Source organism: Cannabis sativa, chromosome 6, assembly GCF_029168945.1.
Source record: "Cannabis sativa cultivar Pink pepper isolate KNU-18-1 chromosome 6, ASM2916894v1, whole genome shotgun sequence".
Taxonomy (NCBI): domain Eukaryota; kingdom Viridiplantae; phylum Streptophyta; class Magnoliopsida; order Rosales; family Cannabaceae; genus Cannabis; species Cannabis sativa.
Genome location: NC_083606.1, coordinates 31786064 through 31858152, shown reverse-complemented (window position 1 = coordinate 31858152; position 72089 = coordinate 31786064). Strand labels below are relative to the sequence as shown.

The 72089-nt window shown below is 34.2% G+C and overlaps 3 protein-coding genes across 3 annotated transcripts; 1 reads left to right on the top strand and 2 right to left on the bottom strand.

Annotated features, from left to right (window-relative positions):
- The first annotated feature begins 39989 nt into the window (after positions 1-39989).
- LOC115725512 (uncharacterized) lies at positions 39990-42935 on the top strand. The gene is made up of 2 exons (XM_030655062.2): positions 39990-40283; positions 42516-42935. The coding sequence occupies exons 1-2, from the start codon at positions 40129-40131 to the stop codon at positions 42757-42759; spliced, it is 399 nt and encodes a 132-aa protein (XP_030510922.1). The 5' UTR covers positions 39990-40128; the 3' UTR covers positions 42760-42935.
- LOC115725511 (uncharacterized) lies at positions 42454-45683 on the bottom strand. The gene is made up of 3 exons (XM_030655061.2): positions 45417-45683; positions 43458-43565; positions 42454-43348 (listed from the first exon to the last, which is right to left on the bottom strand). The coding sequence occupies exons 1-3, from the start codon at positions 45477-45479 to the stop codon at positions 43121-43123; spliced, it is 399 nt and encodes a 132-aa protein (XP_030510921.1). The 5' UTR covers positions 45480-45683; the 3' UTR covers positions 42454-43120.
- An 11125-nt stretch (positions 45684-56808) lies between these two features.
- LOC133039232 (uncharacterized) lies at positions 56809-57570 on the bottom strand. Its single transcript, XM_061118076.1, has one exon. The coding sequence runs from the start codon at positions 57568-57570 to the stop codon at positions 56809-56811; it is 762 nt and encodes a 253-aa protein (XP_060974059.1).
- Positions 57571-72089: the final 14519 nt, after the last annotated feature.

Here is a 72089-nt window from a genome sequence, read left to right as displayed (position 1 = left end):
GATTTTCACTCCGAGGGGTTCTTCTTTCTTGGTCTTTCCTTTGCTCCCTTGGACGTGGTGGAGATGGTGGAGGTAGTTCTAACCTTAAAGAAGGTACTTCTATAGGTTCATGAACTTCCAACTCCGCATCACCATCCTCGTTCAAATCTACTATAGGATCATTGTTGTAAAATGCACCATCAAACTCATTGAACTGGTCAAATCCATAGTCAACCCTATTATCGTCCTCTATATTAGTAGGGGCCTGCTCATTCATCCCTACGGCTGGATCTGTTTCTGGGACAAAACTCCCAATAACACTTCTTGGGAGGACAGTTGGCGGAGTAGGCCCCAAAAGCGCATGCCTTTTAACCTTAGTCACAAACAGTGGCAGCAAGTTCTCCACACTCATTTTTGCCTTCATTCTTAAGAACAATCTTACTTGACTATCTTTCACTAAAACTTCTGGCGGTATCATATTGCCTTTCATGTACATATAACACACCTCTATTTTCAGTTCATACACAATAGGGTCTATATCCAATTCTTCATACAAAATATCATTCATCTTTTCTAAAGTAGTGTCAACCTCAAACATTAACATCTTACTTTTGGGATTATTGAAAATCCAGTTGAAACCTTCAACTGCCCAAGCCCCATCATATAGTACAACTACAAACACATTCGAATCTGCAAACCAAAATGACCACAAATTATAACAAACCAATATGTCGCAAGATATCGCGAACCTATCGCTACTTATCGCGAACCAATTACAAAAAAAAGTATGTCGACAAACGTCGCGAACTTGTCGAGAAAAATAAAATATCCACAATATAACACAATAATTCTATGTGTCGCGACGTGTGTCGCGACATGTCGACACATGTCATCCCTAACCTCTTGCCAGCTAGTAATCGCTAAATGTCGCTAACATGTCGAAACATATCGCTAAAATTGCAAAAAAAAACCAGTAAACTCGCAGACTTGCTGCATTTCGTGTTTCATTGACAAAGGGTGTCAAAAGGGTACATAAAAACCACGGATATGTGTAGATCTATTACTTTCAATATAAATACATCTAAATCAAACAATAATTACTAAAGAAATTACATACCCATTATTGTTTAAAGGAATGACTTTCTTAGAGCTTTGGTTGGGTTTCAAGTTCCCTTTGAGTAAGTCGGCCGAACACTAGCTCCGGTGGTGGCAATGTGTGTATTGTAGAGAGAGAGAGAGAGAGAGAGAGAGAGAGAGAGAGAGAGAGAGAGAGAGAGAGAGAGAGAGAGAGAGAGAGAGAGAGAGAGAGAGAGAGAGAGAGAGAGAGAGAGAGAGAAATCCGAGAGATAGAGAGAGAGAAAGTGTTATGAATATTTTTTATTTGTTTTAGGGGTAAAATTGTAAGGGATAAATGTTTTAAGTATAGTTTTCATAATATAAAGAATGCTAGCATAGTTTTAGTGTACTCTTTATTTTTAAGCATATATTGTCAAATTTCCCTTTAGTAAATCCTCCAACTAAAAGCAAGTTTCATCCATCCCTAAAGTAAATTTAGCCAAACTATGAGGAACTTTATTGGCTGAACGCTTAATATGGACTATATTCACTTTAGGGAAAAAGGATAAAAGACTAGAAATATTTACGATTAAATCTTTGAACGAAGTAATTGTTGAGTAGGAGTTCTCAAAGCATTTGAAACTAGTAAAGCATTAGTTTTCACTATTGCAATAGGCAACTGCATTTGTAGGGCTCAATTTAGACTGTAAAACATTGCATTTGCTTTCATTTCATGAAAAGCCAAATTTCCAATTAAAGGCTTGGCAAGTGCAGCAATCACCTGGCAATGTGAGTCTCAAACATCAGCCTCAACTCCTATAATATTTTGATTGGCGTTGAGAGCGACATCCACATTCAACTTCAGAGCACCTTCAGCAGTCGACTTCCATGGAGGTTGAACTGCTACCGACGGGGAGATGTTTGGGGTCGGGCTAAATGTTGGATGATACTTGATCTTGGCTGCTCTAAAATTTTTAAATAGTTGACAGCAAAGGATGCAAGAAGAATAGATGGTTTAGCCATATTTCCATGAATGATTCGGTTTCTTTATGTCCAAATAGACCAGGGTGTATAATTGAAACATTATAGCATCTTCTTGTACTTTTCTAGTTGCATGTGATCATTCCAATGCTTCTGGTATCACCTAGGAATTTTAGGCATAGATGGCAGATGGATGTTACTGCCCCAAAATAAACTTGAAATGGTCGTCCCAAAATAGCGTTGTAAGTCTTTGGGCAATCAACTACCATAAAGGTGTTGTACTTGGAAGAGGATATGTCATTGCTTCAAGAGACTACCCCATTTATTGTCATTAGAAGTTGTATTTTTCCCATTGGAATCAGGTGTTGCCTTGCAGTTGAATTAGACAAGGTAATAAATTTGCTTCCACAAGACCGATGGCTTTGAAGGCATCTTTAAAAATGATGTTAACAAAGCTTCTGTTATCTACAAGAATTCTAAGGACTCTTTTATTCACGATTTGAGCTTCTATCACCAACGGGTTATTATGAGGAAAATGTACATGCTTGGCGTCATATTTTGTGAAAGTGATTGGCAAATTATCATCTGAGGATGCTGAGTAGGTGATTGTACCAAGTTGCAAGTTCCGTCTTGATTCAATTCATTCAAATACCTTTTTTTTTTTTTTTTGAATTTTGGGTGCTTTTGGCTATGTGTGATCTACCAAAAATAGTTTATATGTGTCCATCTAGTGCTAGCTGGGCTGCTCTAGGAGGGTATGGATTTCCAGGACCATGAGCTACAATAGGTCTTGCTACTAGAGAGTTCTGCACCTCCTGAAGGGATTATGCATTGGGAGCTTGAATTCTAGGAGTTTGTATATGGCCTACTCCCTAAGGAGGATTAATGGCTCCGTATTGTCCAGGAAGAAAAAGTTGGCCATGTGCAACTCCCTATCCAAGATAAATAACTGGTATCCTTACCCATTTAGATAGATGACCATTTCGGACAAATCCTTCAATTTCATCCCTCAGGTAGTCACACTCATTGGTGGTGTTCCCTATATCACCGTGATATTTGCACTTCTTGTTTAGATCTCTCTTTTATCTTTTGCCCTTGTACATTGGTGGAGGTTTCTTGTAATGGGCCATGCTACAAGTTGCCTTATAAATATTCTCTCGAGTATCAGCAAGGCTTGTGTACTCGGAGTATCTTGACTCTTGAGTCTTTCATTTCTTCACACGACTTGGACCCTTGGAACTCCTTTAACTCCATGATTGGCTTACATTGGACTCTGGAGCTTTTGCTTTTTATTTTGTTTGTTTGGGATTAGTACTATATTCATTTTGTACTACTCTGAATCCAAAAAAACTAGCCTATGCAGCTGGCTACGCGGAAGCACTTGGTCGATAAACTGTAGGAGTTGTAAAGGCAGTTACCGGATGATAAGTTAATGGAACAGTCATTTGTGAAGTCTTGGTAGTTTCTGTGTTGGTGGAAGGGGCTGGAAGTACCTCGTAAGCTTGGGCGTAAGCATCTTCTAAGTTGATGAATCCTTGGGCTCTCGTTAAGAAATAATTCGAAGTCTTTACTCTTTTGCTTTGGAGATCTCCCCAGAGCAAAGATTTAATGGCTAATCTTGATGTCAAAGCCACCATCTTCATATCATTAGTAACTTTATTTTTGCCTGCAACGTCCATCATACACTGAATGTACTTCTTCAAGCTTTCCCCTGGTTGTTGTTTAACATTGGTTAGGGAGCTGACTTCTAGATCAAAGCCTTTGCTGCCACAAATTGTTTCCTGAACACTGCCTGTAGGTCCCTCCAACTGTGGATCGATCCCAAGGATAACCTTTTCCACCAGTCTTCTGCGGATTTGGTCTAAGTCAATGAAAAGCAAACACACTTTGCATCATCACTATCCTTAGCAACTTTCATCATGCAGTTGTACTTGGACAAGTGGTCCTTGGGGTCTATCCTATCTTTGTACAATTCCATTTGGGGAATTTTGAAGCGCTCTGGTCGTGGTGCATCTATAATTCCTTTCACACATGGTTCTGTCTTTTTTTTTTTTTTTTTTTTTTTTTTTTTTTTCTGAGGACACAGTTCCATTTTGCTTTCTGGAAATCTTCTTCGTGAGCTTCATCAACTCCTTGTCTTTGCGTTCTAAGCGTTGAGTTTTATCACTTGAAGAGTCTCTTTTGCGAACACGATCATTGATATGATTTGTCAAATTGTCCCCATGGGGTGTGTCTTTTTCTGTTCTAGCTTTCTCTTTCTTTTCATTTAATCTTCTTCGAAGATCATTTGTGGAGAGACTTCGACTGTTGCCGTCTAAGACCAGATATGCCTCATCAACATCATCACTTTGATTATTAGAGTCATTGCAACAATGCTTGTCTTTCTGGGAAGTAGACTTCTTGTCTCTGGCATTAGTCTTATCATTCTGCGTAGCTCTGCCTCCAAAATTAGTTTGGTTACCCTGCCTTGAAGCATGGTTTCCTTTCTTTTTCTGTGAAGGTTGGCTGACAGTTTTAGACTTCTTTTGTTGTTTAGATGAATGATCCTTCTTCAAAGTTTCATCTATTACCCTTTTCCTTTTATCCTTGTGAGGATTATAAGTTCTAGGATCTTTAGGATCAACTCTTCTGAGAGCATCAGTTGTTGGAGCTGTTTGCACAGCAGGGTTCCTTTTGGTCAGGACTGTCATCACGATTTCCATCCTTGTCATTTTCCTAAGCAGTATCGCATTGAGCTGGTCATATTGAGATAACTTGCTTTCAGTTAATTGAAGCTTTCTGGCCATAATGACCATAGGATTTGACTCGTTGGGTTTGTCCTTTTCTCCAGCAACATCATTAGCGATCTTGTCCTAGTGATCATCCTTTAGTGTGTCTTGAGGATCATCTTTCGAGGTGTCTTGAGGATCATCTTCACCATCATCAAAACTATTCTCTTCTGATTCATCATCTATGAATACATGAGCATCCAGATCTGTGTCTTTGCCAAGTTAATCCTTGTGACGGTTGGTCACCTCATTCTGATCTTTTTTATCCCCTGCCTTGGCATTAGGATCAGTAAAGTGAAGATCAAACTTATTTCGAGTGAGTACCAGGATTATTGAGCGTAATCACCTGATGGTATCATTGCTTCCTTCAGCTCTCAATGAAAGCACCAAGTTTTTATGTGGTTGGGGCGTTAACAAGCCTTAGGCCACGAGTCAATATTATTATGTATGTTTAGATGGAAAAGCCTTTAGGAATACAATGAGCCTAAGTTCTCTATTTTTTCTTGAGCAAGTATTGCAAGAGAATTCAACCCTTAATCTAAAGGATTTGTTGGGTATTTATAGTGTTAAGTGAATTATACTTAGTTTCCCTTTTCCCTCTAATGGGGAGTTTATATGAAAATACATAAGTTGAGCTCTCTTTGTGAATCTCAACCCATTAGAGGATTGGTGTGCTGACTAGGCAGATTGGATGTGGTTAATGCTATCAAACTGTGTCCTATAATTATGGGAAATTAATTGTAAATTAATTGCTTGATCTTCATTTAGGTAAGTTTCCTTTTTTGGCTAGATACGATCTTTTGTCGAGATTTGAGAAGCATTTATTTTCTTATTTTTTGCGCTTGAATAAAAAGAGAAACTAGACTGATCTTCTAGGAACATAATGTCTGACCTTCCGACAACACGGTACTAGGGCTACATTTGAATACAGACTATCATTGGCGGAAGCTCTTCTAGTCACGGAGCTAAGGTGCCTTCCTAGAAGGTCTTGTATGACTTGGACTTGGCCCAAATTATCTTCTTTCGGACTCACTAGTGGGCTTTTGGTGCTGACCCGGGATCCACGTGTCCCTTGCCGGAAATACGAATAATTGGTACCAACAGGCTTAGGCATACTTCCCCTTGTCGTTTGCTGGATTGAAGATCCTGTCGCATGATGGTTAAACTTTCCCACTGGTGGGTTTTTAGTGTTAAAGTTGTTGGAAATTATTTTACCAGGATCTTAGATCTACTCACAAGTATGTTGATTAACACCCTAAATATGAACTTTCTAAAACGATGAAATAAACACATATAAAGTTTAGGAAACCTTACATTGGGTGCAGCGGAATAATATGACTCCTTCCGTTCAGATATCTAGCCCTTGATTCCTTTCTGTAGCAGAGCATTATCAATATCTGAACCTGGATCTCTTTCTCTGAATCTTTGATGCTGAAACCTCCTTCTTGCTGAAAGTCTTTCTTCACGATCTTCCTCACTATGATTGAGGTATCACTTGCTGTGTGTGGGAACTACTCATACACTACGGATTTCGAAATTCAAGAGGAAGAGAGAGAGAGTGGGTTCGGCCAAAGATAGGGAGAGAGAAGGCTCAATTTTTTCTGAATCAGAAGTGTCAGAATAAAGGTGTAATTTTCCTGAAGCCTTCACTATCTATTTATAGCATTCCACTAGGGTTAGGTTTGAATTATTTGGCATTAAAATAATGAAAATATCAGAGGGAAAACCCTACAAAAGTGGCCGGCCATGCAAGTTGGATTTGGGCCTCACTTTTTGCAATTTTGCAATTTTATCTTTTCTGCATCTGATTTTCTCAAAAACGCCAATTTTCTAATTCAACCATTTAAATGCCAATTCTAACTATTTAATAACTATAAATAATTATTAAATAATATTGTCATTTATCATATTTATTAATTGAACCATACAAAGTATCATAATTAACAAATATGCCCCTAAAACTCTTTCTTTACAATTTCGCCCTTACTTAGTGAAAAATTCACAAATAGACATAGTCTAAATTGAGAATTATAATTGATTAATCAAAACCAATTACATGAGTCTTACAAGCAATATTATCTCAACTAGTGCGGGGACCATGGGTCTATATAACCGAGCTTCCAATAAGTAGATCAAGAATTTAGCACTAAAATTCACTAGTTTATTAATTCTTCGTTGAATCCACGCATAGAACTTAGAATTGCACTCTCAGTATATAGAATGCTCTATATGTTCCACCATATAGACACATCATTAGTTATCCATTGTTATAATCCTAATTTGATCAATGATCCTCTATATGAATGATCTACATTGTAAAGGGATTAAATTACCGTTACACCCTACAATGTATTTATTCCTTAAAACACTTGACCCCGTATAAATGATATTTCAGCTTATGTGAAATGAGTACTCCACCATTTATGTTCGTTTGGTCAAGCTCGAAGGAGATCATCCTTTGCTTACTATTCGCCAGATAGAAGCTATAGATTCCATGTTTATGCTAGCGCTCCCACTCAATTGCACTACCGTGTTCCCAAAATGTACGTATCACCCCGACCTAAAAGTAGGCTTAACTAACAAATCAAAGAACACGAATAGCCTTTCAAGATTGAGCCTAATCATAACAGGATTAAGAACATTTGATCTAGGATCAACTAGGCGATATTGACTTGAATAGATATTACGGTAAGTTTAATAAATCTAAGTCAAAGTTCAATATCGGTCCCTTCTGATGCATACTCCATGCATCCAACCTGAGCTTTACTTTAACCAATGCTCTGGAAAGAACATAGCACTTCTCCAAATGCATGTAAACTCTGTTGTAGATTATCATATCAGTAAAACCCTATGTCTGATAAATCTAGGAAACTTTATTCACATAGTCATGTTTACTTTCCAATGTGTTGACGGCACAATAAACAGGATCAAGTATGTGAAAAGGGTTTCAGATGAATTTATACATTATGTACATATAATCATGAAATAAATCATGTGAACCATGCAACGTTAAATGTTATTTCTGATCTATATTAATAAGTAAATCTGATTATATTGAAATGAGTTTTATTTAGGGCATAAAACCCAACAAACTCCCACTTGCACTAATATAAAACAAAAAGTGCGTTTCAAATAATCTCAACACCTCGATATACAAATCAAGTGTAGTAGTAGAAAACTCCTCGTAATAGGATCTGAAAGGTTGAATTAACCACAACCTTTTCTCCACCATTACTCTTCCTTTAATCACAAAATCATTGATAATGTGAAATTCCTCTCTATATGTCTACTCTCTTGGGATACTGGATTCTATACCTTTGGCAACTACTTTTGGTTAATCAGGAAAGTAACACTAGTAGTTTAAGGTAATTTGGAATGATGCCAAAGATGTATAGAACTTTCCTCAGACTGAATAAGTACCTTTCCTGCAACTTTAACATTCAGTCCCTCTCTGGTAGACCTAGAGACTTCAGATAGGTTTTTACACTTCTCCAAAATCACTATTCCACCCCCAGAGTAATCACCATCTTATCAGAAAGATTTACTAGCACAAAGGCAAATTTCGAAATCTGATATGGTGTAGTCTAAGAGTTTTAAACACACCCTTATAGACTAACATATAGTTCCTCTTCTTAATCTTAGGATTTACTTGATTGTGTTCCAATGTTCTTCTCCTGGATTAATCTGATACCTACTCATTACTCCCACTCAACAGCAGGTGTCTGGTCTAAGGCATACAAAAGCATATCTAAGACCTCTCACTGTTGATATAAGAAATTCTTTCATGGCTTTATCTTTTCTGGAATAGTTGAGACTTTTCCTTAGATAAATAAAATCTATGTCTAAGAATTTGTTGAAGCTTCTATAGATTGCCATTAGAAAGAAAATGCTTCAGCATCTTACTAAAGTAAGTTGCTTGCATTAGAGTAAGTAATTACCAGGTATACCACAAGCCATAGGTTCAGATAAACTCAAACCTATAATACTAGGAACAGGAAGTTTTGTTAAGTCCATAGAATAGACTTATTAACTAAAATTTCCTTTTATGTCCTTGTAATAGAAAACTTTAGGTTATTCCATGTGAATGGATTAAACCATAGTTCTTTTGGCTTTCTTCTTAGTTTCTTATCTTGACAATCCATTACTTGTTTATGTTGGGTTTTATGCCCTAAATAAAACTCATTTCAATATAATCAGATTTACTTATTAATATAGATCAGAAATAACATTTAATGTTGCATGGTTCACATGATTTATTTCATGATTATATGTACATAATGTATAAATTCATCTGAAACCCTTTTCACATACATGATCCTGTTTATTGTGCCGTCAACACATTGGAAAGTAAACATGACTATGTGAATAAAGTTTCCTAGATTTATCAGACACAGGGTTTTACTGATATGATAATCTACAACAAGAGTTTACTTGTATTTGGAGAAATACTATGTTCTTTCCAGAACATTGGTTAAAGTAAAGCTCAGGTTGGATGCATGGAGTATGCATCGGAAGGGACCGATATTGAACTTTGACTTAGATTTAATTAAACTTACCGTAAAATCTATTCAAGTCAATATCGCGTAGTTGATCCTAGATCAAATGATCTTAATCCTGTTATGATTAGGCTCAATCTTGAAAGGCTATTCGTGTTCCTTGAGTTGTTAGTTAAGCCTACTTTTAGGTCAGGGTGAAACGTACTTTTTGGGAACACGGTAGTGCAATTGAGTGGGAGCGCTAGCATAAACATGGAATCTATAGCTTCTATCTGGCGAATAGTAAGCAAAGGATGATTTCCTTCGAGCTTGACCAAACGAAAATAAATGGTGGAGATCTCATTTCACATAAGCTGAAATATCATTTATACGGGGTCAAGTGTTTTAAGGATAAAATACATAGTAGGGTGTTACGGTAATTTAATCCATTTACTGTGTAGATCATTCATATAGAGGATAATTGATCAAATTAGGATTATAACAATGGATAACTAATGATGTGTCTATATGGTGGAACATATAGAGCATTCTATATACTGAGAGTGCAATTCTAAGTTCTATGCATGGATTCAACGAAGAATTAATAAGTTAGTGAATTTTAGTGCTAAATTCTTGATCTACTTATTGGAAACTCGGTTATATAGACCCATGGTCCCCCCACTAGTTGAGATAATATTGCTTGTAAGACTCATGTAATTGGTTTTGATTAATCAATTATAATTCTCAAATTAGACTATGTCTATTTGTGAATTTTTCACTAAGTAAGGGCGAAATTGTAAAGAAAGAGTTTTACGGGCATATTTGTTAATTATGATACTTTGTATGGTTCAATTAATAAATATGATAAATGACAATATTATTTAATAATTATTTATAGTTATTAAATAGTTAGAATTGGCATTTAAATGGTTGAATTAGAAAATTGGCGTTTTTGAGAAAATCAGATGCAGAAAAGGTAAAACTGCAAAATTACAAAAAGTGAGGCCCAAATCCACTAGTATAGGGCCAGCCACTTTTGTAGGAAATTTAAACTGATATTTTTATTATTTTAATGCCAAATAATTCAAACCTAACCCTAGTGGAATGCTATAAATAGATAGTGAAGGCTTCAGGAAAATTACACTTAAATTTTCTATTTTTCCTTGAGAGAAAAACCTGAGCCTTTCTCTCTCCCTATCTTTAGCTGCCACTTCTTCTTTCTCTTCCCTCTTGAATTTCGAAATCCTTAGTGTATGAGTAGTGCCCACACACAGCAAGTGATACCTCAATCATAGTGAGGAAGATCGTGAAGAAAGATCATCAGCAAAGGAGTTTCAGCATCAAAGATTCAGAGAAAGAGATCCAGGTTCAGATATTGATAATGCTCTGCTACAGAAAGGAATCAAGGGCTAGATATCTGAACGGAAGGAGTCATATTATTCCGCTGCACCCAATGTAAGGTTTCTTAAACTTTATATGTGTTTAATTTATCGTTTTAGAAAGTTGTTATTTAGGATGTTAATAAACATACTTGTGAGTAGATCTAAGATCCTGGTAAAATAATTTCCAACAGTTTAAACTCACAATGGATTTTAATCACTAGTGTCTCCCAAGTCATAAGAAGGTGAGTTTCTAGAAACTCTCCCACTACGACAAGGTACCGTGAATTATGTCGAAGAAAACTAAATGGTATTAACCTCTTTGGTTGTGACAAGACAACAGAGGCAGTGGGATCATCATATGTCAAATAAGATGATAGAACATTTTTGGAATCAAGAATTAAATATCTCCTTTATTTGCTACTTTATTTTCAGACTTAGTCATTATCTTAGAAAAGTAGTATTTGTTTGAACAAATACTTTCTTATCTATTGACTATGGGATGGTCCACCCCTAATCACTTAGAATAGCTAACAAACCATGGTTAATAGTTCTAGCTTTTCTTAAGATTTTGATTAGGTCATCCATGAATCTAGTAATGATTTACATTAAGTATACAACCATTACATCATTCTGAAATTGTATTACCATAGAAGGATTTGGGCAACGACTAGTAACTAATCATCAACATGCAACTCGAAATTTCTGGGGAGGTAAGTTTGGATATAATTCAAAAATCAAATTAATGATCTTTGAACTGCATATCTACTAACTATTTCTCCACCCCTATCAGTTCGCAAGATCTTTAACCACTTACCTTAATGGTTTTAACCATTGCTAGAAATTAATGAAATTTTTCAAACATTTCAAATTTCTTGCTAAAAGGTATAATCTATAGTTATCGTTTGAAGAATACAACGAAAAACTCATATCCACCCCTGAATGTACATCCATCTGCGAATGAGATGAACTACTTTTAGTGGATATAGGCATATTAACTCTTTGCAGAGATTGATCTTGTCAAATCCACTATGAACAAGATACAAATGCCATAGATTAAAAAAAATGTGGTAGTGTCTTTTGATGACATAGGTTTAGTTACATCAAAGAGTTCTTAGAATACTGCAAGTGGATCCTGGTCACAGAATACCTAACTCATATTCCATACAGTTTTAATCCATTAATAGAAGATGGATATTAAACGCTTGAGGGAGTGTAACTGTATTGTATTCTGGAATTAGAAATATAAGAAAATTTCTATTTGGAATCTAAAATTAAAGTCAAAGACTTAAATTTATACCAAATATAATGAGTAATTCTTTCTTGGACCACCACTACTATTTAAACTCTAAGTCAGATTTTCCCATACAAGTAGGAGATTTCTAAGATTGAGGATTTATATCAATTGGGAATAGAATTTCGGGATTATAATCATATGCGTCATTTAATTTCTTAAGAGAAAATATAATGACATGAAATGATTTATAGACCATTCATCCAATGATATATTATTGAGCTAATTCGAAATGAATAAGCTAAGAGGAATTAGGATAATTTCGTTTAAAATAAGAATCCAACGATGCTTCGATTAGCGAAAGTCAAAGTAATCTTATTTATATAGTCTTCTTGTTTCATATCGTAAAAATACTAGTCTAAGGTGTCATCAATTGATGAACAGCTAGATGTCGCATATAGAATATTTATCTTTCGAGATCTAACACTATTATGTATGTCTAATGGTGAAAATCCACTAGGGATTTATCTCATTAGATAAATAAGCCAAGTTAGACCAACAATGAAGATTCGAAATTAAACTACAACTTAATAACAGAAAATAACATGGTTCAATATAAATTCATACACAATTCAGAAATTATAAGCATATAGCAAGTAGGAATGACAAGTGAAAATACTAAAACATACAATCCTAAATAATTTCCAAGGTTTTCAACAAACTGATATCAGTGTCCCGTTTAGGCGAGAGTCAAAGCTACCATTCATTGTATAGAGTTGTCAGCTCGTCTAAAATGTTAAACATTCTTGCAACCTTTTATTCGATCAAGATTGGAATTCAGCGTTGTCCCGTTTAGGCGAGAGTCAAGGCAATTCTATCTTATGAGCTTCCACCATTGTTTCATAATTTGCAAGTCAAGTATGGTCGCCACCATTAGGGTGATCCATACCATACAAAACACTTACAAACTACTTATCATGCGAGGTTAACGGTGCGAAATTGCTAATGAACGTTCCTCCATTAGGGAGGATTACTCACTAAAACAAACGCGGTGTAAAACCCACAACGGAGATCGAATATCTTAATAATAAAGCTCATTATTTAAAAAGAGTTGTATTTTCTTTGATTCTCTTTATTTATTCTATTTATTTTAAATATATATTTATTAAAATTTCTAATTTAGAATGAAAAATTCTAAATATAAATTTTAATTTAATATTTATAAATTTTACTTAGATGGATATGAAAATAACATGAATTATTTCCATCTTAGTAATAATTTCCAATAAATATTTAGAAAAATATTCAATTTAAGTTGTTACAAAATTAATTTAAATTAATTTACAACTCAAATTTTATTTTCTATAAATATATATTGCATTTCGAAAAATTAAAGTATTCAAGGATACAATTTTCGAAAATGCAAGTTAAAATAAAAAATTAATCCTGGAAAAATTATTCTAATTTAATGTTGGCCCAAAATTAATTAATAAAATTAATTTATAACAAAAAATATAATTTTCCTATTTAATTAAATATATATAAGAAAAATTTCAAATATTTAAGTATGATGATGAAAATCAACTTAAATATTAATTTTCTATTTAATTAAATACACTAGAAAAATACTTCAAGCAAAAATATCATCTATCTAGATTTTCCTTTGACTAATTAATTCAATTTCTAATAATATAATTTAATTCAATTTATTTTAAATTAATCAATAAATGAAAAAATCACTGATTTAAGTTGGTCCAAAATTAAAATAAATAATTTACAACTTTAATCTATTTTTCAAATAAAATTCGAAATTCCAGCATTTAAGAAATGCAATTTCGAAATTTGATTAATAAAAAAAAATATTTTGAAAATTATTTAAATTTAGTTGAAAAAATAAATTTCAACTAAAAATAATTTTCTATTTAATTAAATGTCATGAAAAAGAAATATTTAAGTATCATGATGAAAATGAACTTAGATATTTAATTTTCAAATTAATTAAATGTATTAAATTAAAGAAATAAATAATTAAGTGTAGAGAAGGCTTAATTATTAATCTGTAGTTTAATACTAGGAAAAATATACTTAAAATAAATTGTACCAAAATTAATTATTTAAACAATTAATTTCACAATTTATAATATTTTCCTATTTAATATTAGAAATAATAAGTAGTCTAGAAATAACTATCTAGAAAATATCTTATTTGACTAAGTATCTTTTCCACAAAATTTGAAAAAATATCTAATTTAAGTTGTATTAGAAAAAATCTAGAACTTAAATATTTTCAAATTTAAATTTAATTAAATATCAGAAATTAAGTTGTAACCACTTAATTCGAAAATATTCCATTTTAAGTTAATATTCGAAAAGATATTAACTTAAAAAAGATCTAAAATATTCTATTTTAAGTTAATATTCGAAAAGATATTAACTTAAAAAAAATATCTAAAGAATCTTAATAACCAATACCTAAAATTCCTCAACTTAATTTTTAAATTTTAAATCCAAAAGATATTCAAATTTAAGTTGATTAGTTGTAGATAACTAAATATCAACTTAAATAGGAATATTTAATGAAAAATTTAAATTAAGCTTCAGAAAGAATCTAGATGGTTATAATTCTATATTTAATTAAATACAAGAAAATACACATAGTTTAGCTTAGAATAAAAAATTCTTTAAACTATGTTTTTCTTAAATTAATTTCAAAATAAATGAAATTAATTATGTTGCTAATCAATTTTATTAGGTTAAACTAGTTTAATTAACCTAGTACAGTTATTCAAATCAGGCAAATGGGCCTTCACAATTGGGGTAGTTCATGTGAGGGGGTGCTGGGTTCAGTATGTCGTACCCACTTCTATGGCTCCCAACTCTCACACAAGGCCCAAAAGAGAGGAATTTAACCTTAATAAGGACAACTGTTATTAATTGAATAGGCCCAAAAACTAAATGGGCCTAAATAAATTCTATCAAGAACTATGATAATTTATTTTAGCAACAGCAACCTATATGCATCTATAATAAAATTAAACACATAGGCTCACACAGGCACACTTTGGATGGGTCCTATCATGTTGCTAGGTCATACACAGATGAAAGAAGATTGTAAATATACCTGTTACAAATTATTAACTTGACCAAGGGAGTCATCAGATCATTAGATCTGGCAAAAAGTAACCATGGCTATTTGCAATCAAGTAATAATAGGTTTTGAAAACTTACACATAAGCTAAAACACAAACTCCTGCAACAAGGTTAGCTGGATAGTTGGATGTAGGATTTATTTAATTTTAAATTAAATATTTAATTTCGAAAATAATTAATTAAATAAAAAATAATAATTTTTGAAAATTTAAATAAAATATTTCAAAAATTCGAAAATTTAAAAATAATTTAAATTTAAAATTAAACCTACAATTTTGAAAAATTAGGTTTCAACCAACCTAAATATCATTTCAAAATTTGCTAACTACTTTTAAAATTTAAATGTTATTTTATAAATAAAAATTAAATAAAAAATTAGAAAAGATAAATGAATATCTTTTTCAGATTTTAAATGTAATTTAAATAAATAAAATAACAAAATTTAAAAGTTAGCAAAATATCTTACATCTATTTAAAATTACATGATTATAGTTATCTTATTTTAAATTTAAATAAGGTCAAATTATTTGAAAAAATTTAAATTTAAAATATATAAAATCTGACCTTAAATTTAAAAATAAGATAAGATATAATTAAATTTAAAAATAAGATAGATTATTAAGCAAATAAGATAGATACTAACTATTTTAAATTCAAATTACACTAATATCTTGAATTAAATTTTAAAAATATTAAATTAATTTAGAATTGAATTAGGAATAGTAATAGTATAAATATAGAACTACACAAAAAATCGGAAGTTAATTCCATGAAAAAGCATGAAAAATCGAAGAAAAACGAAAAAATTATGAGCTGTACGGACACTTTCGCGATCGCAGGAAAATTTCAGCACAGCTCCGATTTTTTCGAATCTTCAAAAAATCATAACTAATTCAAATTAAATCAAAATTGAGTTCTGTAAAAAAGTAACTTGCTTAATTTTTTCCATACTATCCAATAAAAATAATTCCAGAAACAGAATCGCAATTATTTTTCACGAAAATTTACAAACATCAATCAATCATCAAATAACACTCAATACAACATGATACCATCCAAAAACAAACAAACAATCGTTTTAAAGTCCAAATTTCTTGCAAGTAAATCAATTACCATGGCTCTGAGACCCGTTGTTGGAAATTATTTTACCAGGATCTTAGATCTACTCACAAGTATGTTGATTAACACCCTAAATATGAACTTTCTAAAACGATGAAATAAACACATATAAAGTTTAGGAAACCTTACATTGGGTGCAGCGAAATAATATGACTCCTTCCATTCAGATATCTAGCCCTTGATTCCTTTCTGTAGCAGAGCATTATCAATATCTGAACCTGGATCTCTTTCTCTGAATCTTTGATGCTGAAACCTCCTTTTTGCTGAAAGTCTTTCTTCACGATCTTCCTCACTATGATTGAGGTATCACTTGCTGTGTGTGGGCACTACTCATACACTAAGGATTTCGAAATTCAAGAGGAAGAGAGAGAGAGTGGGTTCGGCCAAAGATAGGGAGAGAGAAGGCTCAATTTTTTCTGAATCAGAAGTGTCAGAATAAAGGTGTAATTTTCCTGAAGCCTTCACTATCTATTTATAGCATTCCACTAGGGTTATGTTTGAATTATTTGGCATTAAAATAATGAAAATATCAGAGGGAAAACCCTACAAAAGTGGTCGGCCATGCAAGGTGGATTTGGGCCTCACTTTTTGCAATTTTGCAGTTTTATCTTTTCTGCATCTGATTTTCTCAAAAACGCCAATTTTCTAATTCAACCATTTAAATGCCAATTCTAACTATTTAATAACTATAAATAATTATTAAATAATATTGTCATTTATCATATTTATTAATTGAACCATACAAAGTATCATAATTAACAAATATGCCCCTAAAACTCTTTCTTTACAATTTCGCCCTTACTTAGTGAAAAATTCACAAATAGACATAGTCTAAATTGAGAATTATAATTGATTAATCAAAACCAATTACATGAGTCTTACAAGCAATATTATCTCAACTAGTGCGGGGACCATGGGTCTATATAACCGAGCTTCCAATAAGTAGATCAAGAATTTAGCACTAAAATTCACTAGTTTATTAATTCTTCGTTGAATCCACGCATAGAACTTAGAATTGCACTCTCAGTATATAGAATGCTCTATATGTTCCACCATATAGACACATCATTAGTTATCCATTGTTATAATCCTAATTTGATCAATGATCCTCTATATGAATGATCTACATTGTAAAGGGATTAAATTACCGTTACACCCTACAATGTATTTATTTCTTAAAACACTTGACCCCGTATAAATGATATTTCAGCTTATGTGAAATGAGTACTCCACCATTTATGTTCGTTTGGTCAAGCTCGAAGGAGATCATCCTTTGCTTACTATTCGCCAGATAGAAGCTATAGATTCCATGTTTATGCTAGCGCTCCCACTCAATTGCACTACCGTGTTCCCAAAATGTACGTATCACCCTGACCTAAAAGTAGGCTTAACTAACAAATCAAAGAACACGAATAGCCTTTCAAGATTGAGCCTAATCATAACAGGATTAAGAACATTTGATCTAGGATCAACTAGGCGATATTGACTTGAATAGATATTACGGTAAGTTTAATAAATCTAAGTCAAAGTTCAATATCGGTCCCTTCCGATGCATACTCCTTGCAACCAACCTGAGCTTTACTTTAACCAATGCTCTGGAAAGAACATAGCACTTCTCCAAATGCATGTAAACTCTGTTGTAGATTATCATATCAGTAAAATCCTATGTCTGATAAATCTAAGAAACTTTATTCACATAGTCATGTTTACTTTCCAATGTGTTGACGGCACAATAAACAGGATCAAGTATGTGAAAAGGGTTTCAGATGAATTTATACATTATGTACATATAATCATGAAATAAATCATGTGAACCATGCAACGTTAAATGTTATTTCTGATCTATATTAATAAGTAAATCTGATTATATTGAAATGAGTTTTATTTAGGGCATAAAACCCAACAAAAGTTCCCTTTGGCTACCATGTCTTGTAGCTGTCAGAGAGTTTCTTGTATCTGGCGCATAACTTCTTCTTGCTCTGCCATTTCCCTTTGGTGGTCAAAGACCACTTGCCTCAACCTTACCACCTTTGGGTCCTCCTTATATTCTTTGTCATTATTTTTGTTATAGTCATCCTTTAGGTCCTTGTCTTGGCTTTTTGGTCATCTTCGTCAATGGGAGTCTCATCAATGCATTTTTCTTAGTGTTGGCCTTTTTGAGGTAGTCGACTAGCTACTTTCAATGCTTTGCCATCTCCTACGGTGTGCGCCTGGATGTTCATCGGAAGGGGCTGGTTCAAATCATCGGCTGCACCATTTTCATTGTCATTGCGAGCAGATGATTTTCTAGTCCCATTTCTGGTTGCAACAATGGTCGTATAAGAAAAGAATGGTAAAGACTTCCTTCAAGATCTCAATGAAAGCACCAAAATATTTATCGAGAATTTCGGAAACCTGTTAAAAAATAGATTGAGCTTAAAGAAAAATAACTTAGACTAAAAGAAGACAAAATTTTTTACTTGGTTGGGGTGTCAATGAGCCTTAGTCCACGAGTCAATATTCTTGAGCTCTTTGGTTGTGGAGTATTTTACTCAAGAGTGTTCTTGCCAAAATTTGTAACCCTTTGCATAATAAAGGGATAAAGCCTTATTTATAGGCTGAAGTTGGGTTCCCAGGTGAACATGGACCCACTAGGATTTGTGTAGTGAAATAAGCTCAGTGATGGGGTAAAATACAATATAATATTGACTTTGGGACAGGTAGGTGAGGCACAAATTGGAGGATTTTTATTTGTCTGTACGGGTTCGTACAACCTGATGTTGACAAGTGGCCATGCACCGCTGATCTGTTGGGTTTTGTGCCTAAATAAAATCCATTTCAATATAATCGGATTTACTTATTAATAAAGATCAGAAATAACATTTTATGTTGCATGGTTCACATGATTTATTTCATGATTATATATATAATGTATAAATTTTATTTAAGTCCAGAACATATGAATTTGTTAATGATTATAGTATTGTCAGCACAGTGGAATATAATCTTGATTATATGTTCGAAAGTTTATTCCCTGATTTGCTAGTTCACTCGATTTAGACTGGCATGATATAATCAGCGATAGGTATTCTTACACCTTGGATAAGTGTTATGTCCTTTCCAGGGCATTGGCAAAGTTTACCAGTATCGGATGTATGGAGTATACATCGAAAGGGACCGATATTGAACTTTGATTAGATATATTAAAATTTATCGTAATATATATTCAATTCAATATCACCTGTTGATCCTAGATCAAATGATCTTAATCCTGATATGGTTAGGTTCGATCTCAAGAGTATTATACATGTTCTTTGATTTGTTAGTTAAGCCTACTTTTGGGTCAGGGTGATACGTACATTTTGGGAATATGATAGTATAATTGAGTGGGAGCGCTAACATAAATATGGAGTCTATAACTTCTATAGGAATTTAGAAGTGAAACGATGATATCCTTCGAGCTTGGCTAAACAAAGATAAATGGTTGAGATCTCATTTCGCTTTGTTGAAATATCATTTATACGGAGCTAAGTGTTTTAAGGATAAAATACATTGAAGGTGTAACGATAATTTAGTCCCTATTCAATGTAGATCATCTATTAGAGGGTCATTGATCAAATTAGAATTATAACAATGGACAAGTAATAGCGTATCTATATCGTGGAACATATAGAGCATTCTATATGACTGAGAGTGCAATTCCAAGTTCTAAGTGTGGATTCAATAAGGAATTAATAAGTTAGGGAATTTACTTGGTAAATTCGGTTCGGCTTATTGGAAGCTCAGTTATATAGGCCCATGGTCCCCATACTAGTTGAGACCATACTGCTTGTAAGACACAGTTAATTGATTTTAATTAATCAATTATAATTCTAAAGTTAGACTGTGTCTAGTTTATGAATTTTCACTAAGCAAGGGCGAAATTGTAAAGAAAAGAGATTCTAGGTTTATTTATTAATTAAGAGACTTTATATGTCTAAAATTAATAAATATATCAAATGACAATATTATTTAATAATTAATTTTTAGTTATTAAATAATTAGAGTTGGCATTTAAATGGTTAAATTGGAAAATTGGCATTTTTCAAAAAATGGGATTAAAAAATGAAAAAATGGAAAAATTGCAAAGTGAGGCCCATTATCCATATCATGGCCCGCCACTATGCAAGTATTTTACCATTTATATTTTTCATTATTTTAATGCCATATAATTCTAACCTAAACCTAGATGGCTTTCTATAAATAGAAAGTTATGGCTTCAGGAAACTAAATGCAATGAATCTTATTCTTTTTCAGAGAAAAACCTGAGCCATAGCCGCCACCCTCTTCTACTCTTTTCTTCTCTTCAATTTCGAAATACCCTAGTGATAGAGTAGTTCCCACACACATCAAGTGGTATCTCAATCATAGTGTGGAAGATTGTGTAGAATCCAATCAAGAAGGAGAATCAACATCAAAAGAAGGAGAGAAAGAGATCCAGGTTCAGATCTTGGTGATGCTCTGCTACAAAAAGGAATCAAGGGCTAGAGATCTGAACGGAAGGAGTCATTATATTCCACTGCACCCAATGTAAGGTTTCCTAAACTTTATATGTGTTTATTTGATTGTTTTAGAATTCATATTAGGATGTTAATGAAACATACATGGTAGTAAATCTAGATCCTGGTAAAATATTTCCAACATGATCGTGAACAGTAAATGTCAGAGTAGTGGACGTTGCACAAAAGGTATGTTGCTTTTTGTGTTGTGTGCCTAACCTAGGTTTGACATAGGGGACAAACCTCTTAAATTCTTTGGGATTCGATGTCAGAGGGGTGCCACGTAGGATAATACCCAAACACCTCTTCGACTACTCCTCCAGGACTAGCCCTGAAGGTATCTGGTTGTCTTTCTCTGAATCTTCACCTCTCTGGATGAGATTTACCCTTCTGGGACCAAAGACATCTAATTTTGTCGAGATAGGGTTATAGTTGAACCTGGAGTCGTAGTCCGACTCTGCTTTATGGGTCGGCCCATTGTGTTTGTTTGGGCCTAACGAATAGGCCTATGAGTTGATTTTGGGCCTTGAAAGTACAAGTGTCACCTAATCTGAAAATATAGATAACAAAACTTGCATCAAGTTTTATCAATAAAAATAAAAATAAGATGCAACTTTTATATTTGAATTTTTGAATAAAAAATTATGTACCTCTAAGAGTATAGAGATATAAATTGGTGATGCAATGCTAAAATAGAGTTTACTTTTCCTTCAATATGTATAAAAATCTATTTAAAATTTGGCGAATGTTTACCGTTATATTAAATTTGACACAAAGTATAACATTATGTATGTTTACTTAGAAAAATATTTTTTAAGGTGTATTTAGAGTCATCTTTATAACTTGCTTTTTTATTTATTATGGAAAAGTTGGACGAAATATTTACTTATTGATTGTTTTGTGCTAAATATAACATAATTTTCACATCAGAATGATTTTGATGCCTTTCACGGTTTATATGCCTTTTATGGCGTTTGTGCTATTTTTTGTGGCTTATTCTCCTTTTGTTTAGGGTAATTTTGTATTATAGTCAATTGGTAAGAGAAGTAATCCATTTTGTGCTCATGATTTCTACTTCAATGACTTTTGTCTTTTAACAAATAAGTATTCAATGTTAAAAATAATGACCATCAAACAAAAGGAAAGATTAACGTTAACAATTATGCTCAATCTAAAGCAATACAATATCATCTTATTTAAGGCATCAAAGTTATATAATAAAAAGCACTCTTACCTTGTAGTAATGGCCATGAATTCTTATGTTCACTTGTGCTCTTCCCATTCCTTTAATCTTCATATCAAAGAAAAACAAAGTGTGCAAGGGTTTGATGAACACTACTCTTACATTCTCTCAATACACTAGCCACACCCATTTCACCTCACTCACTCTTCACCAATCAAGAGCACATCCATTTTATAAGGAATTATGGGCCATTTGGGCCTATATGCCCAATTTGGAGAGATTAGTTGTCTTGGCCCAATGTGCTGACCAAAGACGTTTTAGAGTGTGTCCATGGGCCCCGAGCGTGTTAGTACGTTATGTCCATACCATTATGGCCTGATAAAAATACCATGCATTACCGATTATATATAGTTATCATTATATGCTAATACGACACTGAGTGAGCGACACTTAGTTATGTCACTCCACATAAAATATTCTAACATTCTTCCACTTGAACTACATAATTACACATATATGTGCTCTCACTATACAATAGTATCAACAGACAGAAATCTCAAGAACCACTAATGTATATAAAACTAATTATGCATCATATTGTATCGACAGGATACAAATATAATACATAATGAGACATCTGAGATTTATAAAACATGATGATAACTACTGATCTGGATCCACTCGAACATAGCACTAAGAGTAAGTCACTGGCTTGCACCACAAGTGTGCAGACACAACATATCATAAGAGTTATCCAGAATATGCATGTATTCAACAACAAATAACAATCCTTAACATGTCTATCATACATGAAAACAATGACTCACACTGACCAAACACAACTTTAGCTCCAACAATCCAAACAAGAAATGACTTCTTAGAAGACACGTTCAGGTAAGTCGTGTCAGCGTAGTCGTTGACATGTTGTCTGTAAGTGCGTGTTATGATACAATAGAGGACCCCACAACTTTCTCACTGCATATGGACGTCATCACCATATTAATGTAGCAATTATACTTCTCAAGTTCCGCGAGAAAGATATGATTGCAATATTTATCACATAAGTTCAGTAAGTTCACAATAGAGTCAACTACTCTTAACACTGAAATGAAATATCACAATTGCAATGTACAATCAATTTCCTCGTAACACACTACACATTCTACCTTAACAAATGAGGATGCTGTAAATGTCCATACAACAGCTATAACTTTCCATACCATTATACTTTCTTTGTATAAAAGAGGAAGTTGTAGGTGTTCATATGACACTTAATCACAAAATAGCTCCTCCTAGAATCATAAATGCTTATAAGTGGATTTCATCATCCATGCACCCTATCCAATCGAGATCAGTAAAACCAACTTTTATATGTCACAATATTAGTTTGTCGATTGTCAACAAATCCTTGGTACCATAAGGATGATAGCTCAAGTACCAATCCAACATGAATGCAACAGATATCCCAATAGGAATGCATGTACTTGAGCAAACCCTAGGCTGCCTTCAATAAGCATATATATGCATGGGACAATTTCAATGCTTATCTCTCGTTATTACTAATATACATGGACTTTAGGCCTTTCATAACAAATCACACTTTAGACTATTTAAAAATTCTCAATGAAATCAAAGCATTAATCACAACACTAGTTAGTCAATGCAAACTATGAGACAATTTAGTTTACTGTTGATCTCTTCATGAAGAATCTAAAATAATTAGACCATATAAAGTTCATCAAGGATTCTTCATCTTCTAGAGATTATCAAATAACAGTTCAACTGTCTCCAGAATAGATCACTATCATAAAATATAAGCAATGTACTATATCAAGTAACAATATAAACATATCATTGCTCCCACTGATCTTTCACATAGTATTGACTAGCGATAATGCTTTGAATTAACCATTTTGAGAATTACAGTAATCACTATCTTGATGTTCTTCCTCAAAAGGGATTGAATCTATTGAACTCGGGTGTCCTTTTAGTTACCTTTTCCAGGCTTAATCGATCCATTTAACAAGGTATGATCTTTAAACAAGAGTTTAGTTCTCACATCCTTATTTATTGATTTTCAAATAGTCACCACTTTACAATCCATAACAAATCCCTTGTTATAGTGGTAGACTTAGCTAGGTAAACCCAGTGGTGCAGATCAAGCCTAGCCAACAACCAACAACAACTTCTAGGTGTAATAGGAGCTCCAATTGCTCCAACCGTTCTAGTGGACAAGCTTTAATTTACCTTAATTTGACCATCAAGAAAAACTCCCAATTGATATGAGATTTAAGCCTAAAGCTTTCACATTTGATTGTATCTTGGAAATTGTGATATAACCATATCAATTCTCCAAATAAGGATTAAGAATTACCAATGGCTATTGTTTAGAAAATTAGAGGTATATGTAATAAAACTTGTCTCGTGTATAGAAACACAGGTTCATCAAACTGTCTTGATATATAGAGTTTCTTACCATATTCTGTCCAATAGTACATCATTAATAATAATAGCGAAAGCAACAAGATGAGGGACAAACCCAATTATTCCATAAAAAAATTTAAAACTTGTCTAATGCCAGCTTAAAACTTCAACATATGCAGCTTTATTTACTTATCAACAATAATAGCTAGGAGGGACGTACATATTGAACTAGATATTCTCAATAAAACCTTTGAGATATTCATCTTCTCTTATATGATTAAAAAACCAAGATTGTCAAATACAATGTCTTAGATTCTCATAATATTAAAACTCCTTAAATAGCCTTAGATGTAAATCCTTATTCAGTCACAACATTCATGAGGCTATTCAGAATAAAACGATATGATCCATTGAATCTCAGTATCTTGAGAGTTGCTGCGAAAGACTAACCTCATATGGTCTCTTTAGAAAACATCTAACATGGTTGTGAATATGGAATTATGTTTGTGATTATATTAGTCCATAAAAAATTCTAATATCTCTCCCACTTGGACTAATATAATCAACAAACACCATATTAATCTCATCATGTAATAGACAGTCAAATAAATTATGTATGATATCATATCGATTGGATATGTATACTGTTGGAAGTTATTTTACCAGGATCTTAGATCTACTCACAAGTATGTTGATTTAACAACCTAAATATGAACTTCTAAAACGATATGAAATTAAACACATAAGAGTATCAGAAATCTTACAGTGATTGCAGTAGAATATATATGTCTCCTCCCACTCAGATCTCTAACCCTTGATTCCTTTCTGTAGCAGAGTATAATCAAGATCTGAGCCCGAAAGTCCTTCTTTGTTGTCTCTGAAATCTACACAGCCTTCCTCACTATGATTGAGGTATTACTTGATGTGTGTGGGCACTACTCTAGCACTCATATATTTCGAAACAGTGAAGGTATAGAGAGAGAGAGGGTGGCGGCTCAGAGAGAATTTTCTGAGAGAAAATTCTTTCAGAATAATGCTGTGAAAAACTTGTACAGAGATGTTAAATTCTGAAGCCTTTGCCTTCTATTTATAGAAGACCACCAAGGGCTATGATTGACATTTTGAACTGAGAAAATCAAGGGAAAAGGAAGGTAAAGGGGGCCGGCCTAGGCAATGTGGAAACAAGGCTTGCCTCTTTTCCAACTTTCCTTTTCCTACACTTGATAGTTTCCCTTTTTGTGAAATGTTGCCAATTCCACTGTTCAACCATATTAATGATAAATCTAATTACTTAATAATTAAAATAATTATCAAATAATATATTATCATTTATTTTATTAATAATGAAACTAATTAAAGTTTCCTAATTAATAAATATGCCCTTCAAAATCTCTATTTACTGTTTTGCCCTTAATGAGTGCCAAATTCTCAAACTGACAAGTTTATCTTGAGAATTTTTAATTGATTAATTAAAATAGTCTTACAAGTAATATCATCTCAACTAGTGAGGGGACCATGGGTCTATATATCCGAGCTTCCAATAAGCAGATCTAGAATTTACCACTTAAATTCACTGACTTATTAATTCTTCGTTGAATCCACACATAGAACTCAGAATTGCACTCTCAGTATATAGAATGCTCTATATGTTCCACCATATAGACACATTATTAGTTATCCATTGTTATAATCCTAATGTGATCAATGATCCTCTATATGGATGATCTACATTGTAAAGGGACTTAGATTACCGTAACACCCTACAATGTATTTTATCCTTAAAACACTTAACCCTGTATAAATGATATTTCAACTAAGTGAAATGAGTACTCAATCATTTATCTCGTTTGGTTAAGCTCGAAGGAAATCACCCTTTGCTTAATATTCGCCAGATAGAAGCTATAGACTCCATATTTATGTTAGCGCTCCCACTCAATCGCACTACCGTGTTCCCAAAATGTATGTATTGCCCAGACTACAGTTTTAGGCTTAACTAACAAATCAAAGAACACGAATAACACTCTTGAAATTAAGCCTAACCATATCAGGATTTAGATCATGTGATCTAGGATCAACTTCTGATATTGAATTGAATAGATGTTTACGGTAAGTTTCAAAATCTAATTCAAAGTTCAATATCGGTCCATTTCAATGCATACTCCATGCATCCAACCTGATCTTTACTTTAACCTATGTTCTGGAAAGAACATAACATTTCTCCAAATGTAAGTAAACTCTGTTGTAGATTGTCATATCAGTGAAACCCAGTGTTCTGATAAATCTAGGAATACTTTATTCACATAGTCATGTTTATTTTCCACTGTGTTGACAACACAATAAACATGTTCAAGTATGTGAAAGGGGTTTGGATGAATTTATAAATCAAATAGACAAGCAATTGATTAAGTGAACCAAAACATACACAAGTGAATGAAAAATTACTTCTGTTACTTTATTGATATAGAATAATCTGGATTACATTGAAACAGAGTTTTATATAGGGCATAAAACCCAACAAACTCCTACTTGCACTAATATAAAACAAATCAGTACATTTCAGTTAATCCTAAATTCTGACGGTGCTTTTCGAATGAAGTTACTGCCAAGACTTTGGTGAATGGATCAGCCAAGTTATCCTGCGTATCCACTTTCTCCACCAGTACATCCCCTCTTGCCACATATTCTCTGATAATATGATACTTTCTTTCTATGTGCTTACTTCTCTTGTGGCTCCGAGGTTCCTTACTGTTGGCTATAGCTCCAGTGTTATCACAAAGCAGGATTAGAGGCCTTTCCATTCTAGGAACTACACCAAGACTGGTGAAGAACTTCCTAAGCCAGACAACCTCTTTAGCTGCTTCAGCCGCAGCTATGTATTCTGCCTCCATGGTAGAATCCGAAATCGCAGTTTGTTTAGCACTTCTCCAAACCACTGCTCCACCCCCAAGAGTAAACACCATCCCAGATGTAGATTTCCTGTCTTCAAGACATCCCTGGAAATCTGAGTCTGTATAGCCTAAGGGATTCAAAGCACCACCCTTGTAGACTAATACATAATCTCTTGTACTCTTTAAGTATTTCAAAATATACTTAACAGCATTCCAATGTACCCTTCCTGGATTTGACTGATACCTGCTCACAATTCCAACTGCATAGCAGATGTCAGGTCTAGTGCATAGCATAGCATACATCAGACTCCCAACTGCAGAAGCATAAGGAATTTTTGCCATGTCTTCTATCTCTTGAGGATTAGTAGGACACTGTTCCTTAGATAGACGGATACCATGTCTAGAGGGCATGTTTGCCCCTTTGGTATTGGTCATGGAAAATCTCTCAAGAACTTTGTCAATGTAAGCTATTTGAGAGAGAGCAAGGGATCTGTTCTTCCGGTTTCTGACAATCTGAATACCAAGAACATAGGCTGCCTCACCCAAGTCTTTCATGTCGAATTGAGTGTCAAGCCATTCCTTGATGTGAGTCATTTTCTTGACATTGTTTCCAATGATCAAAATGTCATCAACATAAAGGACCAGGAATACTACTACTTGGTTTTCCTTGAGTTGGTAAACACAAGGTTCATCTTCATTCTGATGAAAGCCGTAGGTCTTGATGATCTCATCAAACCTTTTGTTCCATGAGCGAGAAGCTTGCTTAAGTCGATATATGGACCTATTTAATTTGCAAACTTTATTCTCCTGCCCAGGAAGAACATAACCTTCTGGTTGCTCCATATAGATGGTTTCTTAAAGAAGCCCATTAAGAAAGGCTGTCTTGACATCCATTTGCCAGATTTCATAATCTAAAGCGGCAGCTATGGAGAGAAGAATTCGGATGGATTTGAGCATGGCAACAGGACTAAAAGTTTCCTCATAGTCCACACCTTCTCTTTGGGTATAACCCTTGGCCACCAGTCTAGCTTTGAAAGTTTCGACTTCGCCTCCAGCACCCCTTTTCTTCTTGTAGACCCATTTATATCCAATTGGACGAAAATCTTCAGGTGGTTCTACATATTCCCAGACTTTGTTCTTCTTCATGGAATCCATTTCTGAATCCATACCGGCTGACCATCGCTTCCGTTGCGGACTTGCCATTGCCTGTTTATAGGTCAATGGGTCGTCATCAATACCGTCACCAACGACCATATTGATTTCACCATCCAAGCCATAACGAGATGGTTTTGTTGAAACCCTCCCACTACGACGAGGAGCGGTGATTTTCTGAACAGGAGCTTTAGTAGTAGTTTTCTCAGTTGCTACAACTGAGGGAGTGGGATGTTCCTCTTCTTGAGTAGAAGAAGATGGTACATTTGAAGGAACAGTATCTGTGAGCATTTCCTCTAATACAATTTCACTTTTCGGTTTGTTGTCTTTCATATAGTTCTCTTCAAGGAAAGTAGCATTTGTAGAGACAAACACTTTGTTATCCTTGTGACTATAGAATAGTCCACCCCTAGTCTCTTTAGAATTTCCGACAAACATGCAAACCTCAGTTCGCGATTCCAGTTTGCTTTCTTTCTTTCTTAAGACGTGAGCAGGGCACCCCCAAATCCTATAATGGCGCAAACTAGGTGTGCGACCATTCCATAGTTCGACGGGTGTCTTAGGGACTGCTTTAGATGGAACAACATTTAAAATGTCGTTTGCCATTTGAATAGCATATCCCCAGAAGGACGTAGACAGAGTTGAGTAACTCAGCATAGACCTAACCATTTCTAAGAGAGTGCGATTTCTTCTTTCTGCAACTCCATTCTGTTGTGGAGTGCTAGGGGCAGTATATTGGGATTCAATTCCAAGTTCAATTAAATGATCTTTGAACTGCATATCCATATATTCTCCACCCCTATCAGTTCGCAAGATCTTTAATGTTTTACCTAATTGGTTTTGAGCCAAAGCATGAAATTCCTGAAACTTTTCAAACGTTTCAGATTTCTTTTGCATTAGGTAAAGAAAACTATATCTAGAGAAATCGTCAATGAAAGTGACGAAATACTCATAACCTCCTCTGGCTTTTACATTCAGCGGTCCGTAAACATCTGAATGTACTAACCCTAGGGGTTCTTTGGCACGTTCTCCTTTTGCAGAGAAAGAACGTTTGGTTATTTTACCTTCTAGGCAAGACTCGCAGACAGGCAGCTCTCCTAAGACGACATTTTTCAATGGACCGTCTTTAGTTAGCCTATTGAGTCTATCAAAGCCTATATGACCTAAACGTAAATGCCATAGATAAGTTTGATCATCATTATCAATCTCTTTTCTCTTAAGGCTTCTAGGTCTAGCTACATTGAAAAGTTCAGTATTTAGTGAGATTTGAGTATCAGGTCTTAAAACATAAAGCCCTCGTTCCATGTTTGCAACACATATATGAAATCCATTACGAGAAATTGAACAATTTGAACTCGAAAAATTCAATATATAAAATTGTGTCTGTAAACATGAAACACTAATCAAGTTTCTACTAAAATTAGGAATATATAAAACATTCTCTAAAAGTAAAAACTTCTTAGAATTAAACTTGATTCGGTTCCTCTTGCTTTAGCCGATACCAACTCGCCATTTCCAACTTTAAGCTTTAACTCATACGGGTGAAGATTCTCCCAAGTTTCAAGCACGTAATGAAGAACATACATGGTTAGTAGATCCAGAATCAACAATCCAGGAGGATTTGTCGTTCTCTAAAACACATGATTCAAATACAAAAGCATCACCTTCGTTTGAATTGTCTAGAAGCCTGGGACATTGTTCTTCTTTATGTCCCTTTCCATTACAATTCGCACATAGAACATGATGTCTGACATTTGTACTTGAAGAAGCAGCTTTGTTGGAGCCCTCATGCTTAATCTTCTTCCTCTGATTAAAACTTGCAATGCTAGCAGGTCTCATTGCAATCAGATCCCGCTCATGGGCCCTCAACTCATACTCGAGTTTGTCCATGTCGGAGGAGTTAGGATTGTTCAATAAGTAATATAGAACAAAACTGTTATACTCCTGAGGAAGACTATAAAGTATGAGTTTCACCCATTGTTCCTTTGATAAATCAATTCCTAGTAGATTTGCCTTTTGGAATTTCAGATTCATCAACAATAGGTGCGAGTTAATGCAACTACCAGGATGCATTTTCACACTATTGAGTTCTTTTGCAAAGATACTAACTAGGAGTGGATCGGGATGAGGGTTATTCATATTGGCACTACAACATATCAATAAACAGAAGTAAGGTTTCGGTTCTATAAATTCATACACAGGTTCAGAAAACAAACAATCACTTATGTTATAAAAATACTAAATCTAACATAGTTTATTTTCCAAGGTTTCCAATGAACTGATACAGTGTCCCGTTTAGGCGAGAGTCAAAGCATCATCCATTGAATAGAGTTGTCAATTCATCTAAAATGTCAAACATTCTAGCAACCTTTTATTCGATCAAGATTGGAATTCAGCGTTGTCCCGTTTAGGCGAGAGTCAAGGCAATTCTATCTTATGAGCTTCTACCATTGTTTCGCATTCTTATAAGTCTTACATAGTTGCCACCATTAGGGTGGTCATGAACCATATAAATAAACCTATAAGAATACTTATCTTTCGAGATTAAACGGCGCTAACTTGCTAATGAACGTTCCTCCATTAGGGAGGATTACTCACTAAAACAATAGCTATGTAAAACCAACAATGGAGATCGAATTTCTCTTTGATTAAAGCTCATTATTTAAACATGTATTTTGTCTAATCATTTATATTCCATATCTCAATAATGAAATATTACAAATTAAAGTAAAAACTTTAATTAAATTTCAAAAATGGAATAACTTTGAAAAATATCTTATTTAAGTTGTTTAGAAAATCTAAATACCCAACTTAAAAATATTCCTCAAACAATGACTTAATTAAATATTACCAATTAAGTAGTAACCATTAATTTAGAAGATATTCCATTTTAAGTTCTCATATTTAGAAAATATCAACTTAAAAAAATATCTAAAGAATCTTAATAACCAATTTCCAAAATTCCTCAACTTAATTTATAATAGGAAATTCAAAAAATATTCAAATCTAAGTTAATTTGATAGATTTGACTAAATCTCAACTTAAATAGGAATATATAATGAAATTATAAAATTAAGATTCAGAAAGAATTTATATGGTTATAATTCCATATTTAATTAAAAACAAGAAAAATACATATAGCTTTCCAGAATATGACTATTCAAACTATGTTTTTCTTAAATTAATTTCAAGGAACAATGAAATTAATTATGTTGCTAATCAATCTTTTATTAGGTCAAACTAATATAATTAACCTATCACGATTATCCAAATCGAGCAAATGGGCCTTCACAATTGGGGTTGTTCATGTGAGGGGAGAGTTTGGGTCCAGTATGTCGCACCCACTTCTAAGGCTCCCAACTCTCACACAAGGCCCAAAAGAGAGGAATTTAACCTTACAATGAATAACTGTTATTAATTGAATAGGCTCACAACTAAATGAGCCTAAATAAAATCTATCAGTTATGATATTTTATTTAGCAACAACCACCTATATGTATCTATAATAGAAATTAAACATATAGGCTCACACAGGCATACACATTTGGATGGATCCTATCATGTTGCTAAGTCATACACAGATGAAAGAAGTTTGTAAAAGATTACCTGTTACAAATTATTTACTTGATCTATCGTCAATTGAACCTTTGATTAAAACTAGATCATCTGATCTATTATCAAGTTAACCAAGGCAATTTAAATCAAGCAATAATAGGTTTTAGAAAACTTACAAACAATCTAAAACACATACTCCTGCAACAAGGTTAGATTTGGATAGTTGGATGTAGGATTTATTTAATTTTAATCATTTATTTCGAAAAATAAAAATAAAATTAAACCTACCATTTTGAAAAATTAGGTTTTGGGTAACCTAAATGTCATTTCAAAATAAATTGCTAACTTTCCTTTTAAATTTCATGTTATTTAATAAATTAAAAATAAAATAGAAAATGGTAAATACATACCCTTTTCTTGTTTTATAATTTAATTTAAAAAAAAATAACAAAATTTAAAAGTTAACAAAAATACCTTATTTCCTCTTTTAAAATTATCATGATTATTGTGATCTTATTTTAATTAAGGTCAAGTTACCAAAAAAAAAAAAAATTAATATCTGACCTTAAAAAAATAAAATAATCAAATTTTAAAGGAAATAAGAAAAAGGTAAGCAAAACTTGATTTTTTCCTATTTTCAAAATCAAATTACACTAATATCTAAAATTAATTTTAAAAATTAAAATTAATTTATTTCTGATAATTAGATTTGAAATTTGAAAAACAAAAATCAACATACAAAACTACACAAAAAATCGGAATTTAATTCCATGAAATAGCATGAAAAATCGAAAAAAATGGAAAATTGGATGAACTGTACGGATGACAAGACATATTATAGTCCCATCTGATAACTATGTGGTAGAGATTTTAGGGTTTCTTAAAGCTAAAAAAAAATATCTTAGAGCAGTGCCACTATGTCAAAACAAGGATTATGCAATCTGCTCGTTTTCTTAGCTTTCTCAATGATCTATCAACGGAAACGATCATGTCATGCTAGAGTCGTCTAAACAAAATATATGACTCTTACGCAAGTAAGGACAACTACTTCAAATGTCATAACCAAATTCATTTAATCCACTACCGATAGGGTAGAAAAGATTGTGTGGTTCATGACATCTAATGTGTTTTCTTCACCATAAAATCATCGATAGGATGACTAAGTTTCATGTATGGATCTTCGTAATAATTGTGATTGATACGGGAGAAAAGTATTAACATGAATCACAATTTTTGATAATTGACATGTGAAAACTTACGACAGGTAAGCATAACATATTCAATGAATAATTTTAATCTCATAATTATCTAATACCAAATGCGCATTTTGAATTTCTAGAAATTCTATTACCGAAAATATCAATTAAATATTGACAATAATTTGTATGGCAAATGCGCAAATCATGATCAATATTTTATTACACATTTTCCATAGTATATGCCCTAAAAGAATTTCATGATAATAACAATAAAATTCATAAAAAGGATCTCAAAATTACAAAAGGCATATATATGACAAAAATTATGGAAATATAATCATATGAAAAAAAACAAAAATTATGGAAAGATAATCATATGAAAAAAAAAAACAAAATTATGGAAAGATAATCATATGAAAAAATAGTGTTGTATGAGATTAAAATAATTAAAAACAATATGTCACAATTCTAACAATTTATGATTAATAAAATTGACATGCTTAGACTCACAATAGGTGAGTACATGAGCGCTCAATTAATTATTCACTAACATAATTATATTAAAAAAAATGTCAATCATTTGTTATACAATGATGTTGTGACATGAATATAATTATGTTTTAATTGATAAATAACAAATAATAAAATTGTGAGATTATATTAGAAAATAATTTACCTTAATTTAATGATGTGATTATTAGTCAATTAAACATTTAAATTGACCAAAACAAAAATATAACCACACAATTAAATGAAAAATTAAAATAGAGCAAAATGGTGAAAATTTGGTCCAAAAGGAACCCTTCACGCGCCCCCACGCGCCATACAATTTTTTTTTTTAATCAGGGACAGGACCCCCTTTGCGCCAAACGACGCGTCGTTCGTTGGGGGTCGTTCAGCCTTCTCCTTCGCCTGACTAGCCACGATTCGAGTCCTCATGACCCGGTTACAGACCCGCTCAAAAAATCAGCCTCCAAGGGCGATTTTCATCACCGATCAGAGGGCTTTTCATCCTCTTTTAATTTCTGTTAGATCTCAAACACGAAAAATATCTGGAAATAACCCAGAAATTGATTGCACGGATCACATCGGACCCGATTTAGACCCGTTTGAAAATGAACGAACCGACCATAATTTTGGCCATCGTTTATGGGGATTTTCATCCCCGAATCATTTCCGATCAGCTTCGAGCTTCATTTGCCCAAAAAACATTTCGAAAAAAAAAACATATGAAAACAAACAATCCTTAGCAAAAATAAATAAATTTCCTCCAGAACCATTCTTCCCAAAAAGTGCCTTAATACTCGAAGGAATTAAACAAAAAATTTGAGTATCTCCAAACAATTCATACACCACTTGTAATAATAGTAAATAATAATTTGAGCCTTAAAATTAGATGACCAAGCTCATGATACCAATTTTTAAAAATAATGAGCATCAAACAAAAGGAAAGATTAACATTAACAATTATGCTCAATCTAAAACAATACAATATCATCTTATTTAAGGCATCAAAGTTATATAATAAAAAGTACTCTTACTTTGTAGTAATGGCCATGAATTCTTATGTTCACTTGTGCCTTCCCATTCCTTTAATCTTCACATCAAAAAAAAAAAAAAAAAAAAACAAAGTGTGCAAGGGTTTGATGAACACTACTCTTACATTCTCTCAATACACTAGCCACACCCATTTCACCTCACTCACTCTTCACCAATCAAGAGCACATCAATTTTATAAGGAATTATGGGCCATTTGGGCCTACATGCCCAATTTGGAGAGATTAGTTGTCTTGGCCCAATGTGCTGACCAAAGACGTTTTAGAGTGTGTCTATGGGCCCCAAGCATGTTAGTACGTTATGTCCATCCCATTATGGCCCGATGGTAATACCATGCATTACCGATTATATATAGTTATCATTATATGCTAATACGACACTGAGTGAGCGACACTTAATTATGTCAGTCCACATAAAATATTCTAACATTCAAGTCTTTTAAGTTCTTATATTTAAGATAGATTGGTTTACAATCGTTTTTTCACATTACCTTTTTTAATTTTATTGTGTGGTAATATATTTTTATTTTTTTGTTGTTTTGTGGAGGGACTACACTTACAGAGAATTTATCAATAAGTTTAATTTTAAATATAATCTGTTTGATATTGATTTTCAGTAGTTTCTAATTAGGGTGCTAGTTTGTTGTTACAATTTACGGGTGTTTATAATATAGCCGATCCAATCCAATCCGCACGATCCAATCCAATCCAATCCAATTCACAAAGTGCGGATATCTACACTTGTGCGGATTGGAAAATTCAAAATCTACACTTGTCCGGATTGGATGTTGATTGACATGTAAAAGTAACCAATCTAATCCAATCCAATCCACACATATATATAAAAAAATTAAATATATATACAAATAACATTTTAATGTAAAGAAAATAGTAATTTTAAAATTTAATACATATAATACAATTATATTTTAAAACTTAATAAATCAAATATATATTCTATTCTTATATATAATTTTTTTTCTACATAATTTTTTTTTAAAAATAAATATAATTAGGATTTTTACACCCTAAACTTTAACATGTATCAAATCATGCCCCATGAACTTTTCAGGCCATTAAAAATTGAGAAATGCTAGTAAATGACCTTATTTTTTTCTCCGGTAAAAGTTAATGTCTCATTTTTAAAATAATAAAGTAAATATCATTTTTTACTTTTTGCTACCTAAAGTACCCTTGACTATATATAAGATATTATCATGTTGTGGTACATCAGTTTGCTTTCCAATTATAGTTGGAGTATGATATATACTGTAATGGATGTGTATATTTTATTGAATGAATGTTTTTTTTTTTTGCTGTTCACTTTTTATTAACAAGTGTTTATATACATCAACTATAAAACTAGTTATCGTGTATATATGAATATAAATTATATATTTTAATAGAAAGAGAGAATTAAAGTTATTATATATCAATTATTTGTATTAAGATAAAAAAAATTGATGGAATATTAATTTTTAGTTTGTAGTATATACATTTTGTGTACTAAAATTTAACATTTAGCAAAATAAAATAATAAAATTTGAATTATATAAAAATATATCCCAATCCTAATCTAATATATCATTATAAAAAAAATAATATACTAGCATAGTAAAAAAATATATGTATATATGTACAATCTTAAACATAGAAATAATATACCCCAATCAAATATATCTATATCTCAAACTTAAATTAATATTCTACATTTTTTTTTTTAATTTGACTCAATGTATACTATATCACATAAAAGTAATATACCTTACAACAATATAAATATACTACAAAATTAATATTAGTGCACTTAATTTTTTCATTTCCTTCATGATATACTAAATCACGTAAAATGAATATACCAACATTTTAAATTAATATACCAGTTAATTAATAGGTTTTTTTTTTTATTCTTTCCCTCAATATTCATAGAAGACATATACTATTTTTTTATTTTTATTTTTTATTCATATAAAAATATATATCACTCTTATAGAACAGAATTCAAAGTAGATATTACATTTTTTTTTAATGTAATCACATTTAAAAATTAATATAGCATCATAGTAGGAAATAAAAATACCAAAAATTTAGTTTAATATTCCACAATTTTTTTTTCCTTTCCTTTTTCTTATACTATAGAAAATAAAAAGAAGGCTAATTAGTAATTTTTCCCCCCGAACTTTGACATGTACCAAATCATGCCCCCTGAACTTTTTTGGCTGTTAAAAATTCCCCCTAAACTATTGAGATTGTTAGATTTAAGGACTTTTGTCTAATTTTAATAAAAAAATTCTAACATAAATGAAAGTTCAAGGGGCATGATTTAGTACATATCAAAGTTTAAGGGGCATGATTTGGTAGATATCAAAGTCTGGGGAGCATGGTTTAGTACATAAACAATCACTAAAACAGTAAAATTGAATGAAATTAGACAAAAGTCCTTAAATTTAACAATCTCAATAGTTCGGGGGGAATTTTTAACGGTCAAAAAAGTTCAGGGGGCACGATTTGGTACATATCAAAGTTCATGGGGAAAAATTACTAATTAGCCTAAAAAGAATATACCCCAATGAATATAACCATACCTCAAACTTAAACTACTATTCCATATTTTTTCCATCTTTCATTCTTCATATACCAAGTAATATACTTGAATATGAATATACTGTAATATACTTTGTCTTTCATTCTTCATATACCACTCCACATAAAAATAATATACACTATTAAAGTAATATACTCAAATATGAATATACTGTAATATATTTTATCTTTCGTTCTTCATATACTACCCCACATAATAATATACCACACTATTAAAGTAATATACTCGAATATCTTTATCTTTTCGTTCTTCATGTACCACCCCACATAAAAATAATATACCACACTATTAAAGTAATATACTGGAATTTGAATATACTGTAATATAAAAATTCATTGGAAATTAAGATCGCTTCAGTGCAACTTAAAAAAGATTAAAAAAAAAAACACAATGTAACCCTTAAAGTTTTACCGAACCTTATAATTTATAGCTTATTTGATTAAAAAAAAGAGACATTTACTAAGTAGGAGATAAAATGGTCTTCACACGAGAGAATGAAAAGAAAGTAGAAAGTTAGGGTTAATTATCCAAGGTTATAATTGTAATTTCATCATCAAATTTTTATCCAAATGACTATTTTGCTAAATGTTTATAAAAGGGGACATTTACTATCTTAATTTTTAAATTTAGGGTCATTTTGCATCTTAGCCCTTAAAAATTCCTCATGAACTATTGAGATTGTTAGATTTAAGGACTTTTGTCTAATTTTATTTAATTTTACAATTTCATTGATTGTTTATGTACTAAAACATGCTCCCCAAACTTTGATATCTACCAAATCATGCCCCTCGAACTTTGATATGTACTATATCATGCCCCCTGAACTTTCATCCATGTTAGACTTTTTTTACTAAAATTGGACAAAAGTCCTTAAATTCAACAATCTCAATAGTTCAGAGGGCATGATTTGGTACATGTCCAAGTTCGGGGGTAAAAATTATAATTAGCCTTCTTTTTATACGTACAATTTTTTTTCTTCCTTTGAATTTGTTATTTACTATTTTATTTATTTTAATGTGTTGTTGGAGACATAAAATAACTATAATTTGTTTTATTTTGTTGCTAGTTATATGAATTTTTTTTTCATAAATATTAAATAATTTAATATTAAAAAGTAACCAATCAAAAATAACCGATCCAATCCGTACCTTTGCGGATTGGATTGGATTAGATTTGAGCTATTGTGCGGATTGAATTGGATCCAAAAAATAAAATCGGATCGGATGCACTATGAACAAAATAGTGCGGATTGAATTGGATGAACACCCCTATCAGAAATTATGTTGGTTTTTTAGTTTTTTTAGTAATGTTGAGCTAGTGTTATGAATTGTGTGTTAAATTCTAAGTTTGCCTTTTTATTTTTATTTTAAAGATTGTCATTCTAATATAACTGTATTTTTTGGTTTGGTGTTGTGATATTTTTTCAAGTTTCCTAGCTCCGGCGACAACTTTTAATATTGGGAAGATATTTTTTCAATGTGATGGGGTACTGTTTTAATACGTTATACTTTTATTGTCTAAATTTTTAGGGACAGTTTTGTTCCATGTGGTTCGTGATTAGAATTTGCAGCTCATGGTTTGGCAAAACATATCCTTTGGTTAGACGATGAACTATCCTCGTTCGAGAATGTGCCACTACCGATTATAAAAGGGAAATTTGAAATTATATGCAGATTAGGGATTAAAATTGGTATCCTAATCTAAAACTATACATAATTTGTAAAATGGGATAACTTTTACTTAAACCCAATTTTACCCCCTCATTTCTAAACTCTCTCTCTCTCTCTCTCTCTCTCTCTCTCTCTCTCTCTCTCTCTCTCTCTCTCTCTCTCTCTCTCTCTCTCTCTCTCTCTCTCTCTCTCTCTCTCTCTCTCTCTCTCTCTCTCTCTCTCTCTCTCTCCTCTCTAACGTTTGAAATTGCACCACCACGATTCCCCACTCGAACGAAGAACCCACCGAACCCACCACCCCACGGAGGGAACTCATCCACTGAGCACGCGACGAGCCTTTCCCCTTTCGGTTTTTTAATTTTTTTTTCTTACTGATTATGGTGGAAATGTTGTTAGTTGATAGATTTAGGTTGGATATGTGCATTCTTGATTAGATCTAGGGTTAGATGGTGTAGATCTAGGGTCTGTGATCTTTCTGGGCAAGAAAATCCGATTTTCTGGTTTGATATGAGCTTGAAGATGAAGGCCCGATGGTCCGATGCATGGCCCGATGGTCTGATGCCCATTTTGGATTTTTTTAAAAAAATTTCTATTTATAGGACTGGCCCGATAGGCCCGATGTAGGGCCCGATGGTCGGCCCGATGGTCAGATGCCCACTTTATTTTTTTTAATTTTTTTTATTTTATAGGACTGGCCCGATGGGCCCGATGTAGGGCCCGATGGTCAGATGACTGGCCCGATGGGCCCGATGTAGGGCCCGATGCCCACTTTAATTTTTTTTTTTGTTTATAACAAAGAGAGAAGAAGAGAGTGGGGAGGCGGTAATGTAAATGGGGGTATTTTAGGGATATTCTAAAATGTGTCATATCTCACAAATATTAAATGTTATGTGTTTAAAAAAAAAAATATTAGGTATATGTAAGTATAGAAAATCAAATTTTCCTTACAAAATTGCTGCTTTATTATTTCGGTGTGACTTTATTCTTTTTAAAAAAAGTGAATTTTCACACTAAAAAATGAGTAATTCTATGAGAAGTCATTGGTCAATTTCCTTGACAACCAGTTTTTATTTATTTTATTTTATTTTCTATGTGAGCATTTTTTTTCAATTATGGAACACTCTTAAGCAAAAGTACTTCAGTTTAAAGATGGGAAAAAAACAAATGGCATACATAATATCTAATGTTTATCGGAGTTGTGTGTCTGTAAGGCTACAGGTCTTGTAGTTGAAATAGCAATGGCATCCCTTCCTCTTCTAGTCGCAGCCCATGGCTGCGCTGTTCGGTCTACACCTCGACCAACGGCCCCAGCATTTCCTGGGTTTCATCGCCCCACTGAAACAACTCAGACTCTTCCTAAACTTAATCCAAACTTTCGGAGTCTCACTTTCAGGTATATCTACAAATTTATTGGGTTTTGTTAATACTCAAAATACAGTAGTAGTCTTCGTATCTTTTCAATTTCGGTTGCCTAAAACATTCATTTAAATCTAACTTCTTTTCTTTGTCAAAAAAATTATGAATATCTGGATTAGTAAGAAACATAAATTGAAGGATGTAGTGGAGTAAATGGGGAGTGTAGTTACTGTGAAATGGTAAATATCTCTTTTAACTTATACAGAATGACACAAAAGAAAATAGACATCACCAAAGTTCAGAGTGAAGAAATGGTATTGTATGTATATATGGAGGGAGGGTAAAGATGCAGGCTCTTCTAGTACATAAAGGGTTGGTCTAAATCTAAGCCCTGAAGAGTAGAGCAACCCTTCCTAGGTTGTTGATTTCATGAGTAGAGAAGTAAGATAATGAAAGAAAGAAAACACTGTTTATATGGATGAGATTTTGTGAGAGATAAATAGTGGAAACAGCTGATGTGTTTAGGGTTTAAGCTTTAAAGCTAATGGATATGATGAAGCGTCTTCGTATAATAAATTGTATTTAAGGAAACAATATTTTACACTCATATCATATATTTTAACAACTCGATTACACAAGAAACTCCCAAGAGAATCTCACACAAAGATTCATTCTAAGAAAAGTCTAAGACTTTTCTGATACCCTAATCAGATAGCTATTTAATTTTATAGGCAAGCTTTGAGTAACAGACTTAACTGAAGGTTGAGTAGTAACCAAACATAGTCTGCCATCTGTCAAATCAGAACAAGTGGCTAGACCACTTCACAACAGATACAATGATGTTTAACCGTGAATGTCGACTATTGAGAAGGTAATTGTATCACTGAACTCAGGAGTCTAACTCTGAAGTTTGACTAGTGACAAGGTAAATGGTAGTGGCATTGGATAGCTAGGATACATGCTGATACCCTCATTCAATATAAAAGAACCAAGAAAATATAGTACATATTCAGGATGGTAAAAACTACTGTTGTAACTTGTAATGTTTTGAATACGGAATTTAAGTTTGTGTCTGAAGGAAATTCTTTAATTAGCTATATCTTTCTTGGTCATAAAAGTTTTTTGATAATTTTTTTTTGGTACGTTGTGTTAGTCCTAAACTCTTGAGTTGTATTCTTCGATCACCAGTGAAAATATGTGAAATCCAGATGGGATAGCTGGGGTTCTTTCTCTTGTTAATCTGTTTTTTCCGCCCTTTCACTTATAAGCAATCCCCTTTGAACTTTCGTTCATTAGGAAAGCTTGTTGTAACCCATTCCAGCTTGGTGTTGGTCTACATTGCACCAACTTTATATAATTAGACAACAAAATGTAAACTAACAAAATTGATAATCAATTCTGGAAATGTCTTAAATTTGTTTTTGTTGCTCAAATTCATAAGCACCTTCCAAGTCTCTTTCTACATGAAAGAATTATTGTTTCACTTCTACTATAAAACAATGTAACTCATAGAAGACACACTATTATATTGTAAGTATTCTTTAATTGTTGAAAAATGTTAATATTCTTTTTAATAATATATTAGTTTGGTGGCACAACTTTACAATGGTATAGTAATTCAGAGCGCTCGCACAACCCTACAGTGACTATACTTTAGGGGGGTTATCTTACTACGTCAGTTCTTTTGGACAAGCTGGTTCGATTTGGTTGTGCTAATAGTTAACAATGTGAAAATTTTGAGAGTGTGATTTTAGGGCTCGTTTGGTACATTGTATTAGGTATCGTACTGTATTATATTAAATTGGATTATATATCATATTTTTATATAATACTATATTAAACTTTAATTTATAGTAACATATTATATATTTATGTGCCCATACCACATATAGTTTTACATAAAAATATTGTATGAAATAAAATTCAATATAATATTATACAATATGGTGTAATACGGCATACCAAACGAACCCTTAAAGTGTTAGTTCAAGTGTGAAAATGCTATTTATTCTTTATTTATTTTTTATTTCTTATATGTTTTTGAAAGAATTCTTCCTTTAATTGCGATGCAACATGATTGTCGGTTGAAACAATTGTATTCAATTTGTAATTTGTCTTTCCTTTTTGTGAATAGCCTTCTATATGGTTACGTGCTATTGTTTCCATCTTTCATTACTGATATTGTATGATCAAGCACTCTAGAGAGTAATGCAATTTCAGTTTGATATGTCCTTAAAATTTGATGTGCTAAATAATGACTCGTACACAGAGCCGAAGGGGCGTTAAGATGTCAAATGAGGCAAAGGCTACCGATTGCCTATGCATCAAACTCAAACCCTTCAGGTGGTGGTTCCATTGAAGAAAGATCGGGTGAAAAGACGAGCAATGCCGCCAAAGGTCCTCCCTTCCTTACCATCGTTGCTGGAATAGTGGTCTTTTGTAGTGTATGTTGGGTTATTGGATCAATTTTAATATGGCTAATTAGTCTTATTGCCAATTTCCTTCCAAAGTAGGGTGCCAGAACACGGGCACTACTTTCATGTTAATACTCATACTGAATAAGCCTACTTTGTCTCCATTTATGCATGTCTTTTTAACCAATTAGTACTTGATGATCTATTAATGATATGTGTATAAATAAAATCTATCAACAAAAGGAAAAAAACATGATGATCTATTTCCAGCATTGTAACTATTTTTTGTTATCACGCATACAAACGAATGCTTGACATTTATATATTATATACTGAATAATCATTCACATTCAGTAAAAACAAACCAAGAAAATATTGTTTTATTGTATTAAGACAAGGCAAACATACATAAAAAGAATAATCTAAAAGAAAAACCCTGGAGCAGAGGGGATGACTACAATTAGTCAGAAGAACCTTTCAATTGAGCATCATCTGAGCTGTCAATTTCAATAGATGCAGTGAAATTACGACGCTCATCAGCAGATGCTGTGATTACCGGCATCCATACATCTGCTGTGCCGCTCAAGAGGGAATGCACTTGAGGATCTGTAGTTATTGCTGAAGATATCATCTCATCTACATCATCTAACTTGGCTGACAATTTGTCCAACTCCTTGGCTATTTCCAGCTGTTACAGAATTGATAGTTTAATGCCACAAAATGTTATGCCAAAGATGATTGCTAAATTGAAAAAGGTTTTCACATTAAAAATGGCTGTGACAGGAAACAATAGTTACCTCATCAAGATGCTGTGTTGACTTTGAGGGAACTTTGGTAACCTCTAGTCCAAGTGCTTCGATTTTGGAACGCAGTTCAACTTCCTCTTGGTTGCTCAATGATTCCACCTGAACAAAATCAAGTTGATGAGAATTTCTATTTGGGATCAAATAAAAAGACAACTTGGGAATATGAAACATCCAATATCAGATTAATATTTAATACAAATTTTTTGTGCTGAAATTTACAAAATCTGCAGAGCATAATTGGTTGTACAACCCCCCATATACGCAGCCAGGACAGAAGTAACATTTTTTTATGAGCGTATATAATTTCCTTAGTGTTGGCTGGATTCCCATTTCTATAATCTAACGGGGAAAAAGGAATGAAAAAAACAGAGCAAATTACTTTAAAATGCCTTTCTCAAAGTATCGTCAATATGCTCCTAAACGCGTCTTTTTTTCTTTGTTCATAGTGAGAGGCCAATTTAATATTGAATTTGTCATAAACCAAACTACTAATCATCAATTCTTCAACCGCCGCATCCATTATTAGGAAGTAGGATCTCAATATACTGTTGAACAGAAGAGTTCATTATAAGATAGATAAAAAGAAAATAATTGGCAAAATGGCTTATTTTTTTGAAGTCATTTTGCTGTTTGACCTAGTTTTGATAGTTTTTTGCATAATAACTTCTCTTTAAAAATTTGACCAGTTGTGTAGGCCGAAATGCGAAATAATTTAAAAAAAAAAACGTTTTGCAGAGAGACTAAAAATATAACCACTTCAACTGTAGCAAGCAATCATATTGTATTTGAGAATAGGCGTTTACAACATAATACAAATACTTACTTTCTATTCTTATGATGAATATATAGCTCTTCTTAGAATAAATAAAAGAATTTGTTAGGACACAAAGCCAAGGTAGCTTATGGGAAAGTGCGAAGGAGTATTACCATTTCAATTTCAAAGAAATTGCAGATGGAATGAAACAGTCAAATCTTTTTTTTTTTTTTAACGAAAATAGTACAAGATTCAAGGTCAGATTTCACTACAAGTGTGAAAATAGTAGAGGGGCTGGAATTGTTTGAGACAACTACAAACATAATACTACTCAAACATTTTCATTTATTTGGTAAGAAAAAACGATTTCTCAGAAAAGTACAGAAACTCTGTCCATCTGAGAAGGAAAAAAAAAAGAGAAGGATTTTCGGAGCAGATAGAAGGGGTAAAAAAATGTAAAAACTTTCCAGTTTCACGTACGCATTGCTGCTAGTACTCAAACAGTGGACGATTTCTTCAATGGACATATCATTGAGTCATCCCAAAAAATGTACTTGTTGCCCATATCCCTTAGTGAAAAAAGTATATAGGCTATAGTTTTGTAAAAAAATAGAAAACAACTGAAGAACAATAATGGGTACATTTTACAGCATTTCCAGGAACAGAAGAAGACAATGACAAGACAACAATGTGATGCCAAACACAGAAGCCCAGAACTGAATTATGCATAGTACAAACTAAACCAGACACCATTGACAATTTTATATATCTATATATACACGTTCTCTTACATTTTGAGAAAACAAGGCATACAAATTTGAACAAAAAGAAAGCATACAAATTTGAACAAAAACAAAGTATCCATAAAATTTCCTTTTGCTCTAGACGTGAATAATATTTGGTCCCATACCATCTAATCTAATCTACAAACTAGGGAACTGTTGCATTCTTATTCAATTTAGCATATTTTCTTTTCAATAGTTGCTCCTGTAATAATCTTTGGAATTGGAAATGAGAAAACTCTTGGACAAAAATATTCACTCTTAAGATTTTACACAGGTACATGAATTTGCAATTCTCACATCAATGTCAAAAGTCTTGAATGAACCAGCATATCACTAACAAGAAAAAGCTCATATTTATGCAGCACAATCCCGAAAATCCTTTATACATACAAATAAGAGCGATTATGGTACCTGATGGAGTAGACCAGAGAGAAGCTGAAACAATTGTTCATCTGGTTTTCCTTTTTCCGCCATCGTTTCTTATGAAATCCCCCCTGATTGACAGAGAGAATATGAGCTTTAAATTGAAAATAAATTCAGATCCTTCCACCGGTGTTTCGAACCCCAATTTTTTGCGATATTCATCTACAGTACAATCCCTGTCCTGAACAAGGGTCTCTAGTTGTAAATATTAGAGTAATTTGCGGTGAAAATAGCTATGTGTTTTGTTAGTAGTTATAGATAAATACTTAGTGTATTAGAGGAAATTATACTTAGTGTAGGATTTTAAAAGTTTTTATGATAAATATGACACATTTAAGTTTGACTAATTTATACGGTATTTTTTTATTTTTAGGTTTTTTTATGATATTTGATATGCTATATATATGTAATTAGGTTTCTAAATCCCATATTTAATGTTTTTATTTGTTTAGGAAGTTTTATTTGTCATTGATGCCGAAAAAATCACCGGAGTTTGCTGCTGGTGCCGGAAAAGTCGTCGGAGTAGCGGTCGGTGCCGGAAAAGTCGTCAGAGTTGCTGCCGGCGCCAGAAAATTCGTCGGAATTGGCATTGTCGCCGAAAAAATCACTGAAAAATCACCAAGAAACCGGTTTTTTGGTGATTTTTCCGTTGACAATGCCAATTCTGACGACTTTTCTGATGCTAGCAGCTACTCTGGCGACTTTTCTAACACCGACAGTAAACTTCAGAAAAGTCATCAGAATTGGCATAGTCGCCGAAAAAATTACCAAGAAACTGGTTTCTGGTTTCTTGATGAAGAAACCTTTTTTTTAGTAATTTTTCCGGTAATTTTTCTCGCGACAATGACAATTCTGACGAATTTTCTGGCGTTGGTAGCAACTCTGACGACTAATACACCGGCAGCTACTCCGGTGACTTTTTTAGTACCGACAGTAAACTCTGGGAAATTCGTCAGAATTGACATTGTCGCTGGAAAAATTATTGGAAAAATCACCAAGAAACTGGTTTTTTTTCTTCATCGAGAAACCAATTTCTTGGTAATTTTTTTTTTTTTTTGTATTTTTTTCTCTATTTGGTTGATTGATAAAATCGGTTTCAATTATTTTTAGTGTATATCATTTTTGTTTTGTTTTCATAATCTTTATTATTGTTGTGTAACAAAATTAGTTCCTTGATGAAGAAACCACTTTCTTGGTGAAGAAACCAATTTCTTGATGAAAAAATCACTTTCTTGGTGATTTTTCTAATGATTTTGCTGGCGACAATGCCAATTATAGCGACTTTTTTTACGCCGGCAATAACTTCGGCGATTTTTCCAACACCAGGAACTACTCCGGAAACTTTTTCGACACTGACATCAAACTCCAGAATAGTCGTCGGACTTGGCATTGTCACCGGTAAAATTACCAGAAAAAATCACCTTTAGAAACCGGTTACTTCATCAAGAAACTAGTTTCTTGGTGATTTTTCCAGCGACGATGTTAATTCTAACAACTTTTTCGGCGCCGGCGGAAACTCCGGTGACTTTTCCGGCACCGGCGGCTACTCCGACAACTTTTTCGGTGCCGATAGTAAACTCCAGTGACTTTTCCGGCACGAGTGACAACTTCGGCAATCACTATAGTTTTATTTGTTTTATTTTTTTTAAAAAAAATAAATACGAAGGGAATTTTAATATTTTTTATGGTAATTTAATTATGTTTTTATTTTTTATGAATTTTAAATTCAGATTTTTTTTAATGTTTTATATGGTTTTTTTTTTAAAAAAAAAAACTATTTTTTTAGTTTGATTGGTTAGATAATGTCATATTTAGTGGCATTTACTTTTTATGCCATATTTATCATAACCTTAATAATTTTTCTCATATTTTTGAAAATAGTCCTAAAAAATTTGGCGGTAAAAATACCTTCTGTAATACCTCGCTGTTAAGTGCCAGTCCAAATCATTAACTTTTTATTTTTCATTTAAAAAATCAAAAAATTCATTTAAAATCTAATAAAGTAAGAAAAATATATAGAAATTCATATTTTAACTAATTCTATTTTAGGTTAAAATTGCTCAAAATAAATATTTATATCATTTCAAGGAAAAATAAATATTTATACTATTTACTAATTACAATAATACTATTTATAAAGTTTTTTTATTACAAAAATACCATGGAGAGATAAATTCTAAGTATAAAAATGGAGAGTGAGATACTCATGTGGATAAGACAAGAGAGTGAGACTCACATGCGAGTGGGGAGAGTAAAGAGATTTACTGACGCGTGCAGAATTGCAGCGTGAGAATGTGGCAGGGACTCTACGGCTGCCACGTGGCCGTTTGAATGAAGTGAACTTGACCGTGTAGGGTTGTTTTTCTCAATGCAACAGTTATGCAAAAACAACTAATTAACAATACAAAAACAACTTAACAACAATCAAACTTCAAAACAAATTTATTAAATATTAACATATTGCATTAACACAATTAAAATTTATAAATAACACAACACTATACAAAAACTACTAATTGAACATATAAAAAAAAATATTTACAAATTCATTGCAATAATATAAAAAATTTTGAAACACATAAACTAAAAAAAAATACAATAATTACACTAAAATAATAATTTAAAAAAAAAAATTAAAGTGACTAATAAAAAATATGCTCAATTAGAAATCAAGTAAACAACAATATCAAATATTTTATAAATAATTTAGACATAATTAACTCAAGTATATCTATAAAAAAATTACACTTAAAATAATAATCAACTAAAATATAAATAAAAATTAACTTGATATTTGTTTACTATAATACCATTCAAAAATTATAAAGCACCTAAAAATTAACAAAAAATTATATTAAAATATGTACCTATGAAAACTAAACATATATATATATATATACCATATGTATTTATTTTTTCTTCTCTTAGTGAAATATTTAATAAGAATAAACTATTAACTAACAGTAAACAAATAACTATATAAAAAAAAAAACTCAAATATATATACAAAAATTGACTTTTAATTTTATTTGGCAACAAAAATATAACTACACAACAACACTAATTAACAAAAATATGCAAATCAATTGGACATCAATAAAATACAATCGACAACCTTAAAAAAGCATAAACACAACACGTACACAACCTTAATACATGTTTAAACAGCTAATTAACAACCAAAAAATAACTGTATAACAACACAAAAGCAATCTTAATACGTGTACTCATGAAAAACTAAGCATATTATTATTTTTATATTATTTTGACAACTAAATAACAACAATAAAACAACACAATAACAACCACATTTTAATATGCAAATTAAATCGATTTCAACACCACATTGCAATAACAAAAATAAAAGCTACACACCAATAATCTAAAAAAAACTAAAACTAAAACTAAAAGCAATTACAAAATACTTGTATAACTCAAAATTATATGTACCTATCAAAAATTAAATAAATACTCATTTTTATCTTGGTTGAAGAAATAAATAACAAAAAGAAAAGCATATAATAACTCTATTTTAATATGATAATTAATTAGACATTAAAATATAGCGCCTAAACTCAAAATAAAAATTTAAAACAACAAAAATAAATTTCTTAAATATATTGTCACAAATCAAATAAATTTTAAAATATTATCTTTTGAACACATAAATAAATAATGTGGGATTAGAATCGCTAACTTACATTTGAGTCTTTTTTTTTTAATTGTTGTTAACTAACAACATAAACACAACACACAAACAACATTAATACATGCTTGAACAACTAAATAACAACAAACAAACAAAATGATAACAACTCCTATCAAAATATAGCGTCAAACTCAAAATAAAAATATAAAACAACAAAAATAAATTTCTTAAATATATTGCCACAAATCAAATGAATTTATAATGTTATCTTTTGAATACATAAATAAATAATAAAATTGAACAACACACAAACAATTTTAATACATGACTCTATAACAACAAACAAACAACAGGATAACAACTCCTCTTTAATATGCAAATTCAAACATCTAACATAAAAAAAATAAGAATAAATTAAAATCAACACATCAATAATCCTAAAAAAAATAAAAGAAACATAAAGCTAATTATAAAAAAAAATCATTTAAAAAATAGTAAAATATTAAAAAGAATAATACTATTAGTTGGTCAACATTCAAAATATAATATTAAATTAGTCAAATATAAATTACACTTAGTATGGAATTTTAAAAGTTCTTATGATAAATATGACACATTTAAGTTTAGCCAATTTATATGGTATTTTTTTGTTTTTAGGTTTTTTTATGGTATTTGATATGCCATATATATGTAATTATGTTTTTAAATCCCATATTTAATGTTTTTATTTGTTTAGGAAGTTTTATTTGTCATTGATGCCGAAAAAGTCACCGGAGTTTGCTGCTGGTGCCGAAAAAGTCGTCGAAGTAGCGGTCGGTGCCGGAAAAGTCGTCGGAGTTGTTTTTTTGGCGTCGAAAAATTCGTTGGAATTGGCATTGTCGCCGGAAAAATCACTGAAAAATCACCAAGAAACCGGTTTCTTGAAGTCTAAGAAACCGGTTTCTTGGTGATTTTTCCGTTGACAATGCCAATTCTGACGACTTTTCTGACGCTAGCAGCTACTCTGGCGACTTTTCTGGCACCGACAATAAACTTCAGAAAAGTCATCAGAATTGGCATAGTCGCCGAAAAAATTACCAAGAAACTGGTTTCTTGATGAAGAAACCTATTTTTTAGTAATTTTTCCGGTAATTTTTCTCACGACAATGACAATTCTGACGAATTTTCTGGCGTTGATAGCAACTCTGACGACTAATACACCGGCAGCTACTCCGGTGACTTTTTTAGTACCGACAGTAAACTCTGGGAAATTCGTCAGAATTGACATTGTCGCCAGAAAAATTATCGGAAAAATCACCAAGAAACTGTTTTTTTTTCTTCATCGAGAAACCAATTTCTTGGTATTTTTTTTTTGTATATTTTTCTCTATTTGGTTGATTTATGAAACTGGTTTCAATTATTTTCAGTGTATATCATTTTTGTTTTGTTTTCATAATCTTTATTATTGTTGTGTAACAAAATTAGTTCATTGATGAAGAAACCACTTTCTTGGTGAAGAAACCAGTTTCTTGATTAAAAAATCACTTTCTTGGTGATTTTTCTAATGATTTTGGTGGCGACAATGCCAATTCTAATGACTTTTTTTACGCCGGGAATAACTTCGACGATTTTTCCAACACCAGGAACTACTCCGGAAACTTTTTCGGCACCGACATCAAACTCTAGAATAGTCGTCGGACTTGGCATTGTCACCGGTAAAATTACCAGAAAAATCACCTTTAGAAACTGGTTTCTTCATCAAGAAACCAGTTTCTTGGTGATTTTTCCAGCGACAATGCTAATTCTGACGACTTTTTCGGCGCCGGCAGCAACTCCGGCGACTTTTCCGGCACCGGCGGCTACTCCGACGACTTTTCCGGTGCCGATAGTAAACTCCGGTGACTTTTCCAGCACGAGTGACAACTTCGGCAATCATTATAGTTTTATTTTTTTTTATATTTTTTTTAAAAATAAATATGAAGGGAATTTTAATATTTTTAATGGTAATTTAATTATGTTTTTATTTTTTATGAATTTTAAATGAGAAATTTGACAATATATGCTAAAAAATAGCATATATTGTTTTAATATACTAGGTAAAAAAAAATAAAAAAAATACCCTCCAATTAACTTTAATCCCAACATTACCCTCCCCATTTCAAACTTCCACTCTCCCTCTAACTCTCACTTTTCTCTCTCTCTCTCTCTCTCTCTCTCTCTCTCTCTCTCTCTCTCTCTCTCTCTCTCTCTCTCTCTCTCTCTCTCTCTCTCTCTCTCTCTCTCAACCCAAACGACACCCCACTCACCCCACTCACCGGACCACCTCACGGACCACCCCCTCACTCACCGGACCACCAACGACACCCCACCAGGCGAAACTCACGGACCACCCCCTCACCACCCGACCCCAACACGTTCAGAGCAAATCGCGAAATCGCGAAACCCTCTCAGACGACATCGCGAACTCTTCGAAGAAGAAATCGTGAAACCCCAGACGACCAGCAGAGGACATCGCGACCACTGGAGACGAGATCGACAAACCCCAATTCGCGACACCCCCAAACAAAACCCAGATTCAAAACAATAAAAAAAGGTATTTGGCTAAACTTTTTTGTTGTTTCATTACTTTTTAATTGTTTGTGCTTCATTGTAAAGTTATGTAGTTAGTTTATGTTCAATTTTTTTTTGATTTCGTTTGAATTTCATTGTTTTGGTATATTTTCTGGTTTTTTTGCAAAATTTGCGACGTATCGCGACTATGTTCACGACATAACGCGACATCGTCTAGAAAAGTTGGGGATTTTATGATAACCGTGTTTTTCACGACGTGTTAGCGATATACTGGTGACATAATTCGCGATATATTGCATTTAGTACGTAGGTTTCATGATTTTTATCGACGTGTATGTGTGTTTGGCGACATGTTTGCGATTATATGCGATATGATTAGCGATATATAACAGTTGTACATAGGACTCTTGTTTTTCATCCTCCTTTTTGTGTTTAGCGATGAATTAGCGATATATTAGCGACATATTTGGCGATATGATCAACAATAACTTAGGATTATGTTTCACGATGTATAGCGACATACTGCGACATGTTTCACGACATACTTCTAACAAATTTGTTGACAATTTTGCAGATGGCTCCTGAACTTAAACTTCCAATTTCCTCGTATTTCACGGGACGTCTTACCTATCGGGGTACAGATAGGTTTAGATATATCAAGGCAAAGTTTACTGAGAATGATTTGGTTGACACAGTAAAGGCTAGTCCTTTCAACCAATTTTGGGAAGCTGGAGAGTTGACTTTCTCCGGCGCGTTGGTCCACAGCCTCCTCTTACGGAAAATGAAAGTGGACACAGAAAAGGAGGATGAGGTTTGGTTTCATGTAGGGAGAAATGACATGAGATTCGGACAGATAGAGTTTGGACTCATTACTGGCTTACCTATGGGTAGTGCCCCAACAGACGAGGAAATACACGCCAAGTCCAACGACCATCTAGTTCGGACTTATTTTGAAGGGAAGAGTTCTGTTCAGTTGGATTCCCTTATGCTCCAACTTGAGAGGTGCGAAGATAAAGATGATGCCTACAAGCTTGGACTGATCGCTTTCATTGAAGGTGTATTAGTATCAAAGGAGGGCAATGTCCAAGTTTGGCTTGATATGTTGAAGTTTGGTAACGATCTCGAATTCTTCTTCAAGTATCCGTGGGGCGAGCGCGCTTTTCGTAAGCTGATGGAGACATTAGGAAAGAATATGCAACATTACAAGGATAATGTTGACAAGAAGAAGGGGAAGAAGATTGCTCAAGAGGCAAAGTACACTGTTAGTGGCTATGTACCTGCCTTTCAGTACTGGGCATACGAAGCAATTGAGAAGTTGGGGAAGAAGTATGCCCACTGCAACGGGACCAAGTTCCCCAGAATGTTGAGCTGGAAAACACTGGAGGGCCAGCAGAAACAAGATGTGAAGGCAACCGACATTGCACTGTTGTTCAACAGTCGGGTATGTTTCTTTACTGTTCTGTATTTTTTTTTTCCTAAAGAGATATGGTTGAATTTATTGAAAATGAACATTCGCGACATTGTTTGCGATATGTTCGCGACATTATGCAATGTCGCGAAAGAACTTGTTGTCTTGCTTATCGCGACATATGTCGCGACATGTTATCAACATGTCGCGACAATATGCTGCTTCTTGCGATTACCATAATTTTCGACTTCTTTTCACAGTTTTTAATTATTCTGTGTTTTCTTTTTTGTTTCAGTTGGTGGTGAAGAAGTGCTTGTTTCCCCGGCCCAGTGAAGAGGCATACTTCAAGAGTATTAATGAGGGTAAAACCCCTCTTTGCTTTGAGATGGATGTGGAACAAACGGTGAATGTTGATGGTACAAAGGAGTCTGTGTTTGAAACTCAAGCGAAGACCATCAACGAGGCCGTGACAAAGGCAAATTTAGTTCCACCACCACCAGCACCTGAAGTACACAAGCCATCTACTTCAGTCGGTCCTTCTGCTCCAACCTGTACAACCGTGGACAATGACCTTGCAAAGAGGTTGGATAGCATTGAGGCCCGGCTGGAGAAGCTTGAGTCCCAGCAGGAAGCCGTCATGTTGGCACAGACGGCGTTAGTAAATAGCCATCTCAGTATGAGGCGGTCCTTCACGGAGAGTCAGAAAGATCTGAAGGAGACTCTATTGGCTAAGATGGACGAGTTGATGGCAATGGTAAAAGGAGAGCCCACACCTGCACTGCAAAATGAGGAACAAATGGAGAGTGATAACGAAGATGTCTTCCTAGAAGATTGGGAAGCAGATGATAACGAGGCACCGTCAACTCCATTGGAAGCAATTATCACGGCCATTGGTGATACACAATCACAGGACGAAGTCCTACTTCTACCTGGACCCCCACAAAATGTGCCATTTGTGAGGAAGAGGAAGCCGCCTACGTACTTGAAGGACTACACTGCGGAAAAGAAAAAGAGGCGAGTTGTTCCAGAGAACGTAGACCCAGAAAGACCAGCAGACCGTAGATTGCTTCATACGTTCAAGAGGTGGTTGATTGGAGACATTCCCAATGCACGACCTAGGAATGTGCACACCGGTGTTGGCGATGTCAAGTTCTTCACAACATTGTTTCTAAAGGGGGAGTGGCTTCACGATGGTGTAAGTTTTTTAATTATTAATTAGTATTTTGATGTTTTCTGCAATATATATTTTATTGTCGATGTGTTAGCAACAATGTCGCGACATTTTCGCGACATTGTTGCTGACACAGAAGTTTTTTGTTTCTGTTTTTTTGGCGACATGTCGCGACATTGTCACGACATTATCGCGACATTGTTGCTGACACAGAAGTTTTTTGTTTCTGTTTTTTTGGCGACATGTTGCGACATTGTCACGACATTATCGCGACATGGTGACATTTTTACTCAATTCTGTTTAACGACATGTGGCGACATTGTCGCGATAATGTCGCGACACTAGTTAAATTCTTCTCACGACGTGTCGCGACTTTATTTACGACTTTGATTAATCTTCTCTTATTTTTATGCAGCACATAGATGCCATATCACACTTGATGAGGAGGAGACGCCTTCATTTTCCAGAGTTGTACCCTCAGTCAGGTGTGATTTTGGACACAACACTTCCACAATTCCTCATAGGCATTTGGGGCTGCGAGACTGGTGACAGAAGTACGTTTGAATGGCCAGATGCAGTGAACCAGTACTATCTGGGTAGGAGAGCCGTTACATGCCATGTTGGAAGGATCAGAACTTCATATACTTCGTCCTGTACTTCGATCATCAAAAACATTGGGTTGTTGTTGAGGTAGATGTTGATATGTTGCAGATTCGGGTGTACGATAATGATTTAGCATGCACCACCGACGCACAGTTTGATGCCATCATGCTACCTTGGACTCAGCTGTTTCCACATCTGCTGAGGTCAACTGGCTATTACGATCAAGTGAACAACTACATTCTGAATGTGGACTTAGGGGACAGTAGACAACTCAGATCAATGCATGCTAAACGCATGCCAAGTGAGGTGGTTCCCCAAAGTAAAATAAGGTAATTGTTAATATAGTATATTATTATTTCCTTTGCCATTACTCTTTAAATGCAATTCAATCTCTAAATGTGTTTGTTGTTAATTTTTCAGTGGTGATTGCGGGCTATATGCCCTTGAGTACATCGAACACCTAATGCTGAATCGATCCTTAGACAACATTACAGATCATAACATGAGAATGTTCAGAGATCGGTGGTGTGTAGACTTGTTTTATCAAAACTTAACGTGGTAAAATAGGTACAAGGGTTGTAATTTTTTTGTATTTTAAGAACTCCATTACAATTGTACAAACATAGTTGCATAGTTGTTTTTAAATATGTACAGTTTTTATATATCGAAAAGTGTTCAATTTTAAATTTTTTACTTACATGTCGATACAACATCGATAACATGTCGTTTAATGTCGAAAAAATTTAGATTCTGAGTGTTTGGTTTCATGTCGATAAAGCACCGCGAATATGTCGTTAAATGTCGATAGAAAAATCATGTTTTGACTGTTCAGTTGATGTCGTTAACATATCGCAAATATGTCGCTTAATATCGATAACAAAAGACGTTTCCACATTAAATGGTAATTAATTTGTGACATTTATTATCCTGACTAACCAACTACTTCACTATGTCGTGAACTTGTCGCCTGGTGTCGCGACATGTCGCGAAAATTGCCCAGATTGCTTTGTGCATGACAAACATGTGTACAATTGTGTAATTCAATTTTTACATTTATTATCCCACCTTCCCAACTATTAGTTTTGTCTATAAAAGCAATTTTCTATCTCATAAGTTACATATTTTCTTAATTTTTACCCCTACAAGATAATTCTCTTAGCAATGTCTACTAGAAGGAACAATGGCAAATACCCGATTCTTACTCCTGAAGAGATCAAGCAGGAGCCTGATTGTGGGGAAATTACGCCTCAAATGTAAAAAGTGCTTGACGACATGAAGCGTTTTGAAGATGAACGGGTTATGAACGAGTGGAGGTTACTACAACTTGAAAAAAAAATTTAACAAAACAAGTGTATGGCCGGCTCCACCACCAGGGTTCCCCGAAGGCTGCCGTCGCTGCAAGTTAGGTTATTTTAATGGTAAACAGGTGAAGCCTGGATCTCTATGCAAATATTGCAAGGCTCATCGACATGGCAAAGAATTTTAATTTTTGTAATTTATGTAATTGCTAAATGTCGCTACATGTCGCTAATGTAATCGTAAAACGTCGCAAGATATCGACTTTTCAGTAAATGAATTAAAGTTCCATTAATGTCGCAAAATGTCGCAAAGTAATCGTGAAGCGTCGTGATTTTTAAATTTTTTTCCAGATTTAATAAAAGTTCTTCTTATATCGCAACATGTCGCTAGTGTAGTCGTGGAAAGTCGCAATTTTTAATTTTTCCAGAATTTATAAAAGTTTTTCCTATATCGCAACATGTCGCCAGTATAATCGTGAAACGTCGCAATTTTACGACTTTGTCCAGAATAAATTAAATTTCCAAACATATCGTGAAAATGTCGCTACATATAGAAAAATCTGAGATACCTCGTTAAACAACCACACACATAGAAAATAATGTCAAAAAAATGTCGATAAATATTGGCATATATAAAAAACTACAAGTAACATGTCATAAACCATAATAATAATGCATGCAATTTAAAACGAAAATGATGCTCAAACCCTGGCCTTGCAAGTAGCTTTGTTGTGTCCCAATGCGCCACAGTTTGAACATTTGCGTGGTTCCTTCACTTTTTGACCGTTCGATGGAAATCGGTTAGTCCGTAGTCTTCCTGCATTGCTCTTTCTTGGACGACCTACAGGTTTCTTCTCTACTGGTACACCGATTCTCATGTTCTGCATGTGTTCTGGAAGCACCCATTCATCCTCCTCGCCCACAAGATTAATTGTTGCATTGTAAGTATTCTTCCACGTCTCCTTTGTGTAATAGGGGGATGACAGAGCGTAGAGACTGACATTCTGAGTAAGTGCTGCAGCACATGCATGGGGACAAGGAATTTTCAACAATTGGAACATGCCGCAAGTGGATGTTCTCTCAACTAAGTTCACATCACCGCCCTTTTCAAAGTCAGAACCGTCAGCACCTCTTCCAACATTAAACAATTGTGCACCGTTACGTAGGACACTTCTACGTCTACCATCCTCGTGTTGCTTTATCAAATCTTCCTCAAAATGAGTTGCCAAAGGGGTAACACACTTACTTGCCTTTTCGAGACGGTTAGCAAACCAATTTTGTAGTGTGAACCTTATGAACTCAACTAGAGTAGTTATTGGATATGCCCGGAATTCTTCAGTCACGTTGTTAAGGCTTTCTGCAGCGTTGTTGGTCATGATGTTGTACCTGTCTCCTAGACAATAAGGACGAGCCCATTTTTCTAATCCTATATTGTCAACATAAGCAGCGATGGGAGGATCCATCTATCGAAGCACCTGCAAATGTCTATCACATTCCCTCTTCGACCATGCGTAAGCGGCCAGCCATATTTGCGTGTTACAGACATCAGTCTTGAACTTGTGGGTGACATTCATAGAAATATGTTTGTAGCATGCACAGTGGCATGCTTCGGGGAAAATAACCTCGACAGAACTCAACTAGAGTAGTTATTGGATATGCCCGGAATTCTTCAGTCACGTTGTTAAGGCTTTCTGTAGCGTTGTTGGTCATGATGTTGTACCTGTCTCCTAGACAATAAGGACGAGCCCATTTTTCTAATCCTATATTGTCAACATAAGCAGCGATGGGAGGATCCATCTATCGAAGCACCTGCAAATGTCTATCACATTCCCTCTTCGACCATGCGTAAGCGGCCAGCCATATTTGCGTGTTACAGACATCAGTCTTGAACTTGTGGGTGACATTCATAGAAATATGTTTGTAGCATGCACAGTGGCATGCTTCGGGGAAAATAACCTCGACAGCATGTTCAATGCTTTGATGCCTATCCGATACAAACACTAAGTTTTCAACCTCCCCAATCGCTTCCTTTAACTTCTGCAAGAAATACTTCCAAGAGTCATGATTCTCGCTGTCAACAATTGCAAAGGCAATCAGAAACAATTGGTTATTTGCATCGTACGCTACAGCAACTAGCATTGTGCCCCCAAACCTTGTCTTCAAGAACGTGCCGTCGACACTAATCACAGGACGACAAAACTTAAATCCCCTCCTACAAGCAGCCAGTGACCAGAAACAGTACTTGAACCCATTCTCCTCTGTGATAATGTCTGTAATAGTACCTGGATTCTTCTGTTCCAGCACGTAAAAGTAACCAGGTAACTGACTATAAGCTGCTGCTGGCGTACCCCTCGAATACATAAGTGCCTTCTCTCGGCACCTCCAAGCCTTCTCATAGCTCATCTTGATCCCATACTCCTGAAACATATCCCTTTGTATGTCTTTAGCTTTGTACTTAGTTCCATCTGATTTGAACTTGTTCTTCATGAGGTGGCCAACAACCCACGGTGCTGCTTGACGGTTATCAGCATGTCTAGAATCCAGGCTACATGTGTGTTCGTTGTGGAATACAGTAACCTCAAACATGTCACAACGTGCCCTCTTCCCCCCCTCACTCTCCATTTGCAATCTGAACCCCGGCAAGTTGCATAAAAAACATCGGTGCCAGACTTCTTCACCATGAACTCAAAATTCATTTTCAATGCAAACCTTCCAACCACATTTTTCAATTCAGTCTTATTTGTATACAGCTTGCCAACATATATTTCCCCTGAATGTGTACCAGTAAGAGAATTTGTATAAACATTATTTTCCTCTATGTCTTCCCTTGTCCACACAATAGGTTTGAATTTTGTACAAACTTCAAAATCAGATGGTACAGTATTACGAGGAGAACCTGGGCGGCTGCTACTGGTGCCTGGTGTTTCGTGATTTTCACTCCGAGGGGTTCTTCTTTCTTGGTCTTTCCTTTGCTCCCTTGGACATGGTGGAGATGGTGGAGGTAGTTCTAACCTTAAAGAAGGTACCTCTATAGCTTCATCAACTTCCAACTCCGCATCACCATCCTCGTTCAAATCTACTATAGGATCATTGTTGTAAAATGCACCATCAAAATCATTAAACTGGTCAAATCCATTGTCAACCCTATTATCCTCATCTATATTAGTAGGGGCCTGCTCATTCATCCCTACGGCTGGATCTGTTTCTGGGACAAAACTCCCAACAACACTTCTTAGGAGGACAGTTGGCGGAGTAGGCCCCAAAAGTGCATGCCTTTTAACCTTAGTCACAAACAGTGGCAGCAAGTTCTCCACACTCATTTTTGCCTTCATTCTTAAGAACAATCTTACTTGAGTATCTTTCACTAAAACTTTTGGCGGTATCATATTGCCTTTCATGTACATATAACACACCTCTATTTTCAGTTCATACACAAGAGGGTCTATATCCAACTCTTCATACAAAATATCATTCATCTTTTCTAAAGTAGTGTCAACCTCAAACATTAACATCTTACTTTTTGGATTATTGAATATCCAGTTGAAACCTTCAACTGCCCAAGCCCCATCATATAGTACAACTACAAACACATTCGAATCTGCAAACCAAAATGACCACAAATTATAAAAAACCAAGATGTCGCAAGATATCGCGAACCTATCGCCACATATCGCGAACCAAATCCAAAAAATGTATGTCGACAAACGTCGCTAACGTGTCGACAAATATAAAAATAACCACAATATAACACAATAATTCTATGTGTCGCGACTTGTGTCGCGACATGTCGATACATGTCATTAAATGTCATCCCTAACCTCATGTCAGCTCTTAAATTGCTAAATGTCGCTAACCATGTCAAAAAATATCGCTAAAATTGCAACAAACAAGTAAAAATGCAGACTTGCTGCATTTCGTGTTTCATTGACAAAGGATGTCAAAAGGGTACATAAAAACCACGAATATGTGTAGATCTATTACTTTCAACATAAATACATCTAAATCAAACAATAATTAATGAAGAAATTACATACCCATTATTGTTTAAAGGAATGACTTTCTTAGAGCTTTGGTTGGGTTTCAAGTTTCCTTTGACTAAGGCGGCCGAACACTAGCTTTGGTGGTACAATGTGTGTATTCTAGAGAGAGAGAGAGAGAGAGAGAGAGAGAGAGAGAGAGAGAGAGAGAGAGAGAGAGAGAGAGAGAGAGAGAGAGAGAGAGAGAGAGAGAGAGAGAGAGAGAGAGAGAGAGAAATCCGAGAGATAGAGAGAGAGAGAAAGTGTTATGAATTTTGTTTTTTATTTGTTAAGGGGTAAAATTGTAAGGGAAAAATGGTTTAAGTATATTTTGCATGTAGCAAAATATCCTAGCATATTTTTAGTGTACCAATTATTTTTAAGCATATATTGTCAAATTTCCCTTTTAAATTCAGTTTTTTTTTTTTTAATATTTTTAGTTTGATTGGTTAGATAATGTCATATTTAGTGGCATTTACTTTTATGCCATATTTATCATAACCTTAATAATTTTTCCCATATTTTTTAAAATAGCCCTTGATTTTAATTAATCAATTATAATTCTAAAATTAGACTATGTCTTATTTAAGAATTTTCACTAAGAAAGGGCTTAATTGTGAAGAAAAGAGGTTTTGGGGTCAATTTGTTAATTAAGAGACTTTGTATGGTCTAACTAATAAATTACATAAATGAAAATTTTATTTTTTAATTAATTATAATTATTAAATAAATAGTTTTGGCATTTATTGGTTTGAATTGGAAAATATGGTATTATTGAAAAGAAGAATAATTTGTTGAAAAGTGGCAAAATTGTAACTAGTAATTGGCTCACTAAAGTGTACGGCCAAGTGTGGAACTTTGCCCAATATTTTATTCTTTTTTAATCCATATAATTCAACCCTAAGTCCTAGTTGAAACACTATAAACGGAACATGATGCTCTCATCTCATACACACTTGAACTTTTTTCAACCTGACTATTCAACCAAACCTAGATGAGAGAGTTCCTTCTATAGAGATTTCACCACCTTCATTGTTCTTTACTATTCGAACCTTGAGTTATGAGTGCCATGCCCACATATAGCAAGTCAAGTACTCAATCATAGTGAGTAAGACGGTGGTAACCAAACCCGAGGGAGAGAAAGAGATCCAGGTTCAAATCTTGATAATGCTCTGCTACAGAAAGGAATCAAGGGCTTGAGATCTTGAACGGAAGGAGTCATATTATTTCGCTGCAATCAATGTAAGGTTTTCTTAAACCCTTATGTGTTTATTTCATTGTTTTAGAGAATTCATATTTAGGATGTTAATGAAACATACTTGTTAGTAAATCTAGATCCTGGTAAAATATTCCCAACAGATTGCTCACCCCATCCTCGTGAGGAATAGAGTACAAACAGGGCAAAAAAATACTTGAGGTCCTTAGGAGTAAATTGGTTCAGACTGATGTGGTAATAATTAGCAATCTTCTTGAAGTATGGGAGCAAGGGTAGCATTGCACCCTGCTTGGTGTGAGCTCCTGACCAAGCACAATAACCTTCTCCAGGGTCAGTAGCCAGTTTGCCAGGGGAGGGAAGGAAGCATTCAACAATCCCCAAGAGACCACGATCAAACAGATTGGTCATCTTCTTCGTGGTCGCCACGGATGGTGGAGAAATCCATCGATCTTCTGGTGGACTTTTCCTTCTCAAAGGATGAGCCTCAGTATACTCCTTAACAACATAGTCCTAGCCAGCCTCCAGAACATTGCCTGCCTCAGATACTGGCTCTCCTTCATCATTGTAGCCGCTAAAGGGCAGCGCTCGGGCTACCCCTTCTTCCTCATCACCTTCAGCATTTGAAGGAGTAGCAGGGTGGACCTCGCCCTGGTCCTCCACTTCTTGGACTTTAATGTCCCCATCAGTATCTTCCTCGTTAGGAAAGGTTTGTTCTGCCCTGGGTAGAGTGGCTAAACGGGCGATGTGTAGGTTGTTCAGTGAAGATTTCCTAACAGTCTTCTTAGTTTGTGCCATCATCCTATGCTCAGATATAATTTTATCAGAAGTGTGTCTGGCAATGGTCACACCAAAATTAGCAACAGGTCTGCCTGTAGCAGCAGAATTTGGGCGGCCGTCGGGCAGAGTGTGGACCACATTTGGATGGACTATATATGTCCAGTTGGTGGGAAAGTGGCGCCTCCAACCTTTCTTAAGTTCCCAGATGAAACGATCGTATCCTTCACCTCGAATTTGGTCGGGATAGAAATGATGTTGCACCAAGGGCTCTGGGGAAGGTGTATGTTCGCTACTTACTTCCCATTCTTTGAAGATAGAATTGAAAGATCATCACTAGACGAAGATGGGCTACCATAAGGACGATGATTGTAATGACCGCTCTAGTAATTTGGATTAGTAAGGGCAATTAGCACTAATTTTTATTATTTTATTATTATTTGTGAATTAATTTTATTGTGGACCCCAATATTTAGAAATAAGTATTAGAGTTATAATTTCTCAATTCCGGAGATTTTATTAAACTCTAGGGGTATTATTTAGCTTATATGTGAAATATACAATTTTTGTAATTTTTTGCTCGGCGACAACAGAAAATGCAATGGATGGCTAGTTTGATCACATGGGTAAGTTTAGAACCTTATTTCTTAGTGAGAAATATTTTAGAGAAAATAAATTATCAGGATTGAGCGGAATTATGGATTTTGACCATTTCACCCTTAGCTTTAGAAATACCTTAGTTTTAAGTTTAAAGGGCATTTTAGGCTTTTCCTTGGTGAGGATAGGTGGCTGCCCTAAGTGATTGACACCTAGCCTAGTAATTTTTTCAGCATGAATTAATTTGGGGAAAAATCCTTTTTCATTTAAGGAAAATCAAGAAAAAAAGGAAAAAAATTGGAAATTAGAGTTTTCTCTTGAACTTCTCTCTCTCTTGCTTTCGGCTGGGACAAACCAAGGGGATTTGCTGTTGATTTTTGAGTTTCAGCAAGGAATCCAAAGGGGGAAATCAACCTAAGGTAAGTTCCAATGAAACCCGGCCTTCTTAGTTTTCAAGCTTTTAAGTTAGGTTGAAATGGTGATTTTGAAATTGAGGGGCTGTTAGGTTTAGTTAGGTTTAGGGTTCGAATTTTAGGGTTTCTTTGAGTTAATTTTAGTACTTTTCAGCTGGTTTTGAGATTGATTGTAAGGTTTATGCAACTTTGAACATTGAGTTCAAACCTTTAAGCTTTAATGACAATTTGAGATTTGTTGATTTGTTCTGTGAAATACTGGCTGGGTTTTATTGTTTATGCATTGAATAGGAGTTCTGGAAGGTTCATGGCAATTGGTGGAGAATTGAGCAACAAATGAAAAGTTTGGGGAAACCTGGTGCAAACCGGCTAGCCGGTTTGCAGTGCCACAAAAACTGGCTAGCCAGTTTTGGCAGGGTTCCTCGGGCCTTTCATTTTCTCAATTTTTGCCTTTTCGATGCCTCGGATGGGTGTTTCCCCATTTCCAGAGTTAGAATATCCCATTAAGAGCATAGTAGAACCTAGGGTTTTGGTTTTGGGTTTCCCGGGATTAGGGTTATAATCATGTAACTTACCCGATTTCAAAATGTGATTAGGGCATCCATCTAGCACGAGATTTCCGTTCAGGTCGGCCAGCACACTTGAATTCGGAAAACAGGTAAGAACTGAATATAATATGTGATGTAATTATCTGAATGTATGTATATGTGTTTGTATATGCATGCTTAAATTGTAATTTGCACTACCAACACTTGTATGGATGTGATACAGAGTGCATTGGTATAGTGAGTATTGTTGTTGTGAGTACGATACAGTGATACCAACACGGGTACGGGAAAGTGCTAAGGTGTGTGGTATATCACTCAGTGGTACTCAGGGTACGGAGTAAACCCTACGAACACTCGTACGGTGAGGTACGTTGTGTATGTGGTATAGTGGTTGTACCCTAGTATTGGACGTTCATACTCATCTGTTAAGCTCTGTAAATAGGTGTATGGGCGCCTGTTTACAGGTCGAAAATTATATGATATGTTATATGCACTTCTTACTGAGTCTGTTGACTCACAGTTTTGCTTCCATGTGTAGGTAAAGGAAAGGCAAAGGCTGAACAGGAGTGAATCTGAGCTCAGATGGGATTGTACATGTCAAAGGAGCGCGACCTAGAGTGTTCGGTCTCGGGACATCTGGGGATTGCACTATAATTGAAAAAGCACTGTAGCGTGCCTTAGCATTAGGGCGTTACAATTTAGGTATCAGAGCCGTCAGGTTTGTCTACCGAAGCTTGCTAAGACATGTACAATCTTCATCAGAGAAAGCTCGGTTTACGGTTCAGTTAGCCTGTACTTGTTTAGTATTTTAAATAAATGTGAATGTGAAAGCATGTTAGGAAGCATATTAGATTTTAATTAATTATTTAAAAAAAAAAGTGTGTTGCCTTTAAGTATTTAAGACCGGTGTTAAGTTTTGATCGCTGTCTAACCTGCCTAGCTTATGGATTCGCAGGCTCAGTCCTATTAAATGGACGCCCCGCGAAATACAAGAAGTCAGGGTGATATGGTTGAGACAGGAGGCGGTCAGAGGAATCTCTAAAATCCTTGTGGTCGTGGCCGTGGCCGTGGCAGAGCTTAGGGTGGTCGCCCTGTAAATCCACCACAAGCTCCTCCGGACTGGGAGCAAAGATTTGCGGAGATGCAAGATCGGATCCGCCAACAAGATGAAGAAATTCAGAGATTTAGGCAGCAGGGTCCTCCTGCCGTGCCTCCTCAAGTTGCTCAGGCCGTGGTAGTTCGGTCGGTGCCAGCAGAACAACCTGTTGTTGGCAACCGTATGGAGGACCTCCAGTGTTTCTGGGAGGACCTGATGTAATGAAGGCTGAGCAGTGGCTCACAGTGATCGAGCTGTTGGGTTTTATGCCCTAAATAAAACTCATTTCAATATAATTAGATTTACTTATTAATATAGATCAGAAATAACATTTAATGTTGCATGGTTCACATGATTTATTTCATGATTATATGTACATAATGTATAAATTCATCTGAAACCCTTTTCACATACTTGATCCTGTTTATTGTGTCGTCAACACATTGGAAAGTAAACATGACTATGTGAATAAAGTTTCCTAGATTTATTAGACATAGGGTTTTACTGATATGATAATCTACAACAGAGTTTACTTGCATTTGGAGAAGTGCTATGTTCTTTCCAGAGCATTGGTTAAAGTAAAGCTCAGGTTGGGTGCATGGAGTATGCATCGGAAGGGACCGATATTGGACTTTGACTTAGATTTATTAAACTTACCGTAATATCTATTCAAGTCAATATCGCCTAGTTGATCCTAGATCAAATGATCTTAATCCTGTTATGATTAGGCTCAATCTCGAGAGGCTATTCGTGTTCTTTGATTTGTTAGTTAAGCCTACTTTTGGGTCAGGGTGATACGTACATTTTGGGAACACGGTAGTGCAATTGAGTGGGAGCGCTAACATAAACATGGAATCTATAGCTTCTATCTGGCGAATAGTAAGTAAAGGATGATCACCTTCGAGCTTGACCAAACGAAAAATAAATGGTGGAGATCTCATTTCACATAAGCTGAAATATCATTTATACGAGGTTAAGTGTTTTAAGGATTAAATACATTGTAGGGTGTAACGGTAATCTAATCCCTTTACAGTGTAGATCATTCATATAGAGGATCATTGATCAAATTAGGATTATAATAATGGATAACTAATGATGTGTCTATATGGTGGAACATATAGAGCATTCTATATAACTGAGAGTGCAATTCTAAGTTCTATGCGTGGATTCAACGAAGAATTAATAAGTTAGTGAATTTTAGTAATAAATTCTTGATCTACTTATTGGAAGCTCGGTTATATAGACCCATGGTCCCCGCACTAGTTGAGATAATATTGCTTGTAAGACTCATATAATTGGTTTTGATTAATCAATTATAATTCTCAATTTAGACTATGTCTATTTGTGAATTTTTCTTTAAGTAAGGGCGAAATTGTAAAGAAAGAGTTTTAGGGGCATATTTGTTAATTATGATACTTTGTATGGTTCAATTAATAAATATGATAAATGACAATATTATTTAATAATTATTTATAGTTATTAAATAGTTAGAATTGACATTTAAATGGTTGAATTAGAAAATTGGCGTTTTTGAGAAAATCAGTTGCAGAAAAGTTAAAACTGCAAAATTGCAAAAAGTGAGGCCCAAATCCACATGTATAGGGCCGACCACTTTTTTAGGGAATTTAAACTGATATTTTCATTATTTTAATGCCAAATAATTCAAACCTAACCCTAGTGGAATGCTATAAATAGATAGTGAAGGCTTCAGGAAAATTACACTTCTGGTTCAGAAAAACTGAGCCTCTCTCTCTCCCTAACTTTATCCGCCACTTCCCTCTTCTTTTCTTCTTCAATATTTCGAAATTCTTAGTGTGAGAATAGTGCCCACACACAGCAAGTGATACCTCAACCATAGTGAGGAAGATCGTGAAGAAAGACTTTCAGCAAGAAGGAGTTTCAGCATCAAAGATTCAGAGAAAGAGATCCAGGTTCGGATACTTATAATGCTCTGCTACAGAAAGGAATCAAGGGCTAGATATCTGTACGGAAGGAGTCATTATATTCCGCTGCACCCAATGTAAGGTTTCTTAACTTTATATGTGTTTAATTCATCGTTTTAGAAAGTTCATATTTAGGGTGTTAATCAACATACTTGTGAGTAGATCTAAGATCCTGGTAAAATAATTTCCAACACGAGCGTATCCTCAATTTTATGGGAGTGGTTGGTAATGACCGGGTGACATGCGCCACTTTCCAATTTCAGGAAGACGCTCTCGTGTGGTGGGAGTTGATAACCCTCACTCGGGGACGTCACAGTGATGACCTGGGAAGAGTTCAAGGAGTTGTTTAACTCCAAGTATTAGAATAAAGCAGTCCACAGTGCAAAGCGGAAAGAGTTCACCGAATTGGTTCAAACCGAGGGAATGTCGGTTACTGAGTATATGACAAAGTTTGACCGTTTGGCCAAGCTTGCAGCGGGAATTGTGCCAACTGATTTCAGTAAGAAAGAGAAATATCTGGCTGGTTTGAGTGCGAAGATTCGGCACGATCTGGTGATTACTACCACCGAGGCAACTACGTATGCAGAATTGGTCGAAAAGGCTTTGAGAGCCGAGGGTGCAGTGAAATTTGTTCAGGAGCCCCGAGTGACTCCAAGTGTTGGTGGAACCCCCACTGTTCCTACTCCTGTTTATGGTAGAGATGGTGGTGACTCCACCACCGAGCAGAAAAGAAAAGTTATTCCAGCTTCTAAGGGCTCAGGGCAAAGTAAGCGGTTCCGTGGGAACCAAGGTAGAGGTGGACGCCAGGGTTACTCTTACCATGAGTGTCCACGGTGCAAGAAACATCATCCGGGAGAGTGTAACCAGAAGACATGCTTCCTGTGTGGCATGGTGGGGTATTTCAAGAAAGATTGCCCCCAGGCAAAGAAAGAAGAGCCAAAAACTGAGGTGAAACCGGTTCCTGCTCGAGTGTTCGCTATCACCCAAGCCGATGTTGCAGCCAGTCCTTCGGTTGTGACAGGTCAGCTTCCCGTCAACAATTTATTGTTTACAGTATTATTTGATTCGGGAGCTACATGCTCATATGTAGCTACAAGAATAATTAATCTTTTGGGTAGGCCTTGTGATGTTTTAGAAAGAGGGTTTGGAACCCTAATGCCTAGCGAGGAGTTGGTTATCTCTAATAGGCGCATTAGGTCTATGGCGATTAGGATCGAAGATAGGGAGTTAAGCGCTGGCCTTATAGAACTTGTAATATCCCGATAGGTCTAATGGTAATTAATTAGGGTTTATATTTATATTATGTGTTAATCAGGTAATAAGTGGGATTATGATCCGACTTATTTATTTCAGCATAAAATTTAAATTTTGCTATAAGTGAATAAATAAGCGTAATTTATAAATTACGGAGATTTATATAGAATGTGTGAATGTAATATGAGCTATATATGGAATAAAAATATTTTTAGGTTCGGTGACCTTGAAGACCTGATTAGTGGATAAATAAGCGTAATTAGTTAATTACGGAGATTTATTTGAAATACGTGGATATAATATGAGTTATTTGTGAAATAAAAATATTTTCAAGTTTGGCGACCCTGGAGACCCGATTGGAGGCCAAAAATGTCACAACAGTTTTAGTTAGAAATATTGATGAGATTATTGGAATAAGTTGATTTTAGAAATATCAGGGTATTTGAGGGTGCTCGAAGTTGACCAAATACCCTAGAAATAGAGATTTCTTAGTAGTTAAGAAAAAATAAGATAACTATTAATAATAAAGTTTTTATTAATATTATTATATTATATTATTATTATTATTATTATTATATATTATTATATTATTATTATTAATATATTATTATAATATTATTTATATATATAAGTTAACGTAAGTTAACTTTATATATATATATATTAAGTTATAAGTGAATCAGAAGAGAACGAACGAACGACGAACGAAATCCTTGTTCTCCCTCTTTCGATAAAACCTTCTTCTCCTATATCTATTTTCTTCGATTTTTAATCCAAAACTTAGCGATCTAAGTTCTGGTAGTAGCAGGATAGCAAATCCTTGAAGAGGGAAAGCTTAAGGTATGGTTTAATTTCGTTTTAAGTTTAAAAACGATTGGTTTTATATAGGGGCTTTATGATTTAGAAAGGTTATGGAGATTCTGACTTCGTAGAGTTGTTCTTTAGTAACTATGGGACTAGTTTATATGTTTACTTGTTGAATTTGAGGTGATTTTGAGTTAGAAATCGAGTTTTGAACTTTTTAAAGCTTAGTCCGAACGTTAATGGCGTTTTTCATTTAAGGGGTCGATTTTTATTTCTGTTACGTAAGGATGGTAGTATTTATGGAATACATGCACCCTGTGAAGTTTGGAGTGATTTGGATAAGTTTTGGTAGTGTTTCGGTGAGTGCAAAAATTGAAATTTTCATATTTCACAGTTTATAGAAATTCCTAAGAGATCAGAAATCGTATTTTTGTCATAACTTTTGACTCAAGTGTTCGTTTTGGACATTCTATATACCGTTTCGAAGCTTGCAACGAGCTCTACAATATGGTGTATGTTTTAGAGCCAAAATATAAGTTTTATTTTAGTGTATTTATACTGCGGGGTTTGGTAGAAAACCCTCGATTGTCTTATGTGAATATAAGCAGTGTTTTGGGATAAACACTTATTAGTTTATCGTTGTTGTGACATAGGGCCGAGATCATCAGGAATAGTTCTCCACTTGGGTTGACCAAAATTTATGAACCTGGATTAAAGGTAAGAAAAGTATATTATACTGTATAGTACATTGTATGTAATACAATTAGTATTGTTATGAATTGATTAATATTGAGATATAGTTAATATTGTTATATATTGAAAAGATTGATTGGTTGAGTATTGATAATGTGATAATATTATGCATGTGATATGTGGGCTCACCTGATTAGGTGATGCAATTTTCCTGGTAACGTACTGGGTGTAAGTACGGGCGTCAGTGATATATGATGAGTACCGAGTGTAGGTACGGGCTCACCTGATTAGGTGATCCAATTTTCCTGGCGACGTACTTGGCGTAAGTACGGGTGTCAGTGACATGATAAGTACCGGGCGTAGGTACGAGCTCGTCTAATTAGATGATGCGATATATTGGTGCCAGATTGTGGCATGGGCTCACCTGATTATGTGATGCAATTATATGATATATGGGTGCAGGTTTTTGGGCATAGGCTCACCTGATTAGGTGATGCAGTTATGCGACATATGGGTGCCAGGCTATGGCACGGGCTTGCCTGATTAGGCGATACAATACAAGATCATTAGATTAAAGCATCGACTTGCCTGATTAGGCAACATGATGTCATGAAGATGGTTGCTTTATGAGGTAACATATATATTTTTTATATGATTAAATGAATATGAATTCCATTATTGGTATAATGGTTTTGTATTACCAAATATCTGTATACTAATGTTTATTCGTGGCAGATGCCAGTAGTGATTTGGATTTCATCTTATGAACAAAGTGTGATGGTTTGATTCTTATTGTGTATAAATGACAATATTCGAATAATAAGCTATATGATTGTTATTATTACTTTTCTTGCTGAGTCCTTGTGACTCACGGGTGCTATGTGGTGCAGGTAAAGGCAAAGAAATGCTAGATCAACCATGAGGTGGCAGTCTTCTCCAGCAATGTACATATTGACCTCGTCGGCCTGCGTGCGGAGTTGCCAGGAGTTGTTTTAAATCGTCGTATCTGCTGTGTATTTTGATTTTATGTTTAAATGGTTGTCGTATATATTTCTTTAGCAAAACTTTTTAAAACAGGGATTCCCAGAACACACTTTTTATGCCGTTATAATGTCCATTTTTAGTGTTTTATTTTAGTCAAGTTTTTAATATTATCACGGTTTTTAATAATTAATTATTCTATTAGTATTAAACTAGTTTATAAAATCACACACGTGTCGTCCCTATAGATTATGGCGTTACAACTTGGTATCAGAGCAGCCATGGTTTTAAAGGTCCTGAAGACTGGTCGAATATGTACATTTGATGCGAGGATAGGTCAACTCATGGTATAGTAAGTGTTTATATTAATTGCTATTGGATTACCTGCCTAGGCTATTATAAAGTATGTTGGAAAGTAGCATACTGATAATCTTTAGAAGAATATGTGTATGGTATATGCATATTGATATTGATATCCGTCTGAGTTCTAAATGGTTAGAAGATGTGGACTAAATTTTTGATAAGTTAAGCAGTAAGGGCAATCAAATAGTCTGATTAGCGAGCTATCTGGGCTCATGGCAAACGGTAAGGAAGAGAATTCTTCATTGCTATAATGCTGGGAACATGTAAATTCTGTTATGCAGGATATGATTAGACAATAAAGGAAAACATATCTGAGATCTGAAAGAACAATAGGCTCATCTTGTGTCTATTCTTATATTACCGACACTTCTTGTTTTACCACTAGATGTGGTGGAATATATGAAGCCAACTTACTAGTAGATCAAGAAGCAAAAACTAAATGAACCACAAATTATGAGATAGAACGAAAGGTTCTATGGTGACCATGATAGCGGTCAAAGTGAGTATAAGAGATAGTGTCCTTATCCTGAGTGTTCAAGATGCAAAAAGGCGCCATTTGAACCAATGTAGAGCCAGATCTTGTTTTATTGTGGGGTAGTGGGTCATCTGAAAAGAACCTGCCCACAGTTAAGAAAGATTAATGTTAAAGAAGAAAAGTGTACGGATTTTTCCCAAGTGCCAGTAATGATTCAAGGGGACCCGAATATCGGTCCTTCGGCTGACTCAAGCTAGAATTTATGGGCAATATTATAATTGTTATTGATATTAAACATTGTACATTTAGTTAGAGACATCAAGAAATCGGAATGGACTGTGCATGTATGTTATTTAATGGTAATCCATTTAACAGGATAGACAGAGTAGAAAGAGGACAATATGAGTTAAATTGTTGATATTCCCTAGTGGAATATAGAACATAAGTAGTTAATGGAGGCATCGATCTAATTGATTCAAATAACAAAATCTTTTGTTTAGAAGTGATCTAGCGTTACCAAAGGTGGGACAATTTATGAGTATTGTCTGGAATCCTAGGTGAATTGAAGGCAACGATTGTGTAGTAATTTTGAGATTATGTAGGCGTGGGACTATCTATGTTAGCAAGAAGCATCTTGTTTTGGTAGCTCACCATGAGGGAACTCCATGGTTGAGTGTCTTTGACTTGGGGTGATTTCATTTAGGAAATTTCCCCATGAAGCGTGCGAGTTGGAGCAAAGCACGTTGGAAACACTTGGATTGGTCCGTGGGACCAATCGTCAGTCCAGGAAACAGCTAGAGTGATGCACT

Bases quoted from the DNA above. Each gene is read 5' to 3' on its own strand.
- LOC115725512 (XM_030655062.2), top strand. From the start codon at position 40,129: ATGGCATCCCTTCCTCTTCTAGTCGCAGCCCATGGCTGCGCTGTTCGG. The intron at 40,284-42,515 runs GTATATCTACAA...ACTCGTACACAG, and splicing joins TTTCGGAGTCTCACTTTCAG to AGCCGAAGGGGCGTTAAGAT.
- LOC115725511 (XM_030655061.2), bottom strand. From the start codon at position 45,479: ATGGCGGAAAAAGGAAAACCAGATGAACAATTGTTTCAGCTTCTCTCT. The intron at 43,566-45,416 runs GTACCATAATCG...GATTTTGTTCAG, and splicing joins TCTCTGGTCTACTCCATCAG to GTGGAATCATTGAGCAACCA. The intron at 43,349-43,457 runs GTAACTATTGTT...ATTCTGTAACAG, and splicing joins CAACACAGCATCTTGATGAG to CTGGAAATAGCCAAGGAGTT.
- LOC133039232 (XM_061118076.1), bottom strand. From the start codon at position 57,570: ATGGATCCTCCCATCGCTGCTTATGTTGACAATATAGGATTAGAAAAA.